The sequence below is a fragment of the Cryptomeria japonica genome, chromosome 11, assembly GCF_030272615.1.
Source record: "Cryptomeria japonica chromosome 11, Sugi_1.0, whole genome shotgun sequence".
NCBI classification, from domain to species: domain Eukaryota; kingdom Viridiplantae; phylum Streptophyta; class Pinopsida; order Cupressales; family Cupressaceae; genus Cryptomeria; species Cryptomeria japonica.
The window spans coordinates 132540893-132612981 of NC_081415.1; the positions used below are offsets into that span (position 1 = coordinate 132540893).

Consider the following 72089-nt stretch of genomic DNA (forward strand, 5'->3'; position numbering starts at 1 on the left):
GTTAATTAGATTTATAAAAAGCAAAGTAAGATTGTTGAAAATCTCACACAATCAAAGTAACATTGTTAATTATATGTATATTATCTATTTATTTATTTTAATCTTTTCTTCATCTTTAGTTAACAAGTTTATATAACTTATTCTTACCTATGTCATGGCTATGTTTACTGAGCTCTCATTTCTTGAAAGGAAAGACCTTGCTAATGAGTTGAGGTTAACCTATATCATCCCATACTTATTAGTGAGTTTAGATATAATGTCATCATATTCATCACCCATGACTCTAATAAGTTTATTCAAACAATCTCATAAGCATTCTTGCACATTCCTATCAAGATAGACCATAATTATAGTGACTCTAAAGTCCATCCAAAGTTAGAGTAGGATTTGGAAAGAAAATACAAAAAAAATAAAAGTAAAAATGATTGATGAAGATGGATTGTCTTTCATTGGCTCAAACCTATATAGTGGAAACATATTGATTGAAAAGGTGAATTCACCACCATTTAATGCAACATGTACCCTAAAGCTAAAGCATAATAAAGTGGGAGAGATACTCAATTTTAAGAGCAACCACAAGCCCTAGAGATATTTCCTAAACCCTCCACCTATTCAATTGGTCTGGGGAATCCTTTCAAGCAAGGAATACTTACATACTCTCTTCTAAATAGGATCAAAATCACATGTAGTTATCCACACTTTAATCTCAAGAAACATAAACATAGGTTCATATACCCAAGGTTTACCAGCCAGTCAAGTAACTTTTCTATTGGAAATGAAATATTGTGGGAGGAAAACCATAAAAGGGTTTAAGACCTAATAATGTTGTAGAGCAATATTTACCAATATAAAGCCACAATCCGTAAAGTATATTCATTGTAACCTATTGATCCCCAAAATTGGCTTTCGTCAATTTTCAAGGGTATTTGGGAAGTTTTACGAGTGTGGGACTGAAATGCAACCTGTGAAACAACCTTTGGGATTTTAGAAGTCAGCTCTTCCAATTTCAGAGGGGATGGAAAGGGATAGAAATATGTAGAAATAAAACAAGTTGCATACCTATCCTAAAGTGATACACCAAAAATTTAACCGGTTTCACCTTCATTTATGCATAATGAAATCCATAACCATAAAACATTTACAAAAATCTCAAAAGAGCACATACATGATTTGAAATTCATGACATATAACCATAGAGTTAGAGATCACATAAACAAGACTAGAAATAGTGAGAAACAAACAACTCTTGAATATTAAACATAGAGCACCACATCCTCTTCATTGATTGAAAGAACAAATTACAAAGGCCATTTTGGCACACTCTAAAATATTTATATCCTGCCCGTGAGGGAGGAGCATCTACTAAGGTTTGACAGAATTGAAAATGCTTTTACTACCACGTCCACTGAAAACTTGGTGAAAATGAACCCCCTTTTACAATGCGCCCTCAGACTAATATAGAGAAAACCTTTCTGATCTAAAAAGGCCATTGCAACTGAACGGGCATCTCCATACTCGTTGCATGTCCATCATCATCATGGAGGTTTTTGCAGTTGTCGTGAGCTTGATCTTTGCATAATTATTTTCCTCCATGCACACGACATGGTTTCCACCTAGAAATTCCCTTTCTCTGTTGCAACCACTTGATCATGCAGACTTTTGTTTTTTCTTCATTCACACCCTCAAGTTTCGCAACATGGCACCTCCTGCGGCCTTCCGCCCTTGAAAGAAACAATGGCAAACTTTTGAAATCTCCCTGGCATCAAAACATCTCTAGGCTCACACTTTTTCAATATGTGGCATATTGGCGGAACGTTTAGAGCCTTCTGTAGTGCCCCGCTATGAGGCCCAGAGGACTTAAACAAATAAAACAATGAAAATGCAAATAATTTTTTTAAAATAAAATAAACCATACAAATGCATGGAGTAACATGATACTACAAGATAAAGATAAGATGTACAAATTATATTCAGCAATAGTCCTCAAGGCCCCAAAACTATGTTACTCAAGAATAACATTAACCAAACATACAAGAACATATGAAACCTCATAAAATATGATAGCATTGTCTTTACCAGGATCAGGATACATAATACATTGCCATGAGAATATACATATGATTATTGGTTACATCACAAGGTATCCACAAGGATATAATCTCCATGAGTACAAATAATGGAGTGAATACATAAATCTGGTACATAAAGAAAGTCTTCAATCTCCTCATGAGCCATTATGAACAGGGTGCAAAACAATCCAAAACCCAATGGGTGAGAATAGCACTCCACCCAACCATGCGGTACCATCAGGTCAACCCCCCATGCTAGGAGGTATTAGCCAAACCCAAGAGACTGAAGAAAGTAAAGAGGATACAAATGACTCACATGAGGCTCACAAGACTATAGCCACAAGAGACTCACAAGGCTAAAATCACAGGATTTGAAAATTAAACCAACCAACTTCCAGAGGTGCAAGCAATCCATAGAGGGAAAAATTCATGAGAGACCACTAGTATGCAATAAGGAAGAGTGTCATCACTAAATTGTCATGGGTTACCCTGGTGAGTCTTCACTAGGTCTTGGCCCCCATCCTGGGTTACCCCTGTAACCTCTACCAACCCCCAGCCCCCATATAAACACTAGTGGACCACACCAACCTTTCAAAGGAACAAGATTGGTGGACACCATTCCAGGCCTTCTCTCCTTACCCTAAACCTAAACAAGCATCTGAGAGTAAGAGAGGCACCAATTAATCTTTTTAATGTGATCTAGATACCCACCTAAGTTCATTTTTTAAAAAAATTACTTGATTACAAAACTCACATTGAGCTACCCTAGCAACCACTTTGGGTCCTAGCCCCCAATGAAAGCCACTCCTCCTTGACTTGCACCTAGGAATTCCAAATTCAACACAAGGTCCATACACCCAAAAAAACACCAAGAGTCAAGACCCCTCTACCATAGCAAGGTTGGATCACTTGCTAGAATAATATTACAAACAAGGAGGTACAATGCAAACCAAGAATGATTAACTAGCATAGAAGTCATGCAAGAGACCGATCACATTACATTAAAAGATGAAGCATAACCACACACAATTAGGAACTTAAACATTGTCCCTAGCATCTAGAACCAAAATATATTAAAACAACATAACTGAGTATCCCACTATGATAGATAAGAACCAAAAGAAAATACCATGTCACATAATTCGAAACAAAGAGAATCCAATCATAATAAAATATCAAAGAGAGACCATAATATCTTCTATACAACAATAAATTCTAATTAACATTAATTTCCAACAACCCAAAATTTAAAACCATTATGGCTCATTTTATTCATAATAATTTGTACAAAAACACTTTACATTTTATTGTTCAAATGTTTAAGATAACATAATACAATATTTCAATTTGGCCATCATAATTTCGATCAACAAAAAATTAAATGAAAGGATCCAGAGTTCAAATGATATATATATAATTACTTAAATTATCCTAAACAAAACTGTAAATTTGAGAACATGTAACTGGGCATAAGTCGACTGAATAAAAACATAAGTTCATATGATATGATATGATATGTGTGTGTGTGTGTGTGTGTGTTTTGTTTTAATAACCAACTGCCAAAAGAATTAAATCGCATAACCAATAATTCCCAACCGACCGAAGCTATCAATCACAACATAGCAAACGGGAGAAGTCGTGAGAGATTGCCCACGGCTATGCGTAAGTCTCCACCCCACGCCTATGGGAATGGCTCCCCAAAACGTGGGTTCCTCCATGACTACGAGTCGAGCCACCCACAACATGGATGGGCTCCCCACAACGTGGGTTCATCCCACGGCTGTGGGTCAAGCAACCCATAGTGTGGGTGGGCTCCCCACAAAGCCCCAAAAAACACAAAAGAAACAAAATAAATCTACAGAACAATTAATAGCATTAATTTTATAATTATATATTTAAAATATTAAAAAAAACCAAAGATTCACAGTAAAAATTTTTGGGTAAGGATAATATATCCATTCAGATCAATGATTCTAAATACTTAGATTGTCAAATTTAATTTGATTTAACCCAAAACTTTCAATTTAAAACAATTAAAACATACAAAACAAGGGCCACAGGTTAAATCTTTCCTGTGATTAAAACTCGAGAATCAATCAACCCAAATCTCCCATAAATCAAACAATTTCATTTAATGTTCTCATTACAATAAAACATACACATTGTTTTTTCCTCAAATTAAGAAGAAATATTACTTGCAAAAAGAAAAGAATCAGAATGATGGTATGATGAAAGAATAAGGATCCGGTCAACTACTGAGAGGGGGGGGTGAATCAGTAGATAGAAAACTGATATAATCTTTCACCAATCTCATAATCAACCTCTCAAAGTAACTATAAACTGACAAGTTAAACCACTGAACTATAAATACAATATCGCTGTCAAGATAAATCGGTTGACTGTCACAACAGATTAACAGTAAACAACTTGAAACTCACAAACATCCAAATGCTTTTACTGAAATAAGTAAAACCTCATTTCATATTGCTACCGGTTATCATAACTTATAAAAGTGGATTAAGCAGTTAAGCAAATCAACCATAGTAAACATAACCACAAAAGCATTCACCACTTGACACAATATTTTGACGTGGAAACCCAAATGGGTAAAAAACATAGTGAGATGAGAATTACAAGATAACTATATGAACTCTTTTGAAGTTCACCCTGTTAGGAGCCAAGCCTGTTAAAGCTTTACATAAAGTCTTGTTAAGAACAAATCTTGTTAGGGACCACCTGGTTAAGGGATTGACTATAATGCCTTGTTAGAAGCAATACCCTGTGAGGAATAACCTTGGTAGAGGATTTGAAATCCAAGCTAATGGACCACCTGGTTAGAGGGTTTGAATAACACTAATCTTGTTAGAGCTTACCCGGTTAGGAGATTTCAAACTATTATAATTGTTAGAAAACAACAAGGGTTTTGCTGATCTGTTTGAATAGCACTACACTTGCTTGTTTAGATCCTTTTCATGCTCCTATCTGCCTTTTCACAAACTGCATATACATCATCCGGTTTGGCAACCACGGGTGAACTCACAATAATGGTTACCACTTTTTTGCCACTTTTGACACTGAGATGAACATTTTTAAAATAATCTTCAACTTCCGAGAACTATAACTTTTAAACTATTAAAAATTTGAAGATGATGTAAATTAGTGATTTGTAGCATTTTGTTTGTAGATTCTATATACATTTTTTTCAAATTTTTTTGAGGATTTTTAAAAAAAATTTCCATCTCCCTCAAAAAGTAGTTTTTTACAACAAACTACATTTTTTAAGAGTGATGTGCCTCCTGAAACGCATAACTTTTTTTCTATAAATGATAAAAACTCAATTCTTTCAAATTTTGGTATGTAACATCAATATCCAAGGCTTTCATTTGGTTTGATACTGATATGTTCAATATTTTTCATTTTATAAAGTTTTGAAGTCCGACCAGTCATAATTCAGACATAGGTTTAAGTTTGAACACATAACTTGTTCTATATATATCGAAATTTTTTTTTTTTTTTTTAGAAAGAAGACATCAATACTCGGGGCTTAGATATTTTTCAGAATTTTTTTGAATTAGTTTCTTATTTTTTCCAATGCGTTGAACAGAGAAGTTCATGTTTGGAGAAAAACCAATTTTCCATAAAATTAAAAAAACAAGAACATGATAAATTCAAAATATAACAAAATTATACTTGTTGGAAAGCTTTCTCCGAGTACTACCATCTAATATTTTTGGGTTATCAAGATTATTTCATTCGTGCTTTGAACCAGAGCTCCAAAGTCATAAATTCTTCAGAACTTTGAAAATTTTTGGGAGAAACCTCTAATAGCACAGTTCGAATGAACAGTGCTTCAATCGAATTGGGTTTGATCGAACCATAAAGGGTTCAAGTGAACCCCCATTCTCTTGAACCCACGGGCTTAATTTTGGCCTGCACTTTTTTGTAACGGTCAGGTTCGAACGAACCTGACCATTTTTAACTGTCGGGTTTCATTTGAACCCTGGCCGACGCAAAAAAAAAAAAAATCATTTGTGGAGTCATATAAATGTCCATAATTTTTTTCATTTTTTATCACACAAATGATTAAAATAATTTGCATTTTTGGATGAGAGAAGACATTTGAAAATTATTTTGAGGGCAATAATTTGAAGATATTTGAAGGTTTTTTTAAAAGCATGGGGAACAAGAAGAGAATGAAAAATAAGACTTCAAGGAATTATTCTCCCAAAGCGGAAGAAAGATATCGAGAACAAAGAAGACAAAGATATCATGATGCAAGTATGTATTTTTATTTTTATTTCTATTTAATTTTATATGTATTACGTACCAAAAATAGTGTTTATTTGTTAGTATTAATTAGTTCAATATTTTTTATCTAATATTTTTAATGAGAATTAATTTAAAAAATCTTAATTAAATTAATTGGAAATAATAGGATTAAAAATAATCTTGTTTTAATTGGAAAGCATAATTAATTTGAGATAATATGTGTATTTGCAAATTTCAAATTTCATTAACTTGCTTGTTGTGTAATTGCATTTTTCTCCTATATAATTAAGTCCATTTATAATAGATAAGACCTATTAAGTCATAAAATTAATAAGACCTATTATGTCATAATTTAGGTTCTAACTTATATATATTGAATATTATAGACATGTACTTAATTTCATGTGATAGGTCCTTTAATATCACATAATATATCTATCTTAAGGGGAGTTAAGTGTATTAATGTGAAATGTTTTTGCATACGTGGTCATATTAATTTTAATAATAAGGCATGTTAGGACTATTTCATTGATTATAGTTCTTAAATGTGACATAAATTTATTTCCTATTACATGTTGAATAATTTAGGTTCTATTTATATGACTTCACGTATGCAAAAACATTTCAAATTAGGAGGTCTATTATGCAATAATAGGTCTTAAATATACACGCATGTGACAAATTATAGTCCACCTACATTATGGTCCATAACAAATTAATATGAGGTCACCTTTATCGTATGCATGCATCAAAATATTTGTACTTTTAATTTTCAAAATTGGAATTCCTAATTTATCAAAATTTTATTTTGTGTTATTAGTGAGAGATTGAGGTTTTCAAAATAACTCATCAATATTTATTTCCACTTTATATGTTTATGTTTATTTGTTATATTAGCGCAAAACAAAATTTAAGCTTAACACTATACGTAAGGAATAATATAAATTAAGCGATAATAATAAACTAATTATAATTCTTCATGTGTAAATCTAGAATTAAACATCAGAAAAAAAATAAATTAAAATAATTATCATCTTCTTGAAATATTAATTACTAAACAAAATTTAACTCTAACTCTAAACCTACTTGCACAAGTTAAATAAATTTGAGCCCTAATCCTAACCTGAGAACAAATTCAACTTTAAACCTAAACCTAATTTAATTAGAGTTATAACACTAAGGTCCTGAAAGTAATTAAATTTAATAAACCAAATTGAACCCTAATTTTAACACAAAGTTTTAAGCCAAATTCACCCCTATTCTTAAACCTAATTGAATAATCTATTAATTTGAACCTTACACCAACTCTTAAATTATGTACAGAACGGGCTCGAGAACAAGGGAGTTCTGAAGTGGGAGTTGAGGCAAACGAACTTGTTGAAGAACACAATATAGTTGATCAACATAGGGAGGAAATTGTCCAAGTTGAACCAATGGAGACCTTTGAAGGAGAGGAGTCAGGCTCCTTACCTCCTACCACTGATATGGATGAGCATATTGTGGATCTAGATAAACAGGTGAAGAGAAATATTTCTTATAAAAATTTAGATCATTTACTTGAAATGGATGTGGATGAGTTGAAACGTCTCAGTGAAGAACCTAGACATACTAAAAGGAGGTCAATGAATAAAAGTGCAAAAGAAATAATGTCTCATTTCAACAATCTTGATACTACACTAGAAAAAGCTCAATTGTTATCAATTGTAGTTACTCATTAAGACTTAATAGATCCACTGAAATTGTTGGGTATAGATACAACAAGTCAAAAGCGGAAAACTTCTTAGCTACAAAAATCTATTGTTGATAATGTTAAGAAAGGTTTGGTGAACATTGGTAAAAAATCTCGAAAAATAGATAAGACCATTTCAAGAAGAGTGATGTTGACATCTTTAGTAAATGAAAGATTGTCTCAAAAAAGAAAAATCTCTTCATTGTCATCTGAGTTTGGTTTTAGTAGAAGGACAATATCTAAATATGTTAAAAGGAGAAAGAGTTTGAATGATACTACCTCAGAAGGGAATTGGGCAATTATGTGTAGAGCTCCTCATTCTAATAGAATTGAAGATGTTGTTAGGAACTTTGTGACAAGTTTTTGGAATGATCATACTCATCCTTCATCAAATAGTAGAGATGTTATCAAGCAAAGGATTGGTCCTAATTGTTATGATCTCCATGTAAAACATTGGATAGACACAACAAAACATGAATTGTATGTGTTGTTTACTAAAACAAACCCTCATATAAAGATTGGACAAACCATGTTTGAACAGTTAAGGCCATATTATGTGAAGTTAAACAAAGTTTTCGAAACTTGTTGTCATTATCACATCGAATTTGACTTGTACTATCAGGTGTTTTGAAAGATTAGAGAAGATAGTGATGGTTATGAAAATGCTCCTCCTAAACGAACAAGTCAATTCATAGCATCCATCTTATGTGATAAATTAGATGATAATGCAACCAGTCAAATAAATTGCATAAGAGGAATTTGTGGAACATGCGGGGACTTGGCTAAATTGCCTTTGAGAGATGAAGATACTGACATAAGGAAGATGGTAAATTGAAAGAGTTACAAGTACAAAAAATTTGAAAAAAATTTGGAAAGGAATCTACAAGGCTAGATTATGTAGAAGAGGAAATACCTATTGGAACATTTATGGAAAATTTTTGTAAGTTGATAAAACCATACATATGCCATGGTTTTTTTGCCAAGTGGCAAGCAGAACAATTTAAAAGATTAAGAGACACTTTCCCACTTGGAACTATTCTATATGTCGTTGACTTCGCAGAGAATTACTCTTTTGCACATCAAAAAGAGATTCAATCAGAGTATTACTTTTCAAAGCAAATCACTATTTTGGTGCATGTGTGTTATCGACATGCACAGATGAATTTGGATGGTGTTGATAGTACATTTGAAAATCGTGTCATTAAGAAAGAGTACCACTTCTATATCAGTGATGATAAGGAGCACGACACACTTTTTGTACAACATTTCTTTAAGAAGTTTTTTGAATATTTGAAAGATAGAGGCATAACAATAGTTAAACATTTTGTTTGGTCTAATGGATGTGCGACACAATTCAAATCTTCGAGGCTATTTTATGCACTATGTAGATATCATCGAAATGACAAAATACCACATGTTTGGAGTTTTTTTGAGAGTGGTCATGAAAAGGGTGAACATGATGGTGCAGGAGCTTGTATCAAATGTGCTCTAAGAAAGCATCAAATAAAGTACACAGGAGATCGTATAGAAGATGCACATGATGTTGTTGAATGGTGTGAGAAACACTTTGAGAAACCTAATTATCCTGGGGAATCATCATCAAGAACATACATACCCATTCCATATAGAGTGTTTTAGGAGATAACTGGTACATGTTCTATTTTAGTGTTTTATTTAATTTTTTTTAATCCTTTAAAAAATACATGTTCCTAGTTCAAATGTTTCAATTTAACAACTTGATCTACATGTACGTTCTTGTACACATGTACATTTTGCAGATGTGGATAGAAGATCAATGCATGGATGCAAGAGCGTGGAGAGGACAAGATCTTTGCATTGTGTCATGAGTACAGATAATCACCCATGGACATTATACACTAGGGATTATTCATGTTTTTGTTCTGAATGCATTTTCGAAAACTATGTTGATTGCAAGAACCAAGAGCTTGGATATGTTAGTGAATGGAAATTGGTGCCACTAGATGTTTCTGACACATACGAGGATTCAAATGAGGACAAAAACTTTGAAGACATTCCTTTGATTTCTGGTGATTATGATCATATTTCAGGATTGATTAAAAAAGGTACATATAACGTACACATGTAAATATTTCCTTAAAAATGACATGTAACTTAGAATTTATTTAACTTGTGTCAAATTGCAGGAGATATTTTTGCAGTCATAGTAGAAGATGGAAATATAGAAAGTGTTAGTTATTATTTATTGTGTTGCACAGAAGAGAGAAAGAAGTTATTGAAATCTGAAATGAGTGATGGAATGTCATTTCCCACAGGTTTGAACTGATTTGAATATGTATGTACAAATCGCTTACGTGGAAGTTTTTAATTTCTCACGTTTCTTATATAGATGTACATGCAGGCTCAGTTGTAGTGCAAGGGACATATTTCAAACAAGTTAAAATTGTTCGACATGGGATTCATTTCACTCAATACCAAATTGACAACAAGGTATATTAGTATAGTCACTTGGTCATTGTTGTTGGCCTAATTCTTCAAACAGTTCCACGTCGAGGGCAGTCTCAAAAGTGGAGACTAGATAGTGAAGATCATGACAAAATATTAAGTGTTATTGAAGAGCGTTCTGAATCACTTGATGTGATATGAACTATATATATTTAGTAATCCAAATTACACATATGGTTCAACCCACATGAATTGAATTAATATTTGATAAATTCTAGATCTCTGGAGCAAATCAATAAGGATCATGTCAACTATGAACTGAGTGACCATCTGAGTGAGACTCTTGGTGAGATTCTAGATGTCCAATAGACCCCTGCAAAAGTAGAATTTATTTAAATATTAAATATAATATATCTATCTCTCTAGATGTGCATGTACATCAAATCCAAGTAGAGTTAAATAAAAATTTAAATATAAATTGTAACGTGCATGTATACATATATGTACCAAAAACCATAACTAACATGTCCACTAACAACATCTAAAGAATCTCTCCTACGCACACGCTCAGAGCTCAAGGAAGGAGTGACATGAGCTAACTATTATACATAAACGTATACATATATACATATGTGTGTGTGTGTGTTATATATATGTATGTATGTATTTAAGGATTAGTCCATGATCAATTTAAATGATCTACAAATTAAAACTTAGAACTAGATTATTTATTAAACATGATCTATATATATATATTTATCCTACAAATTTACATCATGTATACATATCTTCTAAAAATTTAAATGCACATGTACATGTACATGTACATACCTATGTATTAGGAGTAGGTTGTATAATCTGATCCTGTCATGTGATCATATCAACAACATCACTCGTGCCTGCATATCTCTCTCTAGTTTTACGTATCACTGAGGAGTGCAAGGGGCTAACTAGATGAGTAGGCATCGTGGATGAAGTGTCTGACTGTAGTAGCATGTCCATAAACCCAGTATGGCTCAAATCTCTCAGTTGCTCCTCAAATGAGTCCAAACCCTCATCTGTGATATGGACCTGATCAGCTCGTATCTTCTCAAATGAATCCAAGCGGCCCTCATCTGTGATATGGACCTGATCAGCTCGTAGCTCCTCCTCTATAGCAACAGAGTGATCTGTAGGTGGGTCAGTGCCTGGAGCATGTGTAGAGTGATGAGAATGTTGTGACTGCCTCAGGGTATGCGTCGATGCCAATGTAGCCTGACCATCTCTGAGAATCTCCTCTCTAACATCAGGCAATGGTATCCCAAGTCGAGATGAAATAAAACTATAAACATGTAGTAGGTCCTTAGCTAAATACTGTGACATCTGTACATGTCTACTACATGAAATAAAACTGTAAGCATGTAGTAGGTCCTCGGCTAAATACTGTGACATCTGTACATGTCTACTACCTCTGACTATAGATGCTACCTCATCTGGGGAGGGGATGCCACCAGTAATATATCGATCATCTAAATCTGAAGCCCCTCATGACTAGAAGATGCATGATCTGTGGATGATCGCAAATGTGGTTGACTCATCATATATCTACCCAGCCTGTCAGATGATATAGTGGTTGTTGTTGATGCAATCTGTCCAATCCTATCAATTGCTTCTTTCTGAGAAGCAATCACAATGTGACCTGCTATGGGGCCCATGGTTGGGACTACTGCAGGAAATCTTTGGCCAATAAGGTCCCTGTGTCTAGGCGGAGCTCTATCACACCTACAATATGCATCTCTATCAGTAATCCTGACCCTCCCCTATCCATAATATCCTGGAATATCAAGGTAGTTTGGTTTCATCTGACAATGAACCTCAATAAATACCTGATGTGCAAAGTATAATGGTATCTGGTCGTTATTAGGATAATGACCATGGGCAGCTAAGAAGCATGGATAAATCAATGATGCAACTTGTGGGTCGATACATCTCATGACCTGATATCCCCTCACCTTACTCTTCTCATGATATTGTGCAAAGCATCTCTCCTTGATGGTCTCCTTCAAGACCACCCCCACCACATCAGCAAAAGAATGAGGACCCCTCACCTCACTCCTCAACTGTCTATGTATATCCTCTATAACCTCAGGTGAGAATGAAGTGTGAGAAACTAAGTGGTCCCTCAATGTCCGCAAACTATCAAAAATGGATGTGCATGTACTCTTGTACATGCCATCAGTACAGGGGTCATCTAATATGGCCCTCAACCTATGCAACTCATGATCACTGTACTGGAAAATAGTAGTAATGTCGGGCAAGGGGGGATCCTACTGTGGAGGATCAACATCATCAATGTGTGGCTCCTAATCAGGAGCCTGCGCAGGTGGATCCTGATCAGGAGCCTGCGAAGGTATATCCTGGGATGCCATCTATCTAGGTACATGTCATAAAGTTAAAATAAATATGTAAGCAGAGAGAGAGATCATTTTCATGAGAGATAGAGAGAGAGATTATACATATAAATCTTCATGAGAGAGAGAGAGAGATCATTTTCATTTTCAAAAATTTAAATCTTCAAGAATACATAAAAAATTCAAATATTTCAGAGAGAGAGAGAGATAACATATATTTTAAATCTAGAGATAACATATATTTCAGAGAGATAGAGAGATCTAACACATGTATATTTAAATCTTTGAAATACATAAAAAATTCAAGAACCTGATATATAACATGGAATGCAACAAGTCTCTAAATTTTTTGACAATTTTTTTTTTATTGAACTCCGTATCTAAAAAAAATAGAGGTCATTGTATTTTTGTAATTTGGGCCCGTATGATTATAAAATTATTAAATCTGCAATATGTGATCTTAAGGGGAATGTCATACGATCCCTTAAGACACTATGTGATGGACTAAGGGGTATTTCATTCACATACGACCCCTTAAGACACTATGTGATGGACTAAGGGGTATGTCGTTCACACTAGGATTTTATAAGGGGTCATATGTGGTTCTAAGGGGTCACGCATGTGTTATAAAACATGTGTGACCCCTTAGGACCACATATGACCTATTAGGACACTATGTGATCCTAAGGGGAATGGCATATGTACACTAGGATGTTATAAGGGGTCATATGTGACCTACTAAGGGGTCACGCATGTGTTAATGCATGTGTGACCCCTTAGGACCACATACGACCCCTTAAGACACTATGTGATGGAATAAGGGGTATGTCATTCATAGTAGGATTTTATAAGGGGTCATATGTGGTTCTAAGGGGTCACACGTGTGTTATAACACATGTGTGATCCCTCAAGACCACATATGACCCCTTAGGACACTATGTGATCCTAAGGGGAATGTCATATGGACACTAGGATGTTATAAGGGGTCATATTTGACCTACTAAGGGGTCACACATGTGTTAATGCATGTGTGACCCCATAGGACAACATACGACCCCTTAAGACACAATGTGATGGACTAAGGGGTATTTCGTTCACACTAGGATTTTATAAGGGGTCATATGTGGTTCTAAGGGGTCACGCATGTGTTATAACACATGTGTGACCCCTTAGGACCACATATGACCCCTTATGACACTATGTGATCCTAAGGGGAATGTCATATGTACACTAGGATGTTATAAGGGGTCATATATGACCTACTAAGGGCTCACGCACCTATTAATGCATGTGTGACCCCTTAGGACAACATACGACCCCTTAAGACACTATGTGATGGACTAAGGGGTATTTTGTTCACACTAGGATTTTATAAGGGGTCATATGTGGTTCTAAGGGGTCACGCATGTGTTATAACACATGTGTGACCCCTTAGGACCACATATGACCCCTTAAGACACTATGTGATCCTAAGGGTAATGTCATATGTACACTAGGATGTTATAAGGGGTCATATATGACCTACTAAGGGGTCACACGTGTTAGTGCATGTGTGACCCCTTAGGACAACATACGACCCCTTACGACACTACGTGATGGACTAAGGGGTATTTCGTTCACACTAGGATTTTATAAGGGGTTGTATGTGGTTCTAAGGGGTCACGCATGTGTTATAACATGTTTGTGACCCCTTAGGACCACATATGACCCCTTAGGACACTGTGTGATCCTAAGGGGAATGTCATATGCACACTAGGATGTTATAAGGGGTCATATGTGACCTACTAAGGGGTCAAGCAAGTGTTAATGCATGTGTGACCCCTTAGGACCACATACGACCCCTTAAGACACTATGTGATGGACTAAGGGGTATGTCGTTCACACTAGGATTTTATAAGGGGTCATATGCGGTTCTAAGGGGTCACGCATGTGTTATAACACATGCATGACCCCTTAGGACCACATATGACCCCTTAGGACACTATGTGATCCTAAGGGGAATGTCATATGTACACTAGGATGTTATAAGGGGTCATATGTGACCTACGAAGGGGTCGCGCATGTGTTAATGCATGTGTGACCCCTTAATACCACATACGACCCCTTAAGAAACTATGTGATGGACTAAGGGGTATGTCGTTCACACTAGGATTTTATAAGGGGTCATATGCGGTTCTAAGGGGTCACGCATGCGTTATAACACGTGTGACCCCTTAGTACCACATATGACCCCTTTGCATGACCCCTTAGGACCACATACGACCCCTTAAGACACTATGTGATGGACTAAGGGGTATGTTGTTCACACTAGGATTTTATAAGGGGTCATATGCAGTTCTAAGGGGTCATGCATGTGTTATAACATGTGTGACCCCTTAGTACCACATATGACCCCTTAGGACACTATGTGATCCTAAGGGGAATGTCATATGTACACTAGGGTGTTATAAGGGGTCATGTGTGACCTACTAAGGGGTCACGCATGTGTTAATGCATGTGTGACCCCTTAGGACCACATACGACCCCTTAAGACACTATGTGATGGACTAAGGGGTATGTCGTTCACAGTAGGATTTTATAAGGGGTCATATGCAGTTCTAAGGGGTCACACATGTTTAATAACACATGTGTGACCCCTTAGGACCACATATGACCCCTTAGGACACTATGTGATCATAAGGGGAATGTCATATGTACACTAGGATGTTATAAGGGGTCATATGTGACCTATGAAGGCGTCACGCATGTGTTAATGCATGTGTGACCCCTTAGGACAACATACGACCCCTTAAGACACTATGCGATGGACTAAGGGGTATGTCGTTCACACTAGGATTTTATAAGGGGTTATATGTGGTTCTAAGGGGTCACGCATGTGTTATAACACTTGTGACCCCTTAGGACCACATATGACCCCTTAGGACACTATGTGATCTTAAAGGGAATGTCATATGTACACTAGTATGTTATATGTGATCCTTTATGGTCCTAAGGGAACGTATAGTGTCATCAGGGGCATATGTGGTCTTAAGGGGTCATGTTGTGCATGTAATAGGATGTGAAAATGGGTCACATTGTAGAGGATTTATTTTTTCTAATTTGTTTAAATTTGTTATCTAAATTTTCTAATGTTTTTTTTAAATTAAAATTTATTAATTTTTCTAACGTTTAATTTATTATATTTAGGTTTGTGTCATTTTTCTAATTTTCTTTTTTTGCTAATGTTTTCTAAGTTCTAATTTACTTCCTTAGTTTTCTATGTTTTTCATAACAATTTTTTAAAATGTTGAAAAAAAATACATATATACAGTTATGTAATTTTAAAAACAAATTGACACATTTCAATCAAAACATTAAATTATCAAACATCTTTCTAAAATAATGAAAAACAATAACTATACAATTATTTAATTAAAAAAATAAATTAACAAACAAATTATTTATTAATTTAATAAAAAAAGACATTATTAAACCAAACAAAGGGTTATTTGTGCACCTGATATAATAAATGTCAAAAATTGAAATATGAGAGATGCTAGCTGCTACAAACAAAGCACAGTGACTTTATGTTGATGACTGGTTCGATCCAACCCCCACTGGATAGAAAAATACAAGTTTGACAATGACTCTTTAACTATCACATTCGCTATTTATAAAAGTTTGAAAAAAAACTAACCGAAAATGGGTTTGAGTGAATGGGGGTTCGAGCGAACCCCTTAAAATATTAATATTTTGGTGGGTTCGCTCGAACCAAAAATCCACCCGTTGTTCGAGCAAACCCACGACCACAAGCCCGTTTGCTCGAACTCAGAGGGGTAGTTCGATCGAATAGGCCTATTTCGCTCGAACCCCTCAAAAAATAAACTCCCCACTTTCGCCAAATTCCTTCGTTGGCGAAAGTGGGAACCAGCTTTGTGAGTTCACCCCCACACACTCAACTAGAACTTTGCCAACTCTAAAACAAAACAACTCATCGACCTTCTAAACAAATAATTACATCGGTAACACAACAAAAACCTAATTCTCTCATAGAGATTACAAACAAGTCGATTCAAGTATGACAGTTGGATTACATAACAATCTCTGCACATCATTCAAGAAAGCCTCAACTTCTCCTTGATCACCACTTCATCGAACTTAGTAACTCATCACGTGCTTTGCAATACATGCAATATACTTTCTCATTCCCTCGACAAAAACAGTTATCTCAACGCACCAAAAACACTTTGAAACTCTCTTCATACAATATTCATACATGTCATAATTATTACCACTCATCATCACATCATAAACCAATATAACCAATTCACCAAACTTAATCGGTTAGGGTTTACCGGTTCAACTCTTCAATGCTTAGCAATACCGATTTACTCCACAAACTTACCTGTCGGTTATAGTTCCCTTCACTAGCTCTTCCTACCGGTTACAAAACAACATTATAACAATATCATTACTAGTTAATTGACATCAATGACAACATAACATTTCATTAATGCAATCTTCATGCAAATGCCAACAATATCCCCCTTTGGCATTGATGGCAATACAAATATCAATACCATTGATTGCTATGATTGTGAATAGGAATCCTAGTTTACATTTTACCATGTACTCTCCTTGTCTTCAGCTTGTCTTCAGCTACTAGCTAGCTATAGATCTTCTATCTGTCATTCATACAATTCTTCTCCCCATAATCACATAGTTCTTCTCCCCCTTTCACAACAATGCCAAAGTGAAAGTAAACATGCAACGTCAAACTTCATTGTTCAGCATCAACATCCTACAACTTGATGCTTCCCCTGTGGAATAAATCCACTCTACATCAATCCTGCTGTAAAATTTTGCAAGTAGCTCTGGGACTGATGTACTCTACATCATGCTCAATTCACCTCATGAAGGGGTACAACCCCTAGCTAGCTTATAAGATACTCAAAAGTAGTCTTAGGTAGAGGTTTAGTAAACATATCTGCAAGCTTCTCCTTGGTAGAAACATGCTCCAAGATCACATCTTTACTCTGCACTTTTTCCCTCAAGAAATGATACTTCAATTCAATATGCTTGGTTCGTGCGTGCAAAATAGGGTTCTTGGAAATATTTATGGCACAGGTATTGTCACATAAGATCTTTACAGGTTCTGTAAACTTCATCTTGAAACCTTCCAAAATGTGCCTCATCCAGATAGCCTGGGTACAATTCATATAAGCTGCAACATACTCAGCTTCAACAGTAGACTGTGATACACAACTCTTCTTCTTTCTACTCCATTAAACAAGTCTTCCTCCAAGAAAGAATGCTCCACCGGTTGTGCTTTTCCTATCATCAACATTACCTTCCCAATTTGCATCTGTATACACCTTCAAGTTAAAGTTTCCTTCATATGGATACCATAATCCATAGTCAATAGTGCCTTTCAAATATCTAAATATCCTCTTGGTTGCTATCAAATGTGTTTCAATTGGATTCTTCTGAAATCTAGCAACTAGACCAACTGCATGAGCTATATTTGGTTTGTTGTGAACAACATAGTGCAATTTCCCAATTATTGACCTATACTCGTTCTCATCAACAGATGTGGCTTCATCTTCCTTAGACAATTTACAACCTATAACTATTGGTGTCCCAAGTGGTTTATAGTCACTCATACAAAATGTCTTTAATACCTCTTTCACATACTTAGACTGTGTGATGAAAATACCACTCTTCATTTGTTGAATTTGCAAGCCTATGAAATTTTTTATCTCTCCCACTAGAGACATTTCAAACTCACTTTTCATTTCATTTGCAAAGTCATTGCTCATGTCATAATTGCCTCCAAATATGATATCATCTACAAACACTTCACTAACCAGTATCTTATCTCCTTCAAATTTGAGATAAATGTTGTTGTCTTCACTGGTTCTCTGAAAACCTATCTTCATCAGGTGTGAATGAATCCTTTCATACCATGCTCTCGGTGCTTGCTTTAATCCATATAGTGCCTTATGCAACTTAGACACCATGTCTTTTTTGTCAGTCAAAGCATAACCATTTGGCTTCTCAATGTATACTTCTTCTTCTAATGTTCCATTCAAAAATGTTGACTTCACATCCATTTGATATACTTTGAATCCCTTATGTGCTGCAAATGCAAGTAAAGTTCTAACACCTTCCAGTCTAGCAGCTGGTGCAAAAGTCTCACCATAATCTTCTCCTTCTTGTTGTGCATAACATTTGCAAACTAATCTAGCTTTGTTTCAAACTACTACACCATCTTCATTCAGCTTGTTTTTGAATACCCACTTAGTACCTATCACATTTTTATTCATCGATCTGGGTACTAGGGTCCATGTATTGTTCTTCTCAATTTGATCAAGCTTCTCCTCCATAACTTTGACCCAATGATCATCTCCAAATGCTTCCTTAGCAGTTATAGGCTTAATAGTGGAGATCATGCAAGAATTCTCTCTAATTCTTCTTCTAGTTAACACTCTAGCATCCTTATCTCCAATAATCTAGTCAGGATTGTGATTGAGTCTCACATACCTTGGAATAAAATGATCATTATCTTTAGGTTCTTCTTCTTAATTATCATCATCTTCTTCTGAATCTACTTGTTCTGGTTGAATTGGTACAACAACATTCTCTTTCCTAGTTTCAGGTTTCACAAGTTATGGTTCCAAAAACAAAATGCAAGGATCTTCATCCTTTTTCTCCACACTGGTTTCCCCTGAGACTTCGGGATACTCATCCACTCGAACATCAGCACTCTCAATGATTCTTTGTGTTCGGTTGTTATAACATTTGTAGGCCTTACTCTTGGTGGAATAACCAAGAAATATACCTTCATCACTTTTAGCCTCAAACTCACTAACATAGTCACTTCTCTTAATAAAACATTTGCTGCCAAATATCTTCAAATAACTAACATTAGGTGATCTACCATACCATTATTCATGAGGAGTCTTATCCTTACCTCTTTTTACCAAAATTCAGTTCATAGTGTAGACAATTTTGCTGACAACTTCTCTCCAAAAAGTTTTCTCTACACCTCCTTGTATCAACATTGTTTTAGCAGCTTCAACAACTGACTGGTTTTTCCTCTCTGCAATATCATTTTGTTGTGGTGTCCTTGGTGCAGAAAGTTGTCGTTTGATACCATTTTCTTCACAATATTTAGTGAATTCCTCAAAAGTAAATGCACCGCCTTTATCAGTCCTTAGACACTTTATTTTCTTACCACTTTCCTTTTTAACTAAGGCCCTAAATGCCTTGAATTTACCAAATGGTTCTATTTTATCCTTTAAGAATGTGACCCACATCATTCTTGAGCAATCATCAGTGAAGATCATAAAATATCTATCACCTTGAATACTTTTAGTCCTTATTGGTCCATAGAGGTCTGTATGAACAAAATCTAACAGATGTTCCACTGAAAAAGATTTTCTCTTGAATGTTGAGGATGTCATCTTTCCCAATTGGCATTCCTTACATAGAACATTAACCGGTTTGTCCAACTGAGGTAAACCTCTCACTGTCTCGGACTTACTCACTTTAACAATGTTATCAAAATTTATATGACAAAATCTCTTATGCCAAAGCCAACCATCATCTACTTTATCAATTAAATAGTTGTTGACTTTAGAATTTAGGTGAAACGGGTTACCTTTAGTCTTCTTGTCAGTTGCAATCATTTCACCTTTGCTCCCATAGATTTTGCACATAACATTCTTAAACTCCAATGGATATCCTCTATCATTGAGTTGAGCAACACTCAAAAGATTGTGTTGTAATCCTTCAACCTAGTAGACATCATCTGCATTGCTCTTTCCATTAAGAGAAATAGTTCCCTTACCTTTAACCATGCAGGGTGAGTCATTACCAAATCTCACAACTCTGCCATTAAAATTCCTTCAAAGAAAGAAATTTGCTCTGGTCGCTGGTCATGTGATGTGAACAACCAATATCAATGATCCAATCATCAGAATTATCCATGCGAGAAACTAAAGCCTTCTGATCAAATGTCTCTTCTTTAATGGCTATACAAACAATGTCTTCATTAGCATCACCCTTAAATTCCTCATCATTAATGCCACCATCAACTGCAATACGACAATCTCTTTTGCCTTTTCCCTTGTACTTCTTGAACTTTTCTCACTTGTGCTCATTATCACCAATAGGACAGTTAGCTACAATGTGTCCACTCTTGTTGCATGCAAAACATTTCAAAGGTAATTTTCCTCTGTATTTACCGGTACCTCTGGGAAACCGCTTGGCCAACAATGCTTCAAGATCAACCAAATTGTCTTCATCATCAACTTCTTTGTTGGATCTAGATTCATAACTGTGACTGACATCTCTACTTTTCCTCATAGATGGGTTAGAAACTGAAGCTCTAAATGCAGACTTAGATTTCTAAATACTACCATCATATCCATTTAATTCAAAAGCAGTAAGCTTCCCAATGATGGATTCAAGGATTACCTTAGTTTTGTCAGTAGATTTTAGCTCCTGAATGGTTGTAACTTGGATAGCATAGACCGGTAGCAGGTTTCTCAACACCTTACTGTATACACATAAAAATGGCTATGAGCAATTAAATAAATATTTAATATTTATTTAATGTTTATTCTTCTATTAAATAGTTAATTTGAAAAGATTAATTTATTTAATTCATTTTCGTGTCTTTCTATTAATTAATATTTTATTAATTAAATCATCTATCCTATTCCTCTAAATAATTAAATATCTAATATTTAATTATCTTATTTAACCAAGTTAATTAAATATCTAATATTTAATTATCTCCTCCAAACAATTAAATATCTAATATTTAATAGTTATTCTCCTATCCTATAGTCTCAAATATTAAATAATTCCTCTAAATTATTTAAATCCCTTTTCCAACTCACCCTCCATCTCCACTTCATCTTCTCTTTGCCAACTCATCAAACATGTGGCTAAGGAAATTAATATTTCTTAAATATTAATTCATCATTTATCTCCAACCTCCAAACTTAATGAAAATTGTGTATGTGCACATATTTCATAACCATTTCCTATATTCTCTCCAACATCCCTACATCTTAGGAAGGACTTGAGTCCACTTGTCCTATCATGCCTAAATTTCCTCCAACCTTCCCTAGATTCTCTCAGTCAGCAACCTAGTCAAGGTGAGATGAGTGACACTTGTCTTCTCCTTCCCCGTTTCTCTCAACCATCACCTTTGCTCATAGCCATTCAAATCTACAGATTTGATCATGACCGTTGATCTGAGCCACATCATCTAATCCTCTCAAGGTCTATAAAATCAAGAGCTTCAGTTGAGAGAGAGTTAGTCTTCAAATTAATCATATGCATCTATGAGTTTTTGAAGCAAATAGAAAATATCATTTAGCATAATCATGTAGTATTGCATATCATAGTATCAGTTAACTACAAGTTATCATTCCATTCTTCATATGCCATCTTGGAAGCCATTAGTGCATTGTCTGAGAGCACACCATCTGCAACCAGGAACAGTGGAGTTAGGACACAATGAGACATAAACCATGAAGGTAATATTAGTATTTTTATTTCATATATATTTCATGTAGTTTCATTGGTTGGGTTTGGATTTCTTGTAGCATTTCCATTGGTATTTTGTGAAACTAACTTATTACAGGTAACATTCTGAGGATGAAATTCAAGTCGACACACTTACTAACCACTGTGGCATCTTCCACTTTACCACCAGCACTCTTGATCTCACCAACTATCTCTTTTATCCTCTGACCATACTGTTGGATATTCTCACCTTCAGCCATCCGCATGTCATCAAACTTTCCTCTTAGACTCTCTTCCTTGGCAATCTTCACGTGTTCATCACCACTATAAATCTCTTCAAGTTTCTTCCATACCTCATATGCAGTATCCAGACCATGGACATCAACATATTCTGCATCAGACAAAGAACTAATAATAGACTCCAATGCTTGATTGTTTTCTTTTTGCTCTTTCTTCTGATCATCAGTCATAATCCCACTAGGTGCAACATATTGAGTACCAACATGTTCCCAGTATTGATTTCCTGGACTCTTGATATAAATTTTCATTCTATTACTCCATATCCTATAGTTCTCTCTATTAAACTTCGGACCTTCCTTCTTCATCATGTTCTACAAGATCTTTACCTCAAGTTGTTAGGCTTAGACCTTAGAGGACCTGAGAAGCTCTGATACCAATTGATGGTATGATGAAAGTAAGGATTTGATCAACTACTGAGAGGGGGGGTTGAATCAATAGATAGAAAATTGATATAAAATTTCACCAATCTCGGAATCAACCTCTCAAATTAACTATAAACTAACAAGTTAAACCATTGAACTATAAATGCAATATCACTGTTAAGATAAATCGGTTGACTGTTACAACATATTAATAGTAAACAACTTGAAACTCATAAACATCCAAATACTTTTACTAACATAAGTAAAACCTCATTTCATATTGTTGTTGGTTATCATAACTTATCAAAGTGGATTAAGCAGTTAAGCAAATCAACCACAGTAAACATTCACCACTTGACACAATATTTTAATGTGGAAACCCAAATGGGTAAAAACCACGGTGAGATGAGACTCACAAGATAACTATCTGAACTCTTCTGAAGTTTGCCCTGTTAGGAGCCAAGCCTATTAAAGCTTTACAAAAAGTCTTGTTAAGAATAGATCCTATTAGGGACCAACCGGTTAAGGGATCGACTATAATGCCTTGTTAGAAGCAATACCCTGTGAGGAGTGACCTTGGTAGAGGATTTGAAATCCAAGCTAATGGACCACCTGGTTAGAGGATTTGAATAACACTAAGCTTGTTAGAGCTTACCCAGTTAGGGGATTTCAAACTATTGTAATTGTTAGGAAACAAGAGGGGTTTTTCTGATCTGTTTGAATAGCACTACACTTGCTTGTTTTCATGCTCCTATCCGCCTTTACACAAACTGCAGATACATCATCTGGTTCAGCAACCACACACTTAACTAGAACTTTGCCAACTCTGAAACAAAATAACTCATCGACCTTATAAACAAATAAATTAGGTCGGTAACACAAAAAAAAAACTAATTCTCTCATAGAGATTACAAACACGTTGGTTCAAGTATGACTGTTGGATTACATAACAATCTATGCACATCATTCAAGAAAGCCTCGACTGCTCCTTGATCACCACTTCATCAAACTCATTAACTCATCACGCGCTTTGCATTACATGCAATATGCTTGCGCATTCCCTAGACAAAAACCATTATCTCAACGCGCCAAAAACACTTTGAAACTCTCTTCATACAATATGCATATGTGTCATAATCATTACCACTCATCATCATATCATAAACCAATATAACCAATTCACCAAACTTAATCGGTTAGGGTTTATCAAATCAATAGGTAGGGTTTACCAATTCAACTCTTCAATACTTAGCAATACCGGTTTACTCCACAAACTTACCTATCGGTTACAGTTCCCTTCACTAGCTCTTCCTACCAGTTACAAAACAACATTATAACAATGTCATTATCGGTTACTTGACATCAATGACAACATAACATTTCATTAATGCAATCTTCATGCAAATGCCAACACAGAAACCCTACCTCCTTACGCTATCTAGAAAATGACACAAAGGTAGAAGCAATCATTCCCAAAGAAAACCACGACTGCCAATCATGATACGCAAGGCACACAAATCCATAAAGCTTCAACAAAATCTTTCAAATCCCTTCACTAATTCCTCAGCAAAACCCAAACCAGCATTCCATTATTCCCCAATTTCTTCTTTCCAAACCAGATTTTCCCCAAATTCCTTTTCAAAACCCCATAACCAGAAATTCCAACCCTAGAAAATTCTTCACGGGAAGCCAAAAAGCTTTTTCCTCAAAAGTAACTCCCCATGCATGCAAGATTCCCTTCATAATTCTAATAATTAATTTATTCTTTTGTAACTCCCCCACACATTCAAATTTGAAATAAATGAATATTAATTATCATTAAAAAAAAATTAATAGATTTTCCATGAACACAATTTAAATACCCAAATAAATATTTAATTCCCTTAAATAATCATTTCAAAAATAGTTAAATAATTTAAGTATTTTAGCTCCACGGATTAAATTAATATAATGTTGCAACAATTTCCAATTTTTTTATTAATTAATTAATCATTAATACTCAAATATCATTAATATATTAATATTAATACTTCCTCGCTAATATAATAGGATAAATATTAAACTAAACACAAGAGTAACAGACTGAGACTAACAAACATGAAGGGACAACATGACTAACACTTATATGACCAGGCAACCAAAGTACAAGGATACCTAACAAGGATCTCATTCCTATAGGAATGATGGTCACGTCAAGGGTCTAACCGATAGCTCCAATTTTCAACATTACCATTGGTTCATAGAGTATGCTCAGACCTGGTGATTCAGGTGGATTCTATGCTCAGTACCTAAAGTTGCATCACCGAGAAAACACACCTACATTTCTCCTATATACACAAGCACACCGGTGGAGGAGGGTTGTGACATTTCATGTCCCTCCGAAGTGGGTGACAGAAGATCATCCCCTCGCACCCCAAGAAGACTCGTACCAAGACACAAGATATATCTCATACATAAAGTAGATAGCTTAGTCCAAGGTCACTACATAAGCATATAATCTAACAACTAAACATCCATAGAGATAAAATGCATAACCAACATCATATCTTAGAATCATAATAAAGGTCATTACATTAGAGAGTATTATCCAGTCATGTAAACAACGGAAGAGGTCAACCAAAGTCAAATTGGGTTAAAGAGAACCTAATCAAGGGAGGGGCATTACACCTTCCTCTCCCTTTGCCTTTGAAAACCCTGTGATGTTGACACGTGGCACTTCAGCACACCTTTGGGAGAGTAAGAAGTTGTGGGCTTGCTAGAAATTGTGCCATGCTGACATGTGGTGCGCTTGTACCTCCTCTTCGCTAGAGGCAACCGATTGGTCTCAACTTGGAGAGATCATAACTTTTTGCTCAGTGCTCAAAATTTGAAATCGCTTACACCATTGGAAAGGTCTTCAAAAGATCTAATTTCATTCCCTTAACACCATGCCTCTGGATATCAAGTTAAGGGATTGATGATAGTTTCAACCCCAAATTTTGCTCTGAAGGCCTCTAAAAATGCAAAACACTGGAACATGGAAAAAATATCGAAAATATGGATTTTTTATTTTTCTCATCTCTAATCACCCCATCACCTCTGCATGACTTCAGGACTCCTTTGGGTTGATTTTGACATGTTTCCATCAATGGCTTGAGCACACAAAAGGATGCAGATTTTATCTACATAACCAAAATTAAATTCTTTGAATACTATTTCGTACCCCAATATCATTCATTTAAATGATTCCCAATAATTAATAATGCTTACCAATATCAAAGAAGCCTAACCAAGTTCCTAATTTATCAAATATTTCCTAAAGCACTTTCATCCAAGAATCAAGATCTCAAACTAAACTTCACCCCATAATTATTCACAGTTCAACATGAACCTATTATAATGCGTTAAATTGTCATCTCATTAAGACATAGGGTATATTTATTACTTCTTGTCACTAGGATAATTGAGTTAGATTATCTCCTTACAACCCCTTTTTGAATTTTTCTATGCTTATAAGAAGTTTCATTTATTAAGACCAACATATATGATAATTATTTATTATCTCATGCTAACACTAATAAAATTAGGGTTGAATATATATATATATATATATATATATATATATATAACTAGACCTACCTTAATTCCCACTTTATATCCATTTTATCAAATCAAAGTCAAGTTTGATTGTCATCTAATCTTATACCAACACTTACTATTATAGAAATAATCAAATCCATACACAAAAATATGCATCCATCTAAATCACCATAAAATAAATCCTATCATATCTAAACACAAGATAAAAGTAGTCAAAATTCTTCACAATGCAATAATTATGAAAAAGCCTCATTATGTATTCAAATGGTGTGTGTCCTATAATAGGATTCAATAATATCAAGTAGATCATCGTATTATATATAACATCCATCATGATGGAACACAACATTCATCAACAAGGTCACATAAAAATTATCTAAAACCTTAAAGGCTTACATGTATACTTATAAACTTGCTTTAAGCATGACCAATACCTAATTCATACTGAATACTCTACTTTTCTCAACCTTTTGATTCTACTTACCATATGGTGCAACCCAATATTAATATGATAGTCTAATCATGGTCTAAATAGCATTAACACTTTTCATTTATAGTAGACATGGCCTTGATGGTCAGTGGTAGGTGATTCCATATAGTCACAATATATTTGTAACGCAACCACTATACTCTATTTCAATGATCACAAGATATAGAAACATCACATCTTTCAAAATTCAACATCATTTGCTTAGCAAGCAACCCAACACAGCAAGAATATGTATGAAAGGTCTTTAAACTCAATGAATAGTCCTCACAATTTAGTGCCCAATAATGGTATGATTTATTATTTAGTTTAAGTATTTTAGAAGGATCAAGATACTAAGGGAATCTAGCCTCAAATCAATTACTAATTCATACTTAGTCCATCATAAAAATTTCCCAAATTTAAATGCTTACAAGCTACCCCATCAACCCATGTACATCACAGCTTGACACTTAGACATTCCTAAATATATGTTATGCCAAGCAATGGCTAATGATGACATAATTATCTCTTTCCAACTATAATAATATTAAAAAAGATCCATCTCGACAAAGACCTCATAAAGAACCAAAGGGTACTAATTTGGTCACAATCATTTTAATTAAAATGAGCTATCATAATCCTAACCTTGATCATAATAATTATATTAATGATATGATCAAAACCAAAACCATTTATAGGTATTGCATAAGATATTTGATAGTCAACAAGATTAATTTTATCCCCGTTCTAAGAATTAATACACAAAATACTATAATGGTACAAATATTTCATTCTACTCATCATTGGTGTAAGTGTCATGTCTACATGATATTATGCTAGTGTCATTCTAGTATACAAGAGCAACTCATAAGGAAGGTACTTCTATTCAACCCCTTTATATTATGCTTACAAAGCCTTAGGTCACAGTCTAATAGATTCTACTTTATATACCTAAGGATCTACACATTATTCCAAAGATAGAAATCAAGTTTAACCTAAGTATAGTTGCCTTGTATGTCTTGGTATCATAAGTACCATGGTATAATGAACAAAAATAGCCTTGTTCAACACAATTTCAAGAACATTTAACAACAACACTACTACCAAAAATTAGTAACAATGTTGTCCCATTCAAACCATTTAAATTTTAAATCATAAGGTATATTATTCCAAGTTAACTTCAATCCAAAAGGCAATGAATAGGTTAATCCATCATACAAGGCCCAATTCTAGTTCCTCAATTTTGATAACAATAAATAGCATGCACATGTTGTACTCTAGTTACCCCTACTCTCAATTATTTCAAACCCCATACAACAACAACAATCAACAACTATGTATGTTTAGGATTTTTTATCACTATACAATAGTATAAACCTGAGGATATGAATTTCATCAATATAAACAACCATAGCAACTATGATCATGAATTTTATCAATGACCAATAAACATAAAACTGGATAGATCTTAATAAGCTAGTGGAGTCTCACTTTCATCCTCATGTAAGGTGTTAGGAAAGTGTAAATAAATTCAACCTAATAACACAATGTAAGCTACCAAGAGGGTTAATCATATTTTGAAACCATTCAAGAGAGATTTGGTGCACAAATTCCTCTTTATTCAATTTTGTGTGATTTTTTTTGTGAATGCTACAATGATAAAAAGCAGCCCTTACAATTACAATATTTGATAAAAATTCCTTATTAATCATGCTTTGATGGCTAATGATACCCTCTTCTCAAGCTCTAGTTTGAGCAATGGCAAGTAGGATGTTGACTTTTCCTTAGTTAAAATTTTCTAAGACCTTTTCAACAAACCCGTTTTGAACATATTTTTCCATCAAGGCATTCCCTAAGGTTGCAATTGAAGCATTTTGTCAAACAACTCACATGTCTTTTCTATGTTGTCACATTTTTCATACATTTTTACTATGTAAATTTATAGGGGAAGAGAATCTATCCTTCATGATTTGATTTATGATCATACTCTTTACCTATCCATCACATCTAGTAGGTGGATCATTCATTTATATTACCTAGTTTTAATTGTCACAAATGCAAGTCCATATCTTTAATACTTTGGCCTACCCTCAACTAATTACTTTTATTATTTATATTTATTAATATTTTCTTAATAGAGGATTGTGACAATAAAAACATAGCAATTGCCAACAAAATATTTTTGTATTGATAAGAGATTTATATCAATAAGCGACTTTTTTGCCATAAATTCATAAAGATGTTAAACAACATGTACAAAATTGCAAAACTTGTCAAATAATAATAAATAAATAAAGAGTTAAAATGATGGATTGTTTAAATCATTTTCAATTCCAAAAATATTATGGAGGGATTATTGATATGGATTTATATTAATGTGGATTTTGTATTAGAATTAAAAGAGGACATGATTCTATTTTTGTAATTGTTGATAGATTTTCAAAAATAACACATTCCATGCTTGTAAGAAAATTAATGATTTCATGCATATATCTAATTTATTTTTAAAAGAAATTGTGTGATTATATGATTTACCTAAAAGTACTATGTCAGACAAAGGTATGAAATTTGTTGGACACTTATGGAGAACTTTATGAAAGCAAATGAATATAATTTTAAATTCTAAATAAGAATTTAGAAACTTTGTTAAGATGTTTATCAAGTGAGAAATTAAAAATATTGAATTTAATCTTGAAGTTGAATAGTCTTATAATAACTTGGCAACAAGAATACCAAAAAAAGCCTTTTAAAATTATATATAGAAAAATTTAAGAAATATTTCAAAACTGCAAATCATAAAAAAATGATGTAGCTGATGAATATGCAAACAAATATTAAAAAAGAATTAAATTAGGAAGTTAAATGATAGTTAGAAAAGGCTAATCAAAGGAAAAAACATAAGTATCAAATAGTAGATGAAGTTATTATTTAATTGAGGAAGGGAATATTTCTACAAGATACATAAAATAAATTAAAGAAGAAAAAAAATTGTGTCTTGTAGAATTCTTATGAGATTTAATTTTAAACATGTATATGAATTAGAATTATCTAAAGATCGTGGTATTTCAACAATATTTAATAATATTTTTTATGAATATCATGAAATAAAATTAAAATACCTTAAATTAACAATAGAATCATATGTGTCTACACAAAGGATAGAAGAGATTAAAGACCTACTTGATTATGAAATTGGGGAAAGCATAAGGAGTTCAAAAAGCATAAAGAATACTTAGTGAAGTTAAAAGACAAACCACTTGAAAATTCTATTAGGATATCCATAGCAAGTATAAGTCACATTTGAGGCACTACATATCACAACACACGTCTTCAAATTTGAGGATCTCATAACTATAATTGCAAGCACAATCATGTCATGAAATGAACCATAAGTCATAGCAATTGGTTATCATTGGATGTAGTTGGGATTATAAATTATTTTGTGTCTAAAACCTTCCATTTGATTTTTATTTATTGTTGATCACTCCACATATGTTATTTAGTCGAGGAAGTTAATTGAAAATAGTACCAAGTATTTACTATATAATGACAATTTGTTGAGTCAATGCAACCAACATGTGCAATTTATGTCAAATCTTAATGTTACCTACTTCACTATAGATCCTAGAAAGGATTATGGAGTTGTAGTGTCGTAAATTGTACACCCTTGCTAGGGTGGTACAATTTTACACTTAGGTTAGCACCCGCCTTAATGTGTCTTGCATCTTGCATTTCTAATTTCCCTTTAAGCATTTAATTAATTTAATTAAATCTAAAGTCCTATTTCATCACTTCATACATTATAAAATTGGGCTCTTTACCCTAAGTGTGCTCCTTTTTATTTTATTCCTCCAATAAATCATTTAATCATAAACCCTAATTATGTCTTATTTCGACCTTTAAGGCCCAATTTCGCATATAAAAACACCTCGAAATCAGCTGTAACTTTGGGATTCGCTCTAATATCATCATATCTAACGACCCTGAAAATTTGGTGAAAAGTTGGTGGGACCGTGGCGTGGTGGGAGTGCACATGGTCCTTGGCTTTTTTCCCGAAATTTTGGGAGCACAATTCTATGATATTATAGTGCTTAACCCCAAAATATTGGCGGTAAATTCAATTCCTAGGTCGGCCTAAAGGTGGAATTAAGTCGAAATTAAGATCTAGGGTTTCATACATAAGAGCTCTCTTTCTCCATTTGAAGGCAACTAAGATCTATCTAATCTAAGGGAGTTTTTAGCAAAGCAAGCATAAGGAGCCTTCTAGGTAGTGAAAGAGAAGCCTATGTGGAGTCTTCAACAACATTCATCAATCATTCATCATCAATTAGGAGCCTTGAAGACATTGAAGAGTAATAGGAGATCTAGTGGCAATATCTCTCCCTTGGGGGTTGGTATGATTTCATATTATTTTCATGTCTTTGTATGAGCTTATTTACATCGATTGGCACATTTACATTCATGATTTAGATCATTTAGCATATTTGGTTTGAAGCATTATCATTTACATTTACATTTACATTTAGGGTTTACTCTCATGTGTAGCGTAGCTCTAGTTTCTTATCATTTAGGATCTTGCATACACACAAGGTTCTAGCACACACATTTTCAATACATTATCGGCTATTTGTGGAGGTGGAAATCACTAAAACAGGGGTTTGACTAAAGCAAAACCCTATATAGCCACCCAAACCTTCCCTTTTTAGTTACAGGTGCAGAAACAGGCATCCGGAGGCAGTTTTAGATCTGGAAAATGCATCAACACGACCCAGAAGTCTCAAACGTGCAGAATATTGTCAAGGACGTGGGCATGGTGCCCTCGTCATGCCCAGGACAAGGGCATGGTACCCTGGTCCCTCCACTTTGCAATGAAATTTGACAAGTTGCAACTTCAAGATCTCAAATTTGCAGTTTCTCAGTTACAGCTCTGTCAGTCCATCAGGGACAGTGGCGTGGCACCCTGGTCCTGGTCAGTTCTGTTCAATTTGCAGCATCAGGTACACATCCAAAATCCTCCCCCTTTCATGCTTTCAGTATCTTAGTTTTAGACTGCAAATTTGTTCAATTTCAAGTTCATTTATGCTTCATTCTTTATCTCCTAGCCTAGTTGATCATTCAAACCCTAGTTTTTCTCATCATTTGCAACAAGAGGAATAGAAACCCTAAGAGGTAATCCTTGACTCTCTCTTTCTCTCAAGAAGTAGCCAAAGTGATCTATCTCCCTAGGCTCTTTCATATTCCCAATGTGTTGGCAAAAGTGGGATTAGGTCCTAGTCACCCAATCTCGCTTTTCCCGCCACCACAAGAAGCAAATTAAATTTGGAGACTCCTAATTCAATGGTACTAAAACACATTATCAATAAACCTACATTCTTACAAGGATGGTGTGCCAACTCCCGAAAGTAAAGCATCAAGGAAATTTTAATTTTGGGACAAATGATCTATATCACTATGAACATAGATCATGATGCCAACCACCTCATCTACATTCTACATTTCTTATATATAGAAAAGTTCAATGTGATTTAAGAACAAACTAAAGACCAAAATCAATGGAGATAGGTAATGTGTGAATTAGAGAAAGAAGATAAGAGAAGTTGACGAAGAGCTTAAGAAGGAAGAAATACATTGAGTGAAATCAAATGAATTAGTTGTGATTCAAATAAATAAATATATTAGAATACATCTCTCATCACTAGTGTCCATAGTTCTCCCAGGTTTTTCACACTCAACAAAAAAAAGATCAAAGAGTTGGTTTGTATATAAATATAAACATGTGATGAGTTTATTTGAAAAGAAAATAATCCTTATGAGTTCATGATGATGCATACTTGTTAATGTTTCTAATTGATATTAATTATTTAATTTTGAAGATGTTGTTATTCTTATCATCTTTTAAAAAAATGAAGAATTCAATAAAATTATTAATTAACAAACAATTTATGATAAATTTATTTGTCGACAATCATCACCATGTCAACCAGCAACAACAAGCTAATATCCTAATGAACACACTATCACAAAACAACTTTTCCATCACCTCAAACTATTTTTTGTTGCTTCAAATCGATTTTCCAACTTGCCAATGTGATTTCTTTAGGCACTTTTAACAAATTCATTGCACACTAGGGGAAGAGCACCAATAGTCGTCATAGCTAACTTCGCGCACCCACAAATCCTAAACAGTACATCAGATTTTTTTTTTGTTTGTTTAATTGTCTTTGTATGCAACTTAACTGCTTATAGCTATTGATCAAGCTTTTGGGTAGTAACAATGCACAATGTGGAATCAATTATGCACACAAAGGTCAAAAAGTACACATTTCAAAGTGTTGCCTGATACCTAACTAAAAATGTTCCAATAACCGTCCACTCAAAATTGTCAGTACTTGTGGACAAATGTCCCAATAGTTTTCCACAAATGTTCCAATAGTGGTGCACAAATGGGCCAATTATGAACAAAAATTTACAAAAAATGATCAACTATTGGTACAAAACAAATTTATTAATGGTGTTTTCACTATGACGGCTATTGGGGGGTCACTATGACAATAAGTGTGCGGCTATTGGAACTATGACAACTATTGGTACTCTTCATGGCTTCCATATTTATTTTTTGTAGTTTTGGTGACAACAATTTTTTGATTAATTTGCAATTGGGTAACTATTCCCACCAATATTGTCAACAAAAAATATTTTGATAAGTTTGGCATATTCTTTTTGTTGACATCAATGCTATATACATTGCCCTCTAGCCCTAATTTGTTGGAAAAAAACTATTTTTTGTCTTTTTTATATAACTTAGACATATAATATCAAAATTTGGCAAACAAGATATCATTAAAACACTTTCTAATGGTGTGATTTTTATATTAAATGTTGCTACTAGTACATTTTATTGTCTATGAAAATAAATTATTAATTTTTTGCTTTGAATTAAAAACTTTTTGTTCTAACATTTGATCTTTTGTAGGCATCATTGTTGGAAAAGTGCCTCGAATTCACTTGACGTTGTGCTAGTTTCTGTTCAGGCTGATCGAAGTAACCTATGTCGATGAAATTGACTAGTGCTATCGGGGATTGGGGTGACATGGTTGGTTGCTACACCAATACCCGATGAGTCCACCTTTGTTGGTATCGAGGATCGGGGTAGCCAGTTTGGTTGTCTTGCCGATGACCCAATGGAGTCACCTTCGTCGATCGGGGTATCATCAAAGATCAAGAGAACTTGTTGGGTGCTACGTCGATGGATCGATGGATCCGTCTTCTTGGTCATCAGAGATCGAGGTAACTTGGAAGTGGTCTCGCCAATGGTTGATGCTTTGCCGATGACATCACCTTTCGGTGTCATTCGAGATCGAAGTAGCTTTTGCCGATGGAGCCGCCTTGTTCTGTCGATGGATGTCCACATAGGTCAAAGGTCAAAAGGGATTCTTGCGAACAATTAGGATATTCATGTTTAGGTATATGAATACTAATTGATGCATCCTCAAGACAAATGTGGGATAATGGACGAGACGTGAATATAGGACGATCGACAGTTAGACTTCCTGGCAGTTGGAGCGACTAACTATTGTGTGAACTGCATTCAACAGATGTAATACATGTAGCCAAAGAAAACCGAAACGCAATGTTGGTGAGGTGGATGGATGTTACTTGGTGTTGGGTTTCTGAATGACAGACCGTTGGACTCCATAACGGTTATGCTTAACCAATACATTGTAATCGAAGGCTGATATATATGTTGCCAGAGATGTAACCGGAGAGGGAGAGAGGATATTGTGGAAGCTTGAGTGTTCTGCATAGGTGATGGCTATGATCCGAACATAGATTCTGAGAGCAAATGCCTGTGAAGAGGATCTATAACTTTATTGTAACCTTCTGTTAACTGTGAATAAAGTGATCTCTCTTAGGTTGTGGGTTTTTAACTTGTAAGGATTTTCCCACATAAATCTGGTGTTAACTCTCTGTTGTGTTTTCTGTGTGATTAGTTTTTTCATTAGTCTATGTATATCTTAATGTTTTGCAAAAGATTTAAAGACATACATGCTTGATTCCCCTTAGAATTGGCATTAGGAGAGCGTCTTCTGCACTGTGCTTTCCTTACAATCATAAGCATCTATTGAATACACACTCTCATTTGTAAATGCACTAACATAAAATGCCACAATTGTACATATATTTTGATGATCTTGCACATCATGTGGTGACAACTTTTGGTATCATAGAAAGTTGTGTGCGCTTTATTATTTCCAATCACAACCTTGTCTACCTTCATGCATAACTTGTTTTGACACTCATTCTTTAATTGCAACTACTATCTTATGCACGTTCTAATGTCTTCATGCACTACATTATGACACAATTTTACTGGATCTTTGTCAACATCATGAGACGTTTTACATTATTGTTTCATATCAAATAGTATGTTATAACAAGAGCAAACAATGCAGACACGGCTTGATTAAAAATTACAAGGAGCCTCGGGGGTGCCAAATGAGGTGGTATTATGGTGAATGGCCTTAATCACGAAAGATGATTCCGTTGGGAAAACCCTCAACTACTAGAAAACCAACCTTTGCTCGTGCTTTAGATTTCCCTCCTTGCTTCCATAAAACCCATCTCGTGAAACTCTTGATTAAAAAATTCATATGCAAGTAATAAATGGGCTTCCATGGAATCTCATATGGAAGGCACCTTAAATGGTGGTAGGTCTCACTTCCCTTGAAACCCTCTTCTCTTTCCCAAAGTTGATGCTGTTCTATCACAATTTCTTCTTATTGTTTAATCAGATTTGTGCAACATATCAAAATCCACGCTTTAGATTACGACTGTAATCATCTGCTTTGAAGCTTCCATCCCTTCTTTATAGCGAAGCCTTCATGCGTTAAAAGAAAAGTTGAATTGGACTGATTAACTGATTACTTAATATAGATGATTCAAAATCAGTCATTTCAACTGATTAATTAATACATCCCAGTTCGAACTAAACAAATATGCCAATGTTGGTATATATGGACTTCTGCTAGTGCTAGCCATTAGTCATGAGAATATAATTCCCAAGCTTGCCAGTATGCGGCATCCATGTCCTGCAAAGAGATATAGTTAGAATGTATGACATCAAGTTTAAGAAGGTAAAATTCCAGTCTAAGAAATTGTTACATTTAATCCTATATTGACTCATCTGTCTTGTCGTCGAATCTAACATATGTCAAGATTGATTTGAAGTAACAATTAACAAGACTATAAAACCAGGCAGATGCATCTACTGAAAATATATTATGGCATTGTTCACTTTTGCATTCCCTCTTAATGTAAATAATAAACTACTGAATCCTTATTTCACAAAAATCAATACATTAAATCTGGTACACAAAGTACCAATTATGTACCACTATACACAACACAGTAGCTAAGATATTGAATGCTTCCCAAGCACGTAGGTTACAAATGGCAATCATTTTATGCAAGCAATTGCAATTTTGGCTTAAAAGTGATTAGATAGCGAATTAAAGATATAAGATTTCCACCATCCATGATTTAAATTTTGATGTTGTTTCTGGATTAGACTGTCTAAATTATTTTATCAATGTTTCGGATCACACTCTCTGATCCATCATCATGATAATAGAGAACTAAAAGATAGATGAACCAACATCCATTCATCTAACTAATTATGTTCACAAATGAACCCCAATTGATAGAGAGCTAAGAGACATAGAGATACCGAATTGATCCCCAAGCAAATGAACCAGCATACATCTAACCAACCTTGAAATAATGGCGAGGAATAAGTCGTCTTCTTTTGAAAATTTAAAATGAATCAATGCAACATGCCCATGAATTGTCCAGCCAAATTTTCCTTACAACTATTCTGCTTGCAATATCAATGGGACACTATCCACAGCTTTTTCTTACCAATACAGATGATCTCATCAGCACCACTTTTAACAGCCAAATTTAAATATATAAACAAAACTCACTTATCTGCCTTGTGGAAGCTATCCACCAATGCTTTGTAATTAAGATTATTCAAACAAATCTTGATCCTTTCTCCTGAAGAGCTCCTAGTTTTTGCAACTACTGATCTTCGCAAAGGGCATCCATCCCTGTCTTGTATGCCAAGACATAAGGACTGTGTCCTCTCTCTGACATCTTTTTTAGCAATCCCTTGATATCATCCAACTTACCTTGCTTGCTAAACCCGTTCAATAGAATATTGTATGTTACGGTGCTTGGCTCATAACCATCGTCCAAAATATCACTAAAGAGTCCACTAGCTTCAAAAACCATGCCTGAATTACACATACAGTTTATCAGGTGAGCATACGCCATTAAAGGAGGCTTCTGGCCTTTCTCTGAAATCTCCTTCAAGATAGACTTTGCCTCAGACAGACTGCCTTGCAAGCAAAGCTTATAAATAAAAGCATTACACATAACATATTGATCATGTCTGTGACTCCCAACAACAATTTTCACGAACAAATTCATGGTTTCATGAGACATGCCTTTCACGCCTTGTCCATTTAACAGGGCAACAAAAGTGGGAGTGTTAATGTTAATTATAAGTCCTCTCCCCGCCATTTTATGCAACAGATCTAATGCTGTTTCCCAAAGCCTTTCTTTGCAAAAACAGTTGATCAGAATTGAGGATGTAATGACATCAGGACAGTAACCCTTTTCTAGCATACCACAAAAGAAATCCCTAGCTTCTTGCAACTTCCTTTGTTTACACAACCAGACGGTCATTATAGAATATGTGATAACATTAGGTTCATAACCCTTCTCCATCATCTGATGTAAAACCTTCATAACCTCTTCTGAATTACCTCTCCTACAAAGTTTTTCTGTCAACATATTACATGTAATGGGACTCAATACACGTCCTTTTGACAACATATCATGCACCAAGCCCAAGAGTAGACGAAACTCACCTTCATCACAAAGAAAACCCACAAGGTTATCAATGGCAATTTCACCTGGATCGCAGCCCTTCTCCAGTATTCTATGCAAAACCTCTGCAGCCTGCTTTGTCCTGCAGTCCTTGCAAAGACCCATGACCAAATTATTAATGGTGGTCACATCACTAATGTGACCCTTATCCAACATTATCAGGAATATCTGCACTGCATCAGAGAACTTCTTTTTCTTGCAGAGGATGTCCATGAAATTATTGAGAGTAATGGTGGTGTTGGGATTGTAGCCCTTATCCATTAAGCATTGTATAAGGGCAGTGGCCTCTTCAGCCTTTCCTCCATTGCAAAGGCAACCCACAGCTGTACTGTAAATAACAGAATTGGGTATGTGGCCCTTATCCAGACTTGCTTCCAAAAGCTTAATAGCATGCTGCATGTTGCCCATTGTGCTGAAACAATCTATAAGATATTTTAAGGTGATGGGCTCACTTTGATATCCCTTTTCCAGCATTAGCATCAGAAAATTTGCAGCTTGTTTGGGCTGGTTCTCCGTGCAAAGCTGGTGTATCAATTTATTGGTGGTGACTGCATCAGGAATTAGTCCTTTGTTCAACATTGTTTGGAGGAGATTTTCAGCCTCTTCAAGCCTTCCACTATCACAGAGATCTTCAATGAGTGTGTGGAAGAAGAACAAATTCAGAGAATGATTCCCTTCAATGGTCAGATTAAAAAGTCTAGAAGCTTGTGAGAGACTATTATCAATTGGAGTTATTAGATGCAGTGAGGAACGCAAACATCTGGAGAGCTGTCTCTTAACAATATTTCGCACCCTGCTTATATACCTGAGCGTGTAGATAATTAATAGAGATACAAAACAGGTAGACAAAAACCCATAAAGAAACCAGCCAGAGATTACAAAAGCGCCACTCTCCATAATCTTGCTGTGAAATGAAGGAATGATATCGTGCTCCATGCAACAGATCTTACAACAAATGCCCATGAACAAGCCTACCCGCTTTAATTTAAAATACCCAATTGCCTGTATTGACCTGACATAAAATTCAGGACCCTATAGCATGAGCGTCAATTTCACCACAGTGACAAACGTGAATAAGAATCAAAACAATTCCTTTCTTCGTGTTTGATTACTTCTTTTCGCCTCAAAGAAGTATTCGAAGCCCTCTACTCGCAAATCAATAAGGTATAAGTTTTCGCCCAACTTTAACTATTCTGCTTTTAATCTTCACAACCACACTCAAACTTTTAAGATCTTCGGGTAGAAATTTTTTGTCAGTAAAATAGCAAGGCATAATTTTACATTTTACATCTGCCCTCTTAGGATATGAAAATTCTCTTAACTATGATGTAGACGAAAACACGAAATCAAGGAATGTTTCTTGTAACGCTACTTTCTTGCAGGTTCCTCTACAATAATTTATTAAACGCTCCATGGATGGCATCTGAGTGACAGTCTTATTTATCGAATCTTCTCCATCACATTATCAAACATTTATGTAGTACTTCATTGAATTTGCAACTATCATCTGACTTACTTATTCTTTGTATCGGAAATAACCCCATCAAATCGTTGGGGCAACCGGGTGGGAATCATTAGATATAGCATGCTTTGAGTTGTTTAGACTTCGATTTTTAAAAAAGTACAAATACCCCTTCTTAGTGGGATATATTTCTTATGCATCTGCCCACATTCTCTGTAGTTAGCACACGTTTAATTTGATAAATCTCGAGTATACGTAAGTTAGTTGGAGATGCAAGATTTGTGAAAATAGCCCTGATTGGAGCTCTGCTTCCATCTGATGGATTCAACGACCCTGGACCTTCCCAAGATTGTAAGAAGAATATGAATTATACAAAATGTTTCATTTTTGGCTAGAATTTCTTCATTCACAAACTTGATTCATGCCATGCATCCAAAACCCAAAAGAAGTCAGATGCATACAGAAAACAGAAATTTTACAGCTCAAGAGATAATCTCTAACAGAAATTATGCAGCAAATTTTATAACACCATTTTTTTTAAATACAATTATCACAATTGCAGGACGTAAACAACGATTGGCTAGCATTTGTATTGCAAAATTTTATGACAATTACACGGAATTTAAACCGCATGGTACATGATAAGGTACAAAATAGTTTAATTGGTTTGGAGATAATGAATCAGAAGCATTCGGTGAAATAAAGAAGAAATCTGTGGCCCACAAGATTCACCTTCCAGCAAGAGTTTCCTGGGGGAACCGGTTTGCTCATGTCAGGCTTATGACAACATAAGAACAAAAGGATGAAGGTATGGCTAGATGGGCATATATAAATATGGTCTCTGTAATTAACTGTTCTGCCAAAAAATATAAAGTGGCTTCCAGGTTGCCTTGTCCTAGCAGAAAACCATCCCGCTTGCTACTAAGGTACCTCTATCTCTTAACTCAGAACTGGCTATTAAATATCAACAGCCAAAACACCTGTTCCTGGGGCCTCATTTCCTTCCTTTATTCCATAAATCTATGACTCTAAAACTTCCCAAAAATATCATAGGCAGGTAAGCTATATCTACTATGTTATTATCATGTATTGGCAATTCCCTGATTGCGAGTCTGGCTTTCCTTGAAGCTCTAATCAATTTTCCAAGATCACAAAATGGTATCAACAATGAGTGTTTCACCTTATTCCACAAGTCCTCTTGTCAAGGTCTCTCGTTGAACTCTCAGTTTGGCTTCACCACTAACTTGGTAGACTATGTGTAAATGAATTTCAACAGAGAAATAACATCCAGCTTTCTGTTGTGAAAAAATTACATAGTACATTTTATCAAACTTTTTCCACGTGAAACAAATATATTGTGACCTGGCAAAAATGGTTTATTTTTCTTTACATACATTACACATCCTCCAGCTAAAGGCACATACTATGTAGTATGTACAATCAAACATGTCCAAAGGAATCAAAATCTACTATGTAAATTGTCTTGAGGTTGCACTTGTAACAGATTTCCCCAGTAATATCACATTCAGGAAACAAGAGGTATCCTGATCACAGTGAATACTGTTCTATCACACTTTTACATTCTCAAGCAGTGAAATTGTCGTATCACACTTTAATGTTGTCTAGCATTGAAATCGTTGCATCATACTTGTCTGAACCATATACAACAGCTATCACCATTAGAAAGTTCTCATCATCTGCTGTGAAACTTAGAGTGTTAGAAAGTTAGAAACAACCATTTGACTATCCAACAAAAATAACTGAGTATTTTGTGTCAAATTGAGACATGGTGCAACTTTCATTTTCACCAACTAAAATACATATCCAATCAGAACTGTCAAGTGGAAGACTAAAGGAGTACTTTTGATGAATCAGGTCAGCGGATTAATTCATAACTCAAGCCTTCATGCCTGTCAAGGAAAGTTGGAACCAAATTCATTTTAGTTACCAATTATTGCTAATATGCAAATACTCCATGTCTTTGTTGACTTCAAAAGACTTTTCATATGTTGCCATCTTTGGTAGATTTAAACTTCTACAAACTGATATCCAGAACAGAGTTCCTAGGCTTTCATAGGAAAAAAAATTCTTTTATATATTGAAGTTGGTCATAGAAAACTTCATATACAAAGAGAGATAATTGTGCCCAAATACAGCTAGAATTTATGTTAGTAACATTATGAAGGTGACATTTCAGTGTCATTTGGAACCCCATCCCATTTGAGCAAAATCATCACATATAGCTCGGTTTGCATGTGTTACATATCTTTATATTAAAGTGGAGTAATACTTATTATAATACATGAAGTAAGCAAATGTGCAGGTCTGCCTTAGTGGGAAAGACAGGCTTCCCCACATGCAATATCAATAGGACACATCCATTATAGTTAATGTTTCCCAAATCTCTTCACTACCATTTCCAATATTAAGTATATATAGCAAGCTCACTTATCTGGCTTGTAAATACTATCTACCAAGGTTTTATATGTAAGATTACTTAAATCCTGTTCGTTCTCTAACACTTCCTCAAAAAGCCTTAATTTTTTGAACTTCTGATCCTTGCAAGCAGCATTCGTCTGTGCCCTGTATGCCAAAATATAAGGGCTGTGTCGCCTCTCCAACATCTTTTTGAGCAGCGTCTTGGCATCCTCCAACATACCATGCTTACAAAGGCCTTCCAATAAAACATTGTATGTTACCGTACTAGGTTTATAGCCGTTGTCGACGATCTCACTAAAGAGTTTATTGGCTTCTAAAACCATGCCTAAATTACATAGACAGTTTATCAGGTGAGCATATGCCATAACAGGCAGCTTCTGACTTTTCTCTACAATTTCTTTGAGGAGAAACTTTGCCTCGTACATGCTACCACACATGCAAAACTTGTGAATTAAAGCATTATACATAACATATTGATCATGTCCATGACCACCAACAGGGATTTTTATGAGCAGATCCCTAGTTTCATGAGACATACCTTTGATGCATTTACCATTCACCAGGGCAACAAATGCAGGGGCATTCATAATAATGGATACTCTCCCCACCATTTTCTGCAATAGCTCCATCGTAGCATCCCAAAGCCCTTCTTTGCAAAAGCAATTGATCAGAACTGAGGCGGCAATGGCATCAGGGTAATAACCCTTGTCTAGCATTCTACCAAAAAAGACCCTCGCTACTTGCAGCTTGCCTTGCTTGCACAACCAGACTATCGTTATAGAATATGTGATGACATTTGGTATATAACCCTTTTCCAACATTTGTTCTAAAATCTTGGTTGCCTCTTCTGAATTGCCTTTCCTGCAGATTTTTTCTGCCAAGATTTTACATGTAACAGAATTCAAGCCGTGGCCTTTTGACAACATACTATGCACCAAGTCCTGGACTAGATAAATACTGCCCTCGTCACAAAGAAAGCAGACAACATTATCAAATATAATTTCATCCGGGTCGTAGCCCTTTTCCAGCATACTGTGCAGAACATCTGCAGCCTGCCTTGTCTTACAGTCCTTACAAAGACCCATAACCAAATTATTAACGGTGGTCGAATTAGCAATGTGACCCATATTCAGCATCATCTGGAACATACGCATTGCATCATCAAACTTCTTTTCCTTGCAAAGACTATCTATGAAACTGCCAAGAGTGATGATGGAATTGGGATTGTACCCCTTGTCTAACAAGCATTGTATAAGAGTAGTGGCCCCTTCAGGCTTCCCCACATTGCAAAGACAGCCCACAAACATATTGTAAATAAAAGAATTGGGTTTGTGGCCCTTACCTAAAATTCCTTGCAGAAGGCTTGTGGCTTCCTGCACGTTTTCATTTCTGTTGAAGAAGTCTATCAGAGATTTTAAGGTGATGGGGTCAATTTTGTAGCCTTTTTCCAGAATTAACATCAGGAATTTTGCAGCGCTTCCAGGTTTGTTTTCCCTGCATAGGTAGTGTACCATTGTATTGGTGATGATTGCATCTAGATTGAGTCCCTTGTTCAGCATTGTTACAAGGAGATTTTGTGCTTCCTCAAGCTTTCCATTCTCACAGAGATCTTCAATAAGAGTATAAGAGAAGAAATCATTGGGGTAATGTCCCCCCTCCAAAACAAGATTGAGAATCCTAGTGGCCTGCAATAGAAAATCGATGTTTGCAGACATTTGAAGATGGTGTGACAATTCAAGCAATTGCAGCACTGTTTTCTAGGATTGCAAAGAAAGGAAATTTTACTGCTAAAGATTTGAATCTTGGTTGATTGAAAGGGGAGAGAACAGAGAAGGAAAAAGTTTAAATCCAAGTGTTTTTAATATAGTTCATATTAATCATGTGCAGGGCTAGCCTAAAAGCAATTAGCTCTCCGCTAGAGCTGCGTAGTTGAGTTGTTATTTTTTAAATATTAAGGGCGGGAAACAACACTCTTCCATATGGTTTCCTATTTTATAGCAATAACTTGAATTGTGCTTCTCTATTGCTTTAATGCTATGTTGTAGCAACAAGAAGTTGAGTATTTTGAATTTTTTTTATGTGCTATTAAGAGTTTAAAGTTATTTGTGTAGTTACAACGAATATGGGAGGATTCATTATGCATGCAAGGGTAAAAAAGTGATCATTTTAAGGTGACATTTGATATATATTCTCAATTACCCTTTCACTTTGACCACAACAAAATTTATACAAATAATCAAATACTTATGCACAAATGACCTAGTAACTATATGCTATGGGTACCAATAAAGCTGCACAATTCTTCATTAGTAACTTTTTTCTCAATTATGGGCGGCTATTGACCTAATAGATGATTTTTTAGTGGGCTTTTAATTAGTATATTCCAATGAATAGTCATTGGAACATGGACACTAATTGGGCATTTTCCCTTATAACCAAGATATTCTTTAGAAAATAAGTTGATGTGCTTAGAATATGTATCTGGGTTCTAAAGTCTTGCATAATTTGTACATATGATTTCAGTTTGGCAAGTCATTATTATGTCTTGTGAATACAAGAATTTATGAAAGAAATCATATCTTGAACATATGATTTCAATTTGGTGAGTTATTATTATGTCTTGTGAATACAAAAATTATGAAAAAAAAAAAAGACTCTTTCTATCTCTATGTGCATGTGAATCAATGGTTTTTTTAGGCATTAGATGATGTATTATTGTGGATGTAAATGCAAGGTACTTGTGATATTACTATTTGATTGTGGACTCCCTATGTAATCACTAGTATGGACATTTTAGGGTATGTATGGACTATAACCTTTCCAATGACAATGAATGGTATGACAGTATGATAATGAAGAGATGATGTTTTTTGTTATAATCAATATTTTTGGACAATAGATTTATGTTTGAGGTTTGTTAATAATTTTATAGTGATAACGTGATAATGTTATGGATTGTTGTATAGGCACGATGGAATGGTCCATGTACTATATCTTTGTGTTCTGACTGTGCATATATTGTAGTGGAGTAAAATGGTGGTAGTTAGCACTATATGGTGACTAGGCATTGATTATGTACAAGTTTGGGATAGAATTTTTATGTCTTGAAATGGATACCATCAACAGGAAATACATACTATTAGCACTTATGCTAGGATCGATCATGTCTTTTTATTGACTTACAAAATTTAATGGCTAGTAAAGAAAAATGTGTGGCCATATTATTTCACCCAAAATGATATTGTGTAGTGGTGACATAGCATAGTAGAATTATTGTTGTCACATAATGTAATATACCTTCATGACAATTGCATTGATTATCAAGGTAGCAATAAGAGGTTGAGTGCATATGATTTTGTATCTGTTGTAACTTTACTTTTGGATAGTTGTGACATCTATTATAGTCCACAATATTGCAAGTATTTTTCATACTACACAATATTATAGCATTAAAGGTTGCACTATGTGCTTTGCATTGACTTATTAAGTCACATTACTCATGTAAATTAATGTATTTAATATTACTTTTATAGCTTTGAAGAATTGTTAGGTTTTTCACTTGGTATCTTTTGTGATGTTGTTGAACCCTTACCATTGTACCATTTAAACTTAAAATTTGTGATGGTCATGCTACAATGTTTGTATCTACTAATGATGACTATTGGGTGGGGGATAAGATGTGGACTCTAGTCTAATCTTTGCATATTATAGGATGGGATTGTTTGATTGTACTTTGATGGACAATGTTTCTTATGGACATTGTTTCTTATTTTAACTTAATCTATATAATGGCATGACAACACCTATATAGTGATACTTGTGTCGATGGCATGCCATCATTTGTATATTGTGAATTGTAATTATTGTGGCACTATTGAAGAGATATATGCATAATAATATCATGGAAGGTAAAATAGGTAGTCATGAATACTTGAATTATGGTGATAGACTTGATTATGGAATGAAAATATGTGGTTATAAATTATGATGTTTCTTGTAGTAACTTTTATTCTTGTACTACGTTGTGAGTATATAAAATCTTGGTGATTTGTAGATGTGTAAGTAGGAGATGGTGTATTAAATATTACTTGAGTTCGGTCCTATTGGATTACATTAATCATGAAACTTTGTAAAGGGATTTTCATTGTAGCAACTAAATTGACAAGTGATTATGAAATTGTCTTCACTTGTGACTCATGGTTAAGTAATAACGTGTTAAACTTGAGTAGAAACCCAAGGTTGCAAAAACTTATAATAATAAGTTATTGTATTCTTTCCAAAGGTAATTCAATACTAGTACATTTATTTAAGGTGGATAACTTTGTCATGAGATCTATCCAAGTTTAAAACAATTCCTTTAAATAGACTTGATTATGGAATGAAAATATGTGGTTATAAATGTTGATGTTTCTTGTAGTAACTTTTATTCTTGTACTACATTGTGAGTATACATCAATGAATTATTTGTAATTTATAGATGAGTAACTTTTTTTCTTGTACTACGTTGTGAGTATACATCAATGAATTATTTGTAATTTATAGATGAGTAAGAAGGAGATAGTCTATTAAATATTACTTGAATGGCCATATTAGATTGCATTGATCATGGAACTTTGTAAAGGGATGTTCATTGTAGCAACTAAATTGACAAGTGATTATGAAATTTTTTTTGCTTGTGACTTATGGTTAAGTAGAAACGTTTTAAACTTGAGTAGAAACCCAAGGTTGCAAACACTTGTAATAATAAGTTCTTGTATCCTTTCCAAAGGTAATTCAATTCTAGTACATTTATTAAAGGTAGATAATTTTGTCATGAGTTATCCTAGTTTAAAACTGTAGATGGAGGAAATGGGAAACTAAATCATGGATTTAGCTTCTTCCAACAGCCAACAATGAAGTACCTGCAAAACACACACATGCAAAGCCAAAATAAACAAAGAAACACACATGCATTAACAGGAATTTGCCTCCATTGCTCTCCTATCAACCAAGGTCTTGTATTTTTAAGATTTTTCTCTCAAAGCATTGTGCACAAGAGGCTATGGTGAATGGAGATAATTTTAAAATAAAGATGTGTGATTGATCAAGAAAACGAAATGCAAGAATGCATGAAAGATCTCAAAAGATGCAAGCAATGAATTTTGAATGCAAAAGTTGTGGATGAGTGCTCAAATTGCAAAGATGGTGAAGAATGCAAACTAACATAAGTTCAACGCATAAAGATGAGATGCTCAAATAATAGAGGGGGCTTTGTTTAAATAGATTTTCTCTGGGCGAGTTCATGTTGTGGGATGAATATGGGATAATACAAGATGAGTGGTAAATGGGAAATGGTAAGTGAGAAATGGTAAGTGGGAAATGGTAAGTGGTAGGAGGGGATATTTAAGGGTTTTATTAAATAAATAGAGAAAATGTATATAAGGTGAATGCATGAAGGCGTATGCATGAATATGATATAATGTTTTATTTAATAAATTTAATGGATAAATGGTAAGATATTAATAATAATATAATAAAAGGGGAATTATGAATAATGAGTTATGGAGAAATAATAATGTAATAATAAGGACTCGCCTGATGTTCGAAGAAATTTGAAAATAAATGAGGACAAATTAATGGAAATTTTTATGTGACTACATTTTGCCCCTCTTTGAGACAATGCAGCCTGTCACGTTGTTTCAAAGAAAATGATCAACTGATATATGCCCCACAGGTGTCTTGGTAAGGGTCATGATTGATTAGTTATGCCCCCTCGAGAGATTGATCGAACAAATTGATGGAGATTGGTCTCTCGATAGATCGTGGGAGAGAAAGATTGGATGATTGATATTGCGCAAGTAATTAGATTGAGATGTACATTTGATGGAAATGCACAGTTGATGAGGCGTAACTAAACAATTGATGGAAAAGAATAGTATAGCCAGGTTGATAAGCTAATTAAGCTGATTGAGCTGATAGGGATTGATGCTAGCACAAGATAAGGTGATCCAATGATTGATTGATTGATTGACTCCGGGGGCATTGAGATTGAACGAAGCAAGTTGGTTGAAAAAGAGATTAAAGATTCAAAGACATGCATCAGTTGGATAAAGTGTTTGATCGATCTCACTACAATAAGAAGAATGAAGAAGGTGATGAAAGAAATGATGAAAAAGATAGATGAAAAGGAGGATGAGAAGAGAAAAGTGATGATTATGAAGAATGATGAGAAAGAGGATATGAAAGGTGATGAGAATTCTTGTGCTTTTTAAGTGCTTGTATCATCATCGAGCTTATTATGGCAAAAGGCAAAAAAATCATTTGGATATCAATTAGACCCAAATGAAATAGTCACACCAATTGCGAGAAAGAAAATATATCAGACAGTAAAGGAATGCCTTAGTGTGTATCAGACCAATATGTCCTCAATGATCTTAAGTGATCATGTCCTAAGATGTGTCGTCATATTCCTAAGGAACATCCCGCAAGCAACAAACAAGTGAACATGCCCCATCCTCACCTTTCTAGTCAAAGACATCCAGGAGATGAAATCTCTAGTCAAAGACATCCCAGAAAAGCTAAAAGACATGTCACCAAAAAGGAAAATAAAAAACAATAAAGAGAAAATAAGCAAACAATATGTTTCATGTTGAATGATTTTTTTGTTCACAATTGATGGGTGCGGGTGTATAAGTTGATCAGATGTTGTTCTGTTTGCTCAATTTAAGTGTCGTCTTGTCATGAGTACGTTGAAATTCCAAAGTTGCATGCTTGTCCGAAGTGTTTGTGTCATTGCAATGTTTATTGCATGTTTTTAGGAGTTTTATGATTTTTAGGGTTTTATGAATGTTTTAGTTTTTAGGGTTTTTGCAAGAGATTCGATAATTTTAAAGATTTTTTAAGGACATTTTATGATTTTTAAGATTTGTTGAGGACTTTTTTATGATTTTAAAGATTTTTTCAGGACATTTTATGATTTTTAAGGTTTTTTCAGGACATTTTATGATTTTTAAGATTTTTTCAAGACATTTCATGGTTTTTAAGATTTTTTTTCAGGACATTTTATGATTTTTAAGATTTTTTTCATGACATTTTATGATTTTTAAGATTTTTTCAGGACATTTTATGATTTTTAAGATTTGTTGAGGACTTTTTTATGATTTTAAAGATTTTTTCAGGACATTTTATGATTTTTAAGGTTTTTTCAGGACATTTTATGATTTTTAAGATTTTTTCAAGACATTTCATGGTTTTTAAGATTTTTTTTCAGGACATTTTATGATTTTTAAGATTTTTTTCAGGACATTTTATGATTTTAAAGATTTTTTCAGGACATTTTATGATTTTTAAGATTTTTTTCAGGACATTTTATGATTTTTAAGATTTTTTCAAGACATTTTAGAAGATAGTTCCTCCAACCGTGAGACATCGACTATCCCAACCCATTCCTAAGTTTAAGAATATGCCCCAATGAGGGATAAGACTAGCGTAGTATGCACGAGAAGTATTGTGCGGGGTATGCAAACAATCCACAAGCTATGGTGGGAGGGGAAGACTACCATGGAATGGGAGAGCAGATATGGATAAGGCATTGATCAAGTAGAGTACTAAAGGAAAGAGGAGCCAAATCTTTACACATGGTGTTGGTTGCCCAGTTTTCACCATGGTACTTGCCCAAGGCGCATGTTTGCCAAGTTTTTTTTTTTTTTGAGGATCTTTTTCTCATTTTTTTGTATTTTTTCAAGATCTTTTTCTCATTTTTTTTTTTTCCAAGATCCTTTTCTCATTTTTTTTTGTATTTTTTCAGGATCTTTTAAAGAAAATTTTTCTGAAATACTCAAGTATAGAATCTACAAAGGTGAATGCTATTGATTGGATCTTCAAGCGGTTCACCCTCAGGAGTTGCTAGTTGATATGCTCCTGATCCATACACAACAGTGATAATATATGGACCAAGCCAATTAGGTTCAAACTTGCCTCTTTTCTCTCTATCTTGTTGGTTCTTTGGACTTTCTTTAAGGACAAAATCACCAACCTCAAATGTGCGAGATCTGACTCTGTGGTTGTAACTTCTACACATGCGTTGTTGATATGCTCTGAGGTGATCAAAAGCAGTTTGTCTTCTTTCATCCAACAATTCTAAGTCATGCAAGCGGGAGTCTCTGTAGTCTTCATCACTGATCAAGTTACGCAAAGAGACCCGTAGGGAAGGTATCTCGACCTCAATGGGCAATATAGCTTCAGAACCGTAAACAAGGGAGTATGGAGTGGCACTTGTGGGAGTGCGGACACTCGTGTGGTAGGCCCACAAGGCAGGGTTCAATTGGATATGCCAATCATGACCAACTTCATTGACCGTCTTTTTGAGGATTCTAAGGATGTTTTTGTTAGAGGCCTCAGACTGGCTATTACCTTGAGGATAGTATGGTGTGGAGAAACGATGTTGGATATGAAATTTCTCACAAAGCTCACGGACATCTTGGTTCTTGAAGGGACGACCATTATCAGTAATGATGGAAAGGGGGACACCATATCAACATATGATGTAATTCAAAATAAAGGTGGCAATTTGTTTTCCAGTGATATGGGTAAGAGGAACAACTTCAATCCATTTTGTGAAATATTCAATAGCAATGATGATGAATTTGTGCCCATTGGATGAGGGTGGATGGATTTTGCCCACGAGGTCGAGTCCCCACTGACAAAAAGGCCAAGATGTAATAAGTGGTTGCAATTCCTGTGCTAGTGCATGTATCAAGTCTCCATGTATTTGGCATTGCTTGCACTTTTTAACAAACTGATAAGCATCCTTCTCCATAGTAGGCTAGTAATAACCAGTACGCAAGAGTTTCTTAGCTAGGCTAGGACCGCTCGAATGCGCCCCACATATACCTTCGTGCACCTCTTGCAAGGCAGTGTTGGCTTCGTCATGCTCAAGACATCTAAGTAAGGTACCATCAAGACCCCGATGATATAGGGTGTCAACTAAAATGGCATAACGGGTGGCTCGACGAATAAAAGTTTTTCGGGCTTTGTTGGATAGATCAGGAGGTAAGGTATTATCATGTAAGTAAGCATAAATATCTCCATACCACTGGGAATTAGGACCAACGATGAGACATATCATTTTAGATTGAAGTACATTGTAGGCAGGCTCCAAGAGCGGTTCAACCAAGAACTCACAGTATTTGGCATTACTTGGCATTATTACAAGGGAGGCGATTGTAGCCATTGCATCAGCTGCTCTGTTGTTGTCTCGAGGAATTTTCTCAAATGTGATTGTGGTAAAGTAAGCCTTGAAATCATCCACCATTCTCTTGTATGGCATAAGCTTTTCATCCTTTGTCTTATAATCATCATTAACTTGTCTGATCACTAACTGGGAATCACCAAGAACACGCAAATCTAAGATTTTCCATTGTACGACCATATGGAGCCCAGAAAGTAATGCTTCATATTCTGAAATATTGTTGGTACAAGGAAATTGTATTTTGTAAGCCTTTGGTATGCAATCCCCTTGTGGTGTGACAAAGAGAATTCCAGCACCAGAGCCACCATGTGTGAAGGAACCATCAAAATATAAATTCCAAAGGTTTGAAGATTCCATGTTAAAGATTTATTCATCAAGTAACTGTGTAACAAGTGGATGATCATCTGTGACAGGAGCTTCAGCGAGTTGATCAACTATAGCTTGTCCTTTGATTGATTTTCTTTCTACATACTCAATGTCAAACTCGCTAAGAATCATGACCCATTTAGCCAGTCGTCCTGTAAGAGCTACTTTACTTAGAAGATATTTAAGTGGATCAATTTTTGCAATGAGCTTTGTTTGGTGTGTAAGCATGTAATGTCATAGTTTCTGTGAGGCAAAAACTACAGCAAGACACACTCTCTCAATAGTACTGTACTTAAGCTCATATCCCACTAGGGTATGACTGATGTAATATATTGCACGTTCTTTTCCTTCAGAGTCATGTTGAGCCAACAATGCCCCCAATGCTGTAGCGGTTGTAGATATATATAGTAATAGAGGCTTGTCATCTGTAGGAAGTACTAACACTGGTGGTGACATTAGGTATTCTTTGATCTGTTGAAAAGCTTGTTCACATTTGTCATCCCAGTTGAATGAAACATTTTTATGTAGCAGGTGCTGAAATGGTTGACACTTATCTGCCAATTGTGCTATAAAGCGACGAATAGATTGGAGTTTCCCTTGCAAAGATCTCAACTGACGAATATTCCTCAGTGGTGGCATCTCAAGTATGGCTTTTACCTTTTCAGGATCATCTTCAATTCCCTTAGATGATATAATGTATCCAAGGAGTTTCCCGGAGGTTACCCCAAAGACGCATTTCTTTGGATTCAATCAGACTTTATATTTTTCCAACCTTGTAAAGATTTTATCCATGATTTCTAAATGTCCCTCTCTAGTGTAATATTTTCCAAGCAAGTCATCTACATAATCTTCTAGATATATATGCATCATGTCATGAAAGATAGTGGTCATTGCACGTTGATAAGTAGCTCCAGCATTCTTCAATCCAAAAGGCATGACATTCCAACAAAAAGTTCCCCAAGGACAAGTGAATGTTGTTTTGATCTGGTCTTCAGGAGCAATTTTGATCTGATTATAGCCCGAGAACCCATCCATGAGGGATAACATCTTGTGTCCAGTTGTGGAATCCACTATCATGTCAATATTTGGAAGTGGGAAGTCATCTTTAGGACAAGCTTTATTTAAATCCTGGAAATCTATGCAAACACGGACACTCCCATCAGGTTTTGAAACTAGTACCAAGTTTGAAATCCATTCAGCATAGTCAACAGGTCTTATAAAGCCAGCATCTAGCAGCTTTTGTAATTCTGCTTTTACCAATAGTGCCACATGAGGATGCATTTTTCTCAATTTTTGTTTGATAGGTTTTGCCCCCTGTGGTAAAGACAAGTGATGCATAACTAAATCAGGGTCAAGTCCGGGCATGTCTGCATAGGACCATGCAAAATTAACCTGTCTTTCCTTGTAAAAATGGATATGATCTACTCTCTCTTCAGGGGTCAATGATTCTGCTAGATGTATAATCTTTGGTTGCTCTTTCGTGCCCAAGTTTGCCGGTACTGTCTTTTCCACTAACACAGATGACTTTTCATGGTATAATGCTAGGGGAAGTGTGTCAAGCCTTCCATCCTCAGGCGCCTCAGAGAGGTTTTCACCTTTGGATACGTCCTTTATTTTTACTTTTTTGGGGTCTAATAGTGTTGCAAAGCAGTTTTCACTAGAAGACCTATTGATATTTTCCATAATTTTGCGACTGAAAGGCTTGGCACCTTCTCCAAAGTAAGTCGCATTGTTGAGCTCTATGGTGAATCCAACCCTATGATCTCCAAGGGGTAAACCACTTCGTGCTCCAAGAAAGTTTATGATTGCCTCATCATTTTGAAAAACATCTAACTGGGGGTCTCCCTCATGGTCCCAATCAATAAGTTGTGAGTGAACAAGAGGTAAAGGATCATGATTAGGTTCAAGGTTATGAATAGGCTCAAGGGTACAAATATAATCATATTCATATATATCAATGAAATCGTTAGAGTCATCAATGGTACCTTCCTCATCAATCTGTGTTGCATTAGAAGACTCCCCTACCTCACTCGAGTTACCCTTAGTACTCAAGGTCTTATCGTTTTGCGTATCATACCCTAGACCAGGAACCTTACGTCCACCATCAAGTTTAATCGGTTCAAGTATACCTTGTTTGTGTAAACCAAGAGGACTGTGACCATCATAGCCATATCTTTTCATTATGTTCAATCCCTTTCCACATTGCTCAGCTGGTATTTTGACTTCAGGTTCTGCAATTTGTGCTTGCTCTGTATCTTTATCTTTGTATAGCCATTTCAAGAGGTCCTCTTCTTCCATTTCATCATACAAAAACAGTAGGTTTACAAACTATAGTAGTGGTGTCTGATGTGGTCTCAGTCATTTGTGGTTTTCCATAAGTGTGAGGGGACAAAGGTAGCTTTCCAATGTAGAGAGCACGACTCATAGAATACTCTCCTATTCCATGGTCTTTTACTTTTATTCTAATCTCAGCTTCGTTGGATTTGGAAGTGGATGCTTTTAAGGATTTAGGATCAATGTATGCTTGGGAAGGAGGTGCTTCACGGTTACTGGGAATGATGGATTCAGTCTTAGAACTCAAATTGTTGCAATACATAAAAGGGTTTGGATCTCCTGGTATAGTTACTTCAACACCATTGTGTGGAAATTTAATACATTGATGGTAGGTAGAAGGTACAACTTGCATTGCATGGGTCCAAGGCCTTCCAAGGAGAATGTTATAGGTCAATGGGAGATCAAGGACTTGAAAAACCACATCCTTCACCACTGGTCCAACTTTGATAGACAATGTAACTGATCCCTTAGATGAGCGTTCCTCTTCATCATATGCCTTTATTGTAATATTTTTCTTTGGATCAACTGCATTTTCATCAGATCCAAGCTCTCTAATCAATTTCAAAGTACAAATATTTAGACCTGCTCCTCTGTCTATTAGAACTCGCTTGATCTTAACTCTATGGACAAGGACTTCAATATGTAAAGGTGCATTATGAGGTTGTTGCATGGACAAGTCATCATTCTCGATAAAAGTGAGGGTATGAGGGGAGGCGATATGTCCCACCATAGCTTGAAATTGATCTACATGTAGGTCTGTAGGCACAATAGTGGTAGTGAGCACTTTATCAAGGATAGATTTATGCTCAAGGGATAAGCGTAGCAACTCAAGTATAGAAATTTTTGCAGGCATCTTCCCTAAATGCTCTATAAGGTTGTATTGTGAAGATGGTGTAGCAGGTTTAGAATTAGATCCCTTAAGAATAAATGTACCTTTGCGGGTAGTAACATTGCAATCAATTTCTTTCCCCTTTATGATAAAAGTGTTCACATGATTATCGACCTCTCTGATGTTGTTTATGGTATAGTCATATTTAGCATTGGTATAATTTACACCATCACCAGATTTTGGGGCCTTCCCTTTATCTTGGTCATGCTTAGGGAAAGGATTTTTGAATATCTCACGATCAGAGTTACTGGAAGAAGTATGTCCATCAACTGAAATTTTTCCCTCATCAAGAAGGTCTTGTATGACATGTCAAAGTTTATTACAACCATTAGTCTTATGACCCTTGTGTCTATGGTAGTCGCAAAAGTGATCATCATTCCACCATGGGGGTTTAACTTGAGGGTTGTATTCCCGTATCTCTGGCAATGTTATAAGATTATTTTCAAGGAGTTCTTTCAATGTTGATTCAAGCGGTAGTCCCAATGGTGTAAAATTTTGTTTAGGGAAGCTTCTTTGTTTTTCTTTTCCTTTGTCTGATAATAAACCCTTAAGGTTGTAAACAGGTGACGATGTTTTAGTATTCTTTGCATCAACAACTCTGTCATTGACCACATTCTTGTTTTTGGCCCAAAAGGGTGTTTTATGATTTGAACTTGATCCTTTATAATCTTTATCATCGTTTATCTTTATAGTACCATCATCAATAAGTGTTTGTTCGATGCAGAATCCCATGTCTATGACCTCATCAAAGGTGTCCAAACACTTGAGGCAAAGTTCTCTTCCAATTTCCTTGTTTAAATTGCGACAAAAGAGGTCAACGAGTTGCTTATCGGGAATATCATAAGGTGCCCTTTTGGTCAAATGTCTCCATCTTTGTAAAAATGATATGAAGGATTCTCCTTGTCTTTGTTTTGTGTTGAAGAGGTCCATCATGGTCACCTCATGTTTGCAGTTGTAAGCATAGTGTGAGACAAACTTATCAGCCAATTCTTGAAAAGATTTGATAGTTGGAGGTAATCGTGAGAACCATTCCATAGCACTTCCTCCAAGACTGCAAGAAAAGAGTCTCATAAGGTACGTTTCATCTACTGCAAATTCTAAGGTAGCGGCACAAAATTCTCTCAAGTGATCTCTAGGGTCTCCATTTCCTCTATACTTATCCAATTTTGGTATTTCCCAATGACTAGGAAAAGGTGGCATCGACATACTTGGATCAAAAGGATAGGGACATATGTCCTCAATAGAAAACTTGTGTGACGATGCCTTCTTATTCTTGAGAGTGTCTATTTCTTGTCTCAATGCTCTCAATTCACTCAAAATAGGATCATTGGTATGCATAAGTCTCGATGTTTTTGTAGATCTCTTGTATCCTGGTTGCAAGTAGAAAGGTCTATGATCTTTTATCCTCTCCTCATTATTTGTCCTTGCAGGTCTAGACTCACTAACTCTGGGTTTGTCCTTAATTGTGAGCAATGATATGTCAAAATCAAGCGGCAATTTAATTCCCTCGTTAGCAAGGGCTTTGAAGTATGCTTGTGGATCACGTTTAACCACCTCTTTAAGGAGTTTAGTAAATCTATGGCTGTGAAACGCTTTGTCAATAGTGGATTGATTTATTTCTTCATCGCTTGTTTCACTAGTTTCACTGGTCGCAACGCTAATGTGGTCCTCTTCATCAAAATTAATAAGGTCATCTCCATCTTGAAATAGATGATTTTGAAACATTTTGATTCTCGAGTTAGGAGACATAAGTGATTGTTCTGATCTTTGACCTAGGACAATGTATGAGACTCTAGATGGAATGAAAACCCTAAAATGCAAAGGGGGAACTATATGATATGAGTGAAATTGGGATGCAACTAAGGATCAATGTAAAGATGCAATCTATGTGAGACAACTACTAAAGGATTGATGCAAAAGTGCAATTTATATGATAGGAAAGTGATGTGCAACTAAACCTTAAATGAGAATGAATGATGCTTGATGCAAGGACTAACGATACTCTAGGTCTGAAAATATTTCCAATGTGAGGTTTGACTTGTGCTATAATGGATAGACACAAGGATAAGTTATCAAAGAGAGGGCATGCTATGATAGGATATGATGAACTCCAAGCGGAATACCAACTCAAAGACACTAACAGATTCCCTAACTCAAGGAAGATGCACCTCAAGTGATAAGGGTAATTGATGATCAAAAGTTGATGTTAGACCTAAGACGAGAAATCCTAAGTGCAAGCAATGTTTTTGGTTTTTTTGGATTTTGGTATGCAAATAATAATGAAATGCTAGGACCAATGATGAAATGACCTAAGGAACTTGTGCAGGGTTTAAGGTTATGTCCTAAAGGAATGATGGAAGGCTATGCAAAGATTATGGGTATGATCTAAGGGGATTATGCATGGGTTTGATCTAGGGGGGATATGCGAAGACTAGGTATGATTAAATAAGATATGAAAGGATGAAAGGTGCAACTAGGTGAAGACTATGCAAGGATCGAAAAGGGTATGGGAAACTATAATGATGTGACTATGTGAGGACCTAAAAGACCAAAACTTCAAAAGCGATGTCTCAAGAGATTTGAAATGATTGTTTTGAGAACACAAGTTCAACGTTTCAAGGACAATGTTGTTGTACAATGTGGATGGATACTTCAAAGCTTAGACCGAGGTTTTTTGTAAAGTGTTTCAATTTCAAGTGTGGTGTTGATTATGAAATGTTCTTGTTTGTTTGTGCACACATTCAGAAAACATGGCAGACAGAATGTTTGTTTGATTTTGCAATAAAAACACATTCAAGCACAATCGTAAGGTTGGCCAGGACAATAGTTATTGAATCTCAATTGGGGGGTTACCCCGAGCTACGCAATTCAGAGCAAATACTTAGATGCTTAACCCCACTGGCTCCACCCTCGACACTCACTTCTCCGAGGCAGCCAAGCATCAGTCCCCACGAAAACTCCCCGTGGCGAACTTTGTATCTCTACTAAGAATTGTAAGAATGTGAGCCACTTCAGAGGTCCTACCTCCTGCGTCAACAACTAGAAGGTTTTTGACTTCTAACACAAATGGTGTCTAGTAAGGGCATCCGTTCGAGTGGCCATACATGCGGTGGCATACGCTCCGTTAAGGAAGGATCCCAACCTATAGAGATTGCACTCTATAGGGTTTATGGGGAGACATGTCGTCGGTATGAACTAATCATCACTCATTGCTTGCAACATTCATCACAAACACATTTATTTATAGTGGTTCGGAAGAGCTTGGCTTTAGCCCGTTACCACTTGGGTCGTCCCCTCTCATCGAGCCTTAAGGGCTTCTCGGGAGGCAGGCCCTCTAAAAAGGTAAACACAAAAGAGCCTAATGCTCAAAACACTAAAGACACTAGTTAATTTTAAAGCACCAATTCGAAATGTGATCTAATCTAAAAAAAATTAGACAATCTGTTTCCAATCACCATTTCTTTTGACATGCGTCCTGCATCAAAATGACATTAGTAGTTTCAGGAGATTATCTTTGACACACAAGATTGGATGCCATAAGAGGGAACCTGCACAAACACACAAAACAACAAAGATTAATTCACAAAAAGAAATCAAAACAATAAAAAACACACTAACAAAAAACTAAACATTAATCTAATTAACAAAAAAATACAATTTAATCTACTTAACAAAATTAAAAGTCTAATCTAACAAATTAAAATTTCTAATTTTAATCTAAAATCAAAATCTAATCTAAATTAAAATAAAAATCTATACTAATAAACAAAATTAAAACTAATCTAAAATTTTTTTAAAAAAATAATCTAGTTAATTAAAAACTAATCTAAATAATAAAAAGTAAAAACTAAATAAAATAAAAAAATCTAAGAAATTAAAAACTAAATCTAATCTAAATTTAAACTAACTTAAAAACTAATCTAGTTTAATTAAAGAGCAAAAAGCTAAATTTGATTAAAAGAAAATCTAAATCTAAAGTTTATTAAAATCTAAACTAAATCTTAAATCATGCAAAAGAACCTTTAAACTAACACAAAGAAGAATAGGCTTAAACGTAGGGAGAAACTTTCCCTCACGTAGTCTCTGTAGCCCATGCCGGTTTTGAAATTTTTTTTTTTCTTCGAATTCAATTTGTGCCAAAAACAATAAACTGATAGATAGGCCTGCAAGATTTGTATAGAATTTCTTTTTTTTCTTTTTTTTTTGGCTTTGGTTTTCAATGCAGCAAATTTGAACCACGTGGCACAGGACTATGAAAGTTGCAGGATATTCCCAAAATGTATTTCTGAAGCAGATTTCTCTCTATACAACAGTAAAAACCAACGTATTCTTATGCCAAAAATGAAGATGCTTGCAGACTGGGCCAAATACGTGGTAACATGAATTCCCAAATTGGATTTTTTTGCATGCACTCAGAGAGAGAGAGAGAGGGAGAGAGGGAGAGAGGGGTGCGTGGGGATAGTAGCGAACTGCTAAATTGAGAATGCCTCAAACGTATTAACCTGCAACAAAATGAATTAATCTGCAAAATGTGTAAAAGACATAAATATGTATACAATGAATGTTTAATGTCTACTCAGAAACAAAGTATGTGAATCCCTTCAAGAGATGAGAAATCCAAAAAACATGATCTCACAGTTTAACATGACTGCAGGAAATGCACAAAATAGATTTGTTTCAAAACAGTTTGAGAACATGCATTTGTTTGACAATCTGTATATCAAACAAAACAAAACCAAATCAATAAAGACAGTCCCACCGGGCGTGCCAATTGTAGATGGAGGAAATGGGAAACTAAATCATGGATTTAGCTTCTTCCAACATCCAACAATGAAGTACCTGCAAAACACACACATGCAAAGCCAAAATAAACAAAGAAACACACATGCATTAACAGGAATTTGCCTCCATTGTTCTCCTATCAACCAAGGTCTTGTATTTTTAAGATTTTGCTCTCAGAGCATTGTGCACAAGATGCTATGGTGAATGGAGATAATTTTAAAATAAAGATGTGTGATTGATCAAGAAAATGAAATGCAAGAATGCATGAAAGATCTCAAAAGATGCAAACAATGAATTTTGAATGCAAAAGTTGTGGATGAGTGCTCAAATTGCAAAGATGGTGAAGAATGCAAACTGACATAAGTTCGACACATAAAGATGAGATGCTCAAATAATAGAGGGGGCTTTGTTTAAATAGATTTTCTGCGGACAAGTTCATGTTGTGGGATGAATATGGGATAATACAAGATGAGTGGTAAATGGGAAATGGCAAGTGAGAAATGGTAAGTGGGAAATGGTAAGTGGTAGGAGGGGATATTTAAGGGTTTTATTAAATAAATAGAGAAAATGTATATAAGGTGAATGCATGAAGGCGTATGCATGAATATGATATAATGTTTTATTTAATAAATTTAATGGATAAATGGTAAGATATTAATAATAATATAATAAAAGGGGAATTATGAATAATGAGTTATGGAGAAATAATAATGTAATAATAAGGACTCGCTCGATGTTCGAAGAAATTTGAAATTAAATGAGGACAAATTAATGGAAATTTTTATGTGTCTACAAAAACAATTCCTTTAAATAGATTGATTATGAAATGAAAATATGTGGCTATAAATTTTTATGTTTCTTGTAGTAACTTTGATTCTTGTACTATGTTGTGAGTATGCAAAATCAATAAATTATTTGTAATTCGTAGATGTGTAAGTAGGAGATGGTCTATTAAATATTACTTGAACAATCTAATTGGATTACAATAGTCATGGAAATTTGTAAAGGGATGCTCATTGTAGCAACTAAATGAACAAGTGATTGTGAAATTGTCTTCACTTGTGACTCATGGTTAAGTAGTAACTTGTTTAACTTGAGTAGAAACTCAAGGTTGCAAACACTTATAATAATAAATTTGTGTATCCTTTATGAAGGTAATTCAATGCTAGTACATTTATTAAGGGTAGATGAATTTGTCATGAGATCTATCCTAGTTTAAAACAATTCCTCTAAATAGATCATTTAAATGGCATTAGGTTTTAAATCAATGTTATAATAAATTAAACCAGTGTACATAAAATTAACTTTGATGAAAGTTAAACTAATCATCAATGGGTGTAAATTGATAAACCATAATTGAATGGTTGTTAAACAAGGTGTCACATCCTATAGACTCTACATTTTATTTTATTTATCTTACTTATCATCCCTATGTAATTTGGACAAAAGTAGAACTTTGGTATCCAAACTAGGATTATACTTTTATTTTGATAAATGCATGCACTTAATGACTAACGTTATGAACCTGATAATTTAAATTTCAGCTGATGTAATTGTCAAATAATTGAGAATGGTGGATTCAATGGCTCCATTTTTAATTATGACATGGTTTTATTTACACGCATATGTTCTATTGTTGAACTAACTTGAACTTAACAACTGTGCATGTGAGTATTCAATGATTTTGTAGGTGCTTGGGGTGCAACAAAAGGCATACCTAACTAATTATTTCAAGAAAAAACCTATAACCTAGTTGAGAATTTGGAAATCAAGTCACCCCAACTCTATTCAAATAATTAGTTTGACTCCTCCCCCTCCTTATAAACTATCACACTAGAGACTACTCCATAAAAAAAATGAAATAAAACACAATAAAAATAAGAATGAGATAAAAAGAAACAATATAAAAATAAATAAACATAAATGAAATACTAAAAAAAAACCAAAGGGAAGGAAATAAGAATGAAAGAATTTTTTCCTAAGTTGTGAATGAACCTAAAAGGTGAGAGGAGGGCATTTTTCTTCTTTGACATGCAGGAGATTGTTGGCAATTTGGAGGAATTGATTATATGTTGCATTGATGTTTTCTCATTGATGGCAACGCCGACTGTTTTAGTTGTTTACCGGTTTCCTATTGGATCTGGTAGAGTGGTTGGGTTATGATATTGATTTGGTATGCTTTGGTTTGTGGAACTGATTTAAATCTATCATTCATGCTATTCAAGTGCGTATCACGATTAGTTGGTTCAGGATTTGATGACTCGGATACTATCATTTGTTCTAGTAAGTATTTTGGTCACCAATAAGGGTTTTACCGATAGAGCTTTGTTGAAGATATTTTGATGTACGTGATAAGGGGTGTTGGTGCAGCTTCTAGATGGCTTTCAGGATGTTGTTGGTTATCTTGTTCATGTTTGTGTTGATCGGTGGTGTTGTATTTAGGACATGACCTAATGTTATCTTATTATGCTAGGTTATGGACCAGCTTATGTAATGTGTTGATGGGTGATCCCGATGCATTACCGGGTGGATTCATTGATTGGATTATGTTGTTTCGATCTTAGGACGACTTGGTTGATCATTGGATTGCGGGTTTATGTTATGAATTTATTGTATTATCTTTTAGGTGGCCAACCTAATTGTTTAGGTCTCTGGTTGGTATAAATATGATGTAAGATCTCTTTGTAGATCATGGGATTATGGTTATGGGATGGTTATGCAATTATCCATGTCTAAATAATGTTGTAATCATATGCAAAAGTTTTGATCAATCATAGGTGATCGGATTGGGTTGGTAAGAGAGGTTTAAGACCTCCAGTACTGAGCTTAACCGAAACTATACTCAGGCATAGGAGATGATATCTTTGCAGTTCACTCTTCTTTCGAGATTGTAGTCTATATTTATTTTGTAGTCAATGAGGCTCCTTTTGTGATGAGAAGTGCACTCTAGGTTGTTGGCCTTCCTGTATGTGCAGGCCCCTCATTTTGCAATCACATACTTACTGTAGAAGTATTATCTGACTATGGGTAGGCTTCCCACTGTGGTTTTTCCCTTTATCAGGTTTTCCACGTACAAATCTTGGTGTCATGTGTTCTGGATGGATGGTAACTATTTTGTGATTTATGTTTATGTTTAATTGTTATATCAGTTATTCTAGTATTTGGTTTATGCATTCCGATATTGGGTTTATGTGTTTCGGTAATAAGGATTTGAATGCTTAAAGTTTTGTAATCTGTTGACAACTGATTCACCCCCCTCTCAGTTATCCTCTGGTTATTTGAGTTGACTAACAATTGGTATCAGATCCTGGTCCTCTTTGCAGAAGCCTAACCATTTGAGGAAGATCTTATGGCATCTAACAGTTCAAGTCAATCAAATAAATCTATAGCTGTTTTCTGGAGAGAAATTCCTAGGCTTGATGGAACAAATTACAGGGTATGGAAGATTCAGATGGAGACTCATCTGAGATGTCTCAGAAAGAAAATTTAGGAGATCACTGATAAATGTGTTACCCCTTTTAATCCAGCATCTAGAAATCCTCCTCCGACAGGCCTAGATAAGGAGCTTGAGAATGATTGTAGAGCTAGATAATCTCTTTTGTGTGCACTTTTTGATCAAAAAATAATGAGACTAATTGATAAATCAACTACAAAGGCTATATGGGACAAATTGGAGACTCTCAATGAAGGTGACCCTACTGTTATAATTGCTAAATTTGATGGTTACCGGGTGAGGTATGAGAACTTGAAGATGGAAGAAGATGAAAAGATTATTGCTTTTATGGAGAGAGTTAATGAGATTGCTATGGGAATTCAATGTTGTGCTGGATCTCTAAGCGAAGATGAAATAGTTTCTAAAGTACTAAGAGCTTTGCCACTAGATTTTAAGATGAAGGCTACTGCAATTAATGAGCTGAGAACTATGGCAAACACCTCTATAAATAGGGATATCGAACTATGGCAAACACCTCTGTAAATAGGGATACCATGGTAGGGAAGTTATATGCTTTTGAACTTGAGGAATTTGGACCTTTTGGAGCTGTAAAATCTAAACCTGCTTTTCATGCGTCTACATCATCTACTGGCAAGAGTGATTGGAAAGCTTTATATGCGCAGGAACTAGAGGATATGAAGAAAGAATATGAAGAGTTTGAGTAACTTGAAGTCTTATTTGCTAGAAGAGTGACTAAAGGATTGACATGAAGTAAGTATGAAGGAAAATCGCCTTTTAAATGCTTTGCATGTAATAAGATAGGTCATTTTGCTTCTAGATGTCCTAAAAAGAATTCAAGATTTGAAGAAAGAGATAGATCTTTTAGGCCTAACCATGAATATCAGAGAAAGCATAAGTACAGGAGGAACAAAGACAAATCATGCTACTTTGCTGATGAGGAAGGTGTGACTGATTATGATGATGAACCGATACAAGATTCTGCTAGTGGATTAGCAATGGAAAGCAATGGGCATTTTTGGCTATCAAGGAAGATGATCTTGTACCTGAAGAGAACGCCCTTGCTACTAAAATTGAAGACAGGGATGAATAGGTGATAGATAGTGGATGTTCACATCATATCACTGGAGATAAAAGGAAGTTTTTATTTTTGCAAGAATTTGATGGTGGACTGGTTATATTTGGAGATGAAAAAGCATGCATGATTAAGGGAAGAGGAACAATATCATTGGATGGTAAGCATAACACTGATAATGTCTATTATGTTGAAGGTTTAAGGCATAATCTTTTGAGTGTAGGATAGTTGGTGGATAAGGGATTTTAGTTATAGTTCAAGGATGCAAAATGCAGGATTATCAACATATCTGGATTGGAGATTGCAATTGGTACACGGACTAAAAGTAACATCTTTCATTTGAACTCCGATGAGAAGACATGTTTGATTGCACAAATTGATGAGAGTTGGCTATGGCATAAGAGGTTGTCTCATGTGAGTTTTGATTGCATTGTGAAGATCAGTTCTACTAAGGCAGTTAGAGATATACCTAAGATTGTAAAGCCCTATAATCCAGTATGTAAGGAATTTCAAATGGGAAAGCAAATTAGAACTTATGAGACATAACCGACAGTGGAAATGATCATAACTAAACCGGTAGCACCTACATCAAAATAGGCTGTTGAGCCAGTTACTCCGACAGTATCAAAAAATTCAACAGTAACTGAAGATCTGGACAGAGGAACAAAAAATCAGAAGACTCCTAGGTATGTAAGGTTGAATCATTCAAAAGATCATATCATTGGAGATAAAAACAAAGGAGTGATGACAAGAAGAAGGTTGGCAGCTGATGAGGTATGTTTAATTTCTCAAGCTTAGCCAACATCAATAATTGAAGCTTGTAAAGATGAATGTTGGATGAAAGCTATGGAAGAAGAATTAGATCAGATAGAAAAGAATAACACATGAACTTTAGTTCCCCGACCTAAAAATAAGAATGTTATTGGAACTAAATTGGTTTTTAGGAATAAATTGAATGAAGATTGACAAGTTGTGAGGAATAAAGCTAGATTGGTTTGTAAAGGATATTCTTAGAAGGAAGGAATTGATTATGGTGAAACCTTTGCACAGGTAGCCAGGATTGAAGTTGTGAGATTATTTCTTGCTTATGTTGCAAATAAGAACTACAAGGTTTATCAAATGGATGTTAAGTGTGCATTTTTGAATGGAGATCTTGAAGAGGAAGTTTATATTGAGCAACCTGATGGATTTTCACTTTCAGATGACAAAAACATGGTTTGCAAGTTAAAGAAATCTTTATATGGATTGAAACAAGCCCCTAGAGCTTGGTATGCAAGACTGGATGAATATCTTTTGAAGCTTGATTCAACTAAAAGTAATGCTGACAGTAATTTATATTATAAGATCATTGATGATGACATATTGATTATTGAGGTCTTTGTCGATGATAACATTTTTGGAGGTGAAGATAAGTTGTGTATGGAATTCTCTAACAATATGAAGAATGAATTTGAGATGTCTATGATTGGGGAGATGAAATTTTTCTTAGGTTTGCAAATTACTCAAACTAAATAAAGGTATTTTCATCTGTCAAACTAAGTATGCTAGAGAGTTGTTGAAGAAATTTGGGTTGGAAAATTCTAAACCAGTTTGTACTCCAATGGTTACTATTGAGAAATTGACAAAGAAAGATGCATCTGCATCGGTAAATCCTACAAGGTACAAGTCTATGATTGGAGGTTTGTTATATCTAACTCAGACTAGAATGGATATAATGAATGCATTTTGTATCGTATCAAGATATCAAAGTGATCCTAGAGAAAATAATGAGTGAGGTGAAAAGGATTTTTCAGGTATTTGCAAAGAAGAATTGAATATGGTTTGTGGTATCCTAAAAATGATGAATTTACATTATGTGCATATATAGATGCAAATTGGGCTGGATATGTTGATGACCGGAAGAGCACATCCGGTGGAGATTTCTTTCTTGGAAATAAACTTGTTTCATGGATCAACAAAAAGTTGTCATGTACCTCTTTATCTACTATTGAAGCAGAGTATGTTGTTGTTGCTACTAACTGTACACAAGTTCTATGGATGAAGAAAATGTTGAAGGATATAAAGGTGGATTGTAATGAATTGGTAGTTATTCACTTTGATAACTATGTTGCTATTGATATATCAAAGAATCTGGCATTTCATTCTAAGAAAAAGCACATATCTATGAAGTATAACTTTTTGAAGGAGAAGGTGGAAGCAAATGAAGTCAGATTGGTTTACGTGAACACTAAAGAGTAGATTGCAGACATCTTCACTAAACCTTTGCCTAAAGAATCATTTGAGTTCTTCAGAGATAGATTGGGGGTTTATGCCCCTCTGGTAGAGCCCCGAGTCATGTTGTTTGACATCAATTCAGTATGTATTATCAGAGTTATTACTCATTCCAGATTGATGTGGTGGTGCTACTACTCAGGGGGGGTAGTCAACCATAAGAATTAGAGGATTTATTGACTTTTCTTTGATATTTATGTCAGATCTTTGGCATTGATGTCAAAGGGGGAGATCTATTCTTGTGAAAAGCATAAGGGAGAGATATATTCATTAGGGGAGTTTGGTGGTTTGCTTCATTGCTATATCATTTTGTGGGAGATTATTGGTTGTCTTCCATAGGGGGAGACTTGTTTGGCATTTCTTGGCACTTGGATGTTTTTCACATCTAGTGTTGCCATTAATGCCAAAGGGGGAGATTGTTGGAAATTTGGAGGAATTGATTATGTGTTGCATTGGTGTTTTGTCTTTAATGGCAACACCGATTGTTTTGGTTGTTTACTAGTTTCCGGTTGGTTTAGGTAGAGTGGTTGGATTATGATATTGATCTGGTATGCTCTGGTATGCTTTGGTTTGTGGAATTGATTTGGATCTATCATTCATGCTATTTAGATGCATATCATGATCAGTTGGTTTGGGATTTGATTACTCAAATACTATCATTTGTTCTAGTAAGCCTTTTGGTTATCGGTAAGGGTTTTACCCGCAAAGCTTAGTTGAAGATATTTTGATGAATGTGATAAGTGGTGTTGGTATGGCATCTAGATGGCTTTCAGGATGTTGTTGGTTATCTTGTTCATGTTCGTGTTGATCGATGGTGTTGCATTTGGACCAGACCTAATGTTGTCTTATTATGGTAGGTTATGGACCGGTTTATATAACATGTTGATGGGTGATCCTGATGCATTATCAAATGGATTCCTTGATTGGATTATGTTGTTTCGGTCTTAGGCTGACTTGGTTGATCATTGGATTAGGGGTTTATGTTATGAATTTATTGTATTATCTTTTAGGTGGCCGACATAATTCTTTAGGCTTCGGGTTGGTATAAATATGATGTAAGATCTCTTTGTAGATCATGGGTTATGGTTATAGGATGGTTATGCGATTACCTTTGTGTGAATAATGTTGTAATCATATGCAAGAGTTTTGGTCGATCATAGGTGATTGAATTGGGTTGGTAAGAGAGGTTTAAGACCTCTAGTACTAAGCTTAACCAAAACTATACTCAGACATAGGAGATGCTATCTTTGCAGTTCACTCTTCTTTCTGGATTTTAGTCTATATTTATTTTGTGGTCAGTGAGGCTCCTTTTGTGATGAGCAGTGTGCTCTAGGTTGTTGGCCTTCCTGCATGTGCAAGCCCCTCATTTTGTAATCACATACTTACTGCAGAAGTATTATCTGATTGTGGGTAGGCTTCCCACCGTGGTTTTTCCCTTTATCGGGTTTTCCATGTACAAATCTTGGTGTCATGTGTTCTGGGATGGATGGTAACTATTATGTGATTTATGTTTATGTTTAATTGTGATATTAGTTATTCTGTTATTTGGTTTATGCATTCTGGTACTTGGTTTATGTGTTCCGGTAATAAGGATTTGAATGCTTAAAGTTCTATAAACTGTTGACAACTGATTGACCCCACCCCCTCTCAGTTGTCCTCTAGTTATCTAAGTTGTCTAATAGGAGATAGCCTACATTTATGAAGATAGAGAGGGGTGTTGGAAGAATAAGGAGGTCATTCCATTACTAGGTATTGCATCCTAGTTCCTAAATTGCCCATAATTTTCCAAACATGTGGAAAAATGGTGCCAACAAGCCATTGAAACCCTCATGAACCCCCTTGAAAAATTGTGCTATTTGTAAAATCAAAATGAGGGGAAGATATGGAATGAGCAATTGTGAAAGGATGCAAATGTGTAGAAAATGCTTCCTAACACTAATCTAATTGGGGAGATTATGTAAATTTTCTTTTCAAATCTTAACTATAATAGAAGCATAAACACAATCAAATAGAGATATAAAACATGCATAAAGATAATACCAAACAACACAAGATATATTATGGGTAAAAACCATTCAGGAGAAAAACCTCGCACTCCAAAAGAAATTTTTTTTGTATTTACTAAAAATAGTGAGTACAAGATAACACCAATAAAATAGTTTATTTAACAAGAGAAATAACATCAACCCACAACCTAGATTGGTTTTGGATGCATAACACTTCACCTGTAGAATAACTAGTAACTACAACATGAACAACTAGCCAACAAAAACATTTTAATGTCTTTATAATCCATAGAGAAAGGAGCCCAAATTGGATGCCTAAGTCCAAGTGGCACAAATATAAGCCTATAAGAAATCCGAAGACATGCACCACACTTAGATGCATGCAACTTGTTTGCATGTGAATCATTGTCATAAACCATCATAAAATCTCCCAACTTGGCCACCTCCCTTACATGCAATCGGATTCCTCAACATGCAAACATACTCACACATGTTGTCATAAGATACTGTCATAGGTTTTCATAAATATCATAGGTAGGTGTATCATATAATCTTGTCATATTTTTTGTCATTACATGACACTTGTCACCTACCACACAAAAGTCCAAGGTCCTCTAAGTGGGATGCATACCTCCATGTGAGGACAAAATAAGTCATGCCACCTTCCCAGTGGATGACAAGTCAATGTGCCAATTCCCACTAGATGATAAAATAACATGTGCAAACAAAATAGTTTATGTAGGATCATAAATTAAATCAAATGTTAAATAAATAAAACCAACTACTAATGTTAAAACTTGTGAAGGTTGAGACACATTAATCCCAATAAATTAGAGGTGTGTGGTGAGTTTGGATGAAAGTCAAAGGACAAGTGAGGTGTTGGAATCCCATAAGTAGAGTGTCACATCCCCATCTTTATTGCCACAAAACAAGTTTCATTATAATTATTGAAGTTTTCATTAGTATTCTAGCATCCTAAATTGTACTCCCTTACAATTTTGTCCTCATTTGGGCCCTCACCTTGGCGTTTGTATCTGGAGGCCAAATTGGAGCCTTGATTCTTCTCACACCATGCAAATTCCTCATTATTTTCAACTTGCACTTCATTTGCCCTTTGTTTCTTGGTTCTTGATTGGTCGAGACCAGGGCATTGGTGCCCTAGTCCTCAAGGACTAGAGCACCCAGCACCTTGGTCCTCTCAAAAGGAGAACATTTCCATTACTACAATTCAATTACATTTCATTTATATTTCATGGTTAATTCTAAAATTGAGGTTTGACCTAAGTCAAACCCCTAATCCCAGCCTATTTACCTTCTCTAGTGTGTGTAGGAGTAGGTACATAACCGTGATCTTCACAATTGGCTTTATTTATAGTGATGAACAAATTCCCCTTTGGACGATGAAAAGTGCAGAGGACCGATGCGACAAGCATACCGATCCCAACATTTCAGGAACTTATTTTGGTTACATGTCTGAATACTCTTACATTGCTCAAATCCAAGTTTGTGGCTCGATTCAATGACTATATCTCACTTTTCATGTGTTTCTTACTTCAATTTTAGGATATTTACCCTAATTTTAGCATTTTCACAATTCAACTTAAAAGAGGGCAGCCAATTCAAATCCAGTATATCCAATAGAATTCTCAGCCCTATCCTTGCTGATTTGTGGCTAGATCTATTGGGTTTACCCCTCTTTAATGTAGTGGTCCCTAAGTCTAAAATTAGTGGTTTTCATATATCTAATTGTGGAAACCCTAATTTTTCACCATTACAAGTATCTATAATTTGTGATTATATTTCAAGTGATCTTTATTTTCCCTCAAAAGTCTAGATGAAAGATCAAGCCTAACAACACCTCCCCTCTTCTCCTCCAAAAAAGACACAACATTGAAGTCCCGCATGAGGATCCAACTTGACATGAGACCATAGCAGGGATTTCCCTAAATTATTAGACGGGGCATAAAAATTGGAAAAGAGGATAACTTCACCAAATTATAAGCTTGAAGCAACCATAGAAATAGAGGATTTACAAGAGATTAACCACAAAGGAGTAACTTTGAATGTCTCATAAGAAAGAAAAACCACCTAACCTTCCTTAAGCTCCAACACATTAACATCAACCTCTAACCCAAATCTTGGAAGACATGTTTAACATATTGTCCATAGATAGTTTAGTCTCTTGGATGAAAACAATATTAAGAGAATGAGTATGAATCAAATCATGAATATCCTATTGTTTAAGGATTTTATTCATACCCCTTACAACCCATGAAAGAATAATCATCTTTAAGGAGGAGAGAAATGGTAATCAATGGTTTTCAGTTACCCAAATTCTACCAACATCTTACTAATTAATTTCACTTTTTCCTTATCTTTGTTACAACCCACCTTGGGAGGCTTCTTTGGAGCACCATTTTTTATGGACTTTTTTTGTGACCCCGAGAGTGGTGGGGTCTCTCTAAATTTTCAATAATCCAAAACATCCTTCTCTAAATTAGTCACTGAATTGACAAAGATTGAACCATCTTTCTGTAGAGGAGGGGATTTGTCACCTCCAAGATGATGAATCTTAGAGGACAAATCAATCCGCCACTACCTCACTCAAATTGGCGCTAAGGTGAGCCAAGGGATAAAAGTAACAAAGTTAAACAAGTAATTGCAATTCGAGGCTCCCGGATGACTCTATCAAGCCTCTATCCAAAGGACGAGCACGTAGGTCTGGGACATGAGTGTGACGTGTTGTCATCCTGTACGGATGAGGTACATAGTTCATACAGAAAATTCAAAGTGAGATTATAATGCAATAAAATACGGAAAATAATGAAGCTAAGCTAGTAAACATGATATACGATAACCAAGATAAAATGGAAGGAGAAAAGGGAAGAGAATAAACAAACAATAGGTCCACGCTATGAAGCCTCTAGACAAATAAATGTTCTCTAATGCAACTTGCACACAAGCCAAAAAGGAAAAATGTTTGGGGTTGCTTGGGGACTTGCCTCAGTCAAATCCCTATTTTGGTGTTTCCACCTCCACAGACAACCAATTTGATTGATAGAATAAAAGATAAATGCAAGATAAAATAAATGATAGAAGAGGGATATGATAAATCCCAAGATGCTCAAAGATAGGATAGGTAGAATGATAGAAAGATATTACCAAAGAGGCTTGAGAAAGTCAAGAGAGTTGCAAGAGATTATTGTGAGAGCTTGATAATGTTGTAGCAAAATAGAGATTGTTGTAGCAAGTGAGAGAGAGCCAAAGGGAGCTCTGAGAGCCCAAAGAATAAGAGAGATTGTGTCCAAAATCTAGAGAGCTTGAATGAAGAGAGGATATATTTAAAATGAGAGAAGAGAAGGGAAAAGAGAGTTGGTGAGCCGTTCAAAAGGTTCAGAGTCATTTTCACCAACATATGTAGGTGACAAGTGGAAAAGCGTTCTCAAAACTGACATTTGAATGTTAAGATGTCGTGGGACGAATGCACATCATGCAAACATTCATGCAACATGTTAGTGTCCAAATGAATCACACTCAAAGATGATAGGAGACAAGGGAGATATGAGGCTAACATGAAACAAAAGCTAAAGGATAGCTATTGAAAGGTGTCTTGGGCATCCTGAGTGGAAAAGGCTAATGCAAGGGCTGAAATGAGCCTACTCGAGTGCTAGGGGAATGGACACCAAAGTTGTTACAAAAGATGTAGGTCGAATTACAAA

General features: G+C 35.2%; 1 protein-coding gene across 1 annotated transcript; it reads right to left on the reverse strand.

Annotated features, from left to right (window-relative positions):
- Positions 1-36649: 36649 nt before the first annotated feature.
- LOC131032666 (putative pentatricopeptide repeat-containing protein At1g74580) lies at positions 36650-43805 on the reverse strand. Its single transcript, XM_057963707.2, has 2 exons — positions 41976-43805; positions 36650-39098 (listed from the first exon to the last, which is right to left on the reverse strand). Exons 1-2 carry the CDS (start codon positions 43680-43682, stop codon positions 37194-37196), a joined length of 3612 nt encoding a protein of 1203 aa, XP_057819690.2. The 5' UTR covers positions 43683-43805; the 3' UTR covers positions 36650-37193.
- Between the last annotated feature and the right edge of the window lie 28284 nt (positions 43806-72089).

Bases quoted from the DNA above. Each gene is read 5' to 3' on its own strand.
- LOC131032666 (XM_057963707.2), bottom strand. From the start codon at position 43,682: ATGTCTGCAAACATCGATTTTCTATTGCAGGCCACTAGGATTCTCAAT. The intron at 39,099-41,975 runs TGAGCTTGCTAT...CTCATGCTATAG, and splicing joins GTATTTACAAGCCAGATAAG to GGTCCTGAATTTTATGTCAG.